This window comes from Primulina eburnea, chromosome 7 (assembly GCF_022965805.1).
Source record: "Primulina eburnea isolate SZY01 chromosome 7, ASM2296580v1, whole genome shotgun sequence".
Classification (NCBI taxonomy): Eukaryota; Viridiplantae; Streptophyta; class Magnoliopsida; order Lamiales; family Gesneriaceae; genus Primulina; species Primulina eburnea.
The window spans coordinates 9,146,331-9,217,126 of record NC_133107.1 but is presented as its reverse complement, the minus strand read 5'-3'; the positions used below and the strand labels follow the sequence as shown (position 1 = coordinate 9,217,126).

General features: G+C 35.4%; 8 protein-coding genes and 2 long non-coding RNA genes across 13 annotated transcripts; 6 read left to right on the top strand and 4 right to left on the bottom strand.

Moving 5' to 3' along the window:
• Positions 1-4,263: 4,263 nt before the first annotated feature.
• LOC140837174 (vesicle transport v-SNARE 12-like) lies at positions 4,264-6,721 on the top strand. Of its 2 annotated transcripts, none has more exons than XM_073203230.1 (6): positions 4,264-4,394; positions 4,503-4,626; positions 5,635-5,693; positions 5,798-5,983; positions 6,095-6,265; positions 6,440-6,721. In XM_073203230.1, exons 2-6 carry the CDS (start codon positions 4,530-4,532, stop codon positions 6,590-6,592), a joined length of 666 nt encoding a protein of 221 aa, XP_073059331.1. In that variant the 5' UTR covers positions 4,264-4,394; positions 4,503-4,529; the 3' UTR covers positions 6,593-6,721. The 2 variants fall into 2 exon arrangements, with proteins under 2 accessions (XP_073059331.1, XP_073059332.1); XM_073203231.1 differs by having other exon boundaries at positions 4,266-4,394; positions 4,517-4,626.
• Positions 6,722-17,297: 10,576 nt separating this feature from the next.
• Positions 17,298-19,999, top strand: LOC140837170 (probable serine/threonine-protein kinase PBL28). 3 transcript variants are annotated; one of them, XR_012119227.1, is made up of 7 exons: positions 17,299-17,864; positions 17,953-18,137; positions 18,226-18,424; positions 18,571-18,734; positions 18,908-19,012; positions 19,295-19,454; positions 19,566-19,796. XR_012119227.1 is itself a non-coding variant. In XM_073203227.1 (7 exons), exons 1-7 carry the CDS (start codon positions 17,792-17,794, stop codon positions 19,800-19,802), a joined length of 1,086 nt encoding a protein of 361 aa, XP_073059328.1. In that variant the 5' UTR covers positions 17,301-17,791; the 3' UTR covers positions 19,803-19,999. The 3 variants fall into 3 exon arrangements, 2 of the variants coding, with proteins under 2 accessions (XP_073059329.1, XP_073059328.1); XM_073203227.1 differs by having other exon boundaries at positions 17,301-17,864; positions 19,332-19,454; positions 19,566-19,999; XM_073203228.1 differs by lacking the exon at positions 19,295-19,454 and having other exon boundaries at positions 17,298-17,864; positions 19,566-19,999.
• A 196-nt stretch (positions 20,000-20,195) lies between these two features.
• Positions 20,196-21,714, bottom strand: LOC140837169 (xyloglucan O-acetyltransferase 1). Its single transcript, XM_073203225.1, has 2 exons — positions 21,469-21,714; positions 20,196-21,318 (listed from the first exon to the last, which is right to left on the bottom strand). The coding sequence occupies exons 1-2, from the start codon at positions 21,635-21,637 to the stop codon at positions 20,222-20,224; spliced, it is 1,266 nt and encodes a 421-aa protein (XP_073059326.1). The 5' UTR covers positions 21,638-21,714; the 3' UTR covers positions 20,196-20,221.
• Positions 21,715-33,917: 12,203 nt separating this feature from the next.
• LOC140837173 (uncharacterized) lies at positions 33,918-35,067 on the top strand. The gene is made up of 3 exons (XR_012119229.1): positions 33,918-34,030; positions 34,222-34,653; positions 34,812-35,067. It is a non-coding gene; the product is annotated as an uncharacterized lncRNA (long non-coding RNA).
• Positions 35,068-35,432: 365 nt separating this feature from the next.
• LOC140837171 (uncharacterized) lies at positions 35,433-36,258 on the top strand. Its single transcript, XM_073203229.1, has 3 exons — positions 35,433-35,706; positions 35,818-35,969; positions 36,122-36,258. The coding sequence occupies exons 1-3, from the start codon at positions 35,433-35,435 to the stop codon at positions 36,230-36,232; spliced, it is 537 nt and encodes a 178-aa protein (XP_073059330.1). The 3' UTR covers positions 36,233-36,258.
• On the bottom strand, positions 35,895-37,564 carry LOC140837172 (uncharacterized). Its single transcript, XR_012119228.1, has 3 exons — positions 37,481-37,564; positions 36,132-36,266; positions 35,895-36,018 (listed from the first exon to the last, which is right to left on the bottom strand). It is a non-coding gene; the product is annotated as an uncharacterized lncRNA (long non-coding RNA).
• Positions 37,565-39,995: 2,431 nt separating this feature from the next.
• LOC140835670 (uncharacterized) lies at positions 39,996-40,725 on the top strand. Its single transcript, XM_073201071.1, has 2 exons — positions 39,996-40,051; positions 40,200-40,725. Exons 1-2 carry the CDS (start codon positions 39,996-39,998, stop codon positions 40,723-40,725), a joined length of 582 nt encoding a protein of 193 aa, XP_073057172.1.
• Positions 40,726-44,431: 3,706 nt separating this feature from the next.
• On the top strand, positions 44,432-45,646 carry LOC140836119 (peroxidase 65-like). The gene has a single exon (XM_073201528.1). It carries the CDS (start codon positions 44,521-44,523, stop codon positions 45,496-45,498), a length of 978 nt encoding a protein of 325 aa, XP_073057629.1. The 5' UTR covers positions 44,432-44,520; the 3' UTR covers positions 45,499-45,646.
• Positions 45,647-46,322: 676 nt separating this feature from the next.
• Positions 46,323-53,050, bottom strand: LOC140837168 (chaperone protein dnaJ 16). Its single transcript, XM_073203224.1, has 11 exons — positions 52,555-53,050; positions 51,707-51,830; positions 51,527-51,609; positions 51,291-51,402; positions 51,106-51,210; positions 49,971-50,021; positions 47,660-47,749; positions 47,454-47,562; positions 47,016-47,164; positions 46,887-46,940; positions 46,323-46,801 (listed from the first exon to the last, which is right to left on the bottom strand). Exons 1-11 carry the CDS (start codon positions 52,689-52,691, stop codon positions 46,586-46,588), a joined length of 1,230 nt encoding a protein of 409 aa, XP_073059325.1. The 5' UTR covers positions 52,692-53,050; the 3' UTR covers positions 46,323-46,585.
• Positions 53,051-60,018: 6,968 nt separating this feature from the next.
• LOC140835669 (uncharacterized) lies at positions 60,019-60,744 on the bottom strand. Its single transcript, XM_073201069.1, has one exon. It carries the CDS (start codon positions 60,742-60,744, stop codon positions 60,019-60,021), a length of 726 nt encoding a protein of 241 aa, XP_073057170.1.
• Between the last annotated feature and the right edge of the window lie 10,052 nt (positions 60,745-70,796).

Below are 70,796 nucleotides of genomic sequence, written 5' to 3'. Positions count from 1 at the left end.
TTTCTTACAATTTTATTAAATAAATTATGGAGAATTTTCGGTTCTCACATCCCTCCCTCCTTATGAGAAGTTTCGTCCTCGAAACTGGCGTTGGCTTGGTTTCCAAATAGGTAGAGATACTCCTTATCTTCAGTGGGTAGGATTAGTACTGGCGTGGATGCGAGCTTTTCTTTTAGCGTCTGAAAACTTTTCTCGCAACCTTCGTCCCAGATGAACTTGGAATTCTTCTGAGTGAGTCTAGTCAGTGGTATGGCGATCGAGGAAAAACCTTCGACAAACTTTCTGTAATAACTTGCCAGTCCAAGAAAGCTCCTGATGTCTGTGGCGTTCTGTAGCCGAAACTCACTATTATTGAACTGGAATAAAATTTTCTCTCTATTGACCTATGAAAAGTGAGATGGAGATATTATTTTTTTGGTCTTCTTCACTTGGTAAGAAAATGAAGATCTCCTCAGTGAACAACGCTAAAAAAATTGTCAAGTAATGGCTTGAACCCCTTTTTCGGAAGGCAGTTTTGAAAAAATCTTCAGCCCTGACCTTCAATTGGTAGTAGCATCTTCTCAGGTCGAGCTTGGAAAATATTGTAGCTTCTCTAACTTGATCGAAAAGATCGTCTATCATTGGAATAAGATATTTATTCTCGATTGTGATCTTATTGAGTTCTCTATAATCTATACACAATCTCATACTTATATCTTCCTTATTCACAAACAGTACTGGAGTTCCTTACGGAGACGTACTCGGTTGAAATTGCTTCTTTTCTAGCAATTCCTCGAGTTGTTCTTTTGGCTCTTGGAGTTCAGTTGGCATCATTCGGTATGGTTCTATTGAAATTGGTACAGCACTGAGAACCACATTGATTTGAAATCAACCTCGTGGTCTGATGATATCTTGAGAATTCTTCCAGAAAAACGTTCTGGAATTCTCGCATCATTAGGGTATCTTCCAGCTTGAGCTCAATTTCTTCCTGCACTTCGTTCACCATTTCTAGGTAAACTTTTTTGTCTGATTTTATGGCTTTCCAAGTCTGGGAAGCAGAAAAATGTATTTCTGTCTCTTGGCATTGCCATGATACCTGATTTCTTCTTGGTTCACGGTTTGGATTTTTGAATTCTTACTCCGGAAATCTGCTATTGCACTGCTCTTAGATTACCAAACCATCCATACGATGACATTGAAATCTACCAAAGTATTTGGAATCAAGTCGGCACGGAATATACGCGAATAGATGATGATTTTATTCTATCTTGAAATTATCACGATTACTATCTCAAAACTAAAAACCCATATCAAAATCTTGGACCTTAATTCAATATCAATCTATACTCTATTGATTTAAATCCCAAAAATTATAACTCAATCGTCATAAAATCTTATTCAACCTTGAACAAATGAAATAAATCCTCAATTAATTCTTTTGTTAAATCTTACTTGCACTAGACCTTACTTTCCTCGAGACCATTAGCTTAAAGAGCTCTAACACAAACTATTTCTACTGAATGTCTTTCTCCTTTAATTATTCTTAGTACCGTAACAAAATTCGAAACTTATTATGCTATACTTTCCTCAATATCCAGCAATATCTCATAACTTATTTTATTTACAAAAGATCATAATCTACTATTTATCCCAAAATAATATACATTTCTTAACCTTAAGATATTATTTCCAACTTCATTTTAGACAAGGTAACCCAAAATTATACATATTTAAAGTTAACGCTTAGCATTCTTAAGAACCCAAATTAATGTTTACACATTTAACTATAGCCCAAAATCAACTTCCATATTGGAATATCCAAAACTTATTATAACTCTTATCCCAGATTTTCACATACTAGTTTTTTTTTTCTTCCCATAAATAATTTATTATCCACAAATCAAATATTTCACCTTAAGTCAGAAGCTTAAGTCAACATATCTCCGATAAATACAATCCCAACAATATAGGTCAATACTAATTGTTTCCTTAATAAAATTCCATAAAAATCCGATAAGCACTGCGAGAAACGCGTTTGAACGAGATTTTTCGAGATATTTTCCAAAAATGGAAAGTTTAGAGATAAACATGTGGATTGAAAGATTACGTCGAGAGGGTTCAAGAACAGTTGACTGAACCGAATTCGGAGTTTCCTACGAAAAGAATCGAAGAACACATGCAGTCGTGTTGACTCGTTGACTCGGCCGAGTTGACTCGCCGGGTTGACTCGCCGGAGTACGGTCGGAGCAAAGGCGTATGTCGGAGATGAGGTAAGGGTCACGGAACCGGTGACGAAATGGCCAGAATCGGTCGGAAAACTGCCTAATTTGGCCGGAACTCGCTCAAAATCGGTCCACTCCCTTGAAATTGGGCGTTTTTTTGATTTCTTGATCAGATTCAGAAATTGATTGATGCTAAACATTACCCATGGATTTTTTATCGTTTGGGTAAAATTAATTTAAAATCGAAGTAGGATTGATAGGGCAATTGGACGAAAATATTTTCGGCGTTTTAGGGTTTATTCCCAAATTCTTAGATCTGCAATTACGGTTTCACCTGAACACGAAATCTGAAATTCAATGAGGGCTTTGGTTCGTTTCGTCGAGACGATTCTAGAACAGGTCTCCGATCGAAAAAATACTACAGGACGCGGCCGGAATCGGCGAAAAACGCGGCGGCGCTCTTAAGGTGCTGTTTGGCCGAAACCCGAAAATTTTCCGAATTTTTTTTTTTTTGAAACTCGATTTTTCCCACTCGGATTATGAACCTGGCGGCTCTGATACCACTTAAATGTCACGCCCCGAAACTCGGAGTTGACACCGGCGTCGTTTACAATCACACAATTTAAAACGACAAGCCTTTCGTAGTACAGTTTAAACCGAATCTAGTTTATAAATCATAATCTCAATAAAATTGTCTTTACAATATCGAAATAACTTAAAAGACAGAATTCAATGCGGAAGCATAAACTGCATAATAACGATAATAAACTTAAACCCTATATAGACTCTTGAATCATCACCATCCCCAGAATTGTTCGGACTCCTCGTCCTCGACCTGTTCTTCGGGCTTATCTGGGAAGGGTTGTAAGGGGGTGAGTGATATGGTTGTCACTCAGCAAGTGGGGGAATATCGAGTACAATAAAACAACATGCATAAATTTCGAATTTTCATGACTTGCATACATACTTCATAAACATGCACAACATTTACCAGCCACTGTGATTTATCTAAATTTCTATGGTTTACTGACGTCAGTCCCTAATTTTTACTCCTCTAAGGGGGCGAGGCCGTATAGCGGTTATGTCCCCCACCGCGTAAGGGTACGTCATGGTTGGGATTCCCACCCATATACAGTCGACTCCTCACAGTGCTTAAAACCGAATGACAACAACACAAGAAAAGGAGTAGGAAAGAACATGTACTCGACCGTATTTTCAAAAACACACGAAGAATGCATAATCGAAATTAATTCTTTAAAACAGCCCACTTACTGTATTTTTAATTGCTAAAAACTTGGATGTTTGGCTTCGGAAATTGGATCGCGTCTCGCTCTTGCTCGGACGGCTCTTCGGCTTCGATTTTCGGGCAGAGTTTCGGCTAGGATGGCTGCTTTAATTTCGAAAATTGCAGCAAGGATTTCGAAATTAAAGGTGTAAGAATGGCTAGGCTTGATGGTGTATTTATAGGTGAGGAGAGGAGAGTTTAATATGGTACCTAAATCATGCATGATATGCATCCAAATCCAATGATTTTCCTTCCAATTTGCCACCAAATCTCACGTTTTTTGGCTTAGAATTTTCTTTCCACAATTGATTTATTTAGCTACCAAGATGAGGGATTTATTCCTAAATTTTTAGGAATATTCAATGACCAATTTATCTTCTTTCCTTGCACCTTGTATGACACACCAATCTTGCAATTATTCTCCCTAATCTCGAAATTTGTATGCTATGTGTAGATATTGTTGACTTGGCCATGAAGATTTCCCAACAATTAATTTCTCATATGCATATCTTATTATTATTATTATTTTATACAAAGAATCAAATCCTACAAATTTCCTTACAATTTTATTAAATAAATTATGGAGAATTTTCGGTTCTCACAGATTTTTGATTGTGGTACATTGTGATATGTCTCACAAATAGGGCCAAGTTCGTTTGGATAGTTGGATTAGGTGAAATCGGACAGGAGATACAAATAGTTAAAACTTTAAAATACAAGGACTTAACTATAAATAAAGAGAATTCTAGGGGTATGAAAATAAATTGTAATTCCCAGTTCACCCTTGACGTCATTCTATTTTCTCCCTATTAATCAGCTTCGTCCGAGTTCCTGGCGCAACGATGCATCCTCTGATCTGAGTCTACTCGCTCGTATCATCGTTGCGAGGCCGATCCCCTGGAATCTCTGTAAGTATACACAATCATTGCGGCGATTTCATTTTACTTGTGTTGGTTTGGGGATGAATTCTTTTACTTTGTTTGATCCATCAATTTTCGATTTTTTGGGTGTTTTAGTCCATCGACCAGAGCTTCTGGAGGAAAATGAGCGAGATTTATGAAGGATATGAGAGGCAGTACTGTGAGCTATCGGCGAATTTGTCGAGGAAATGTAACTCTGCCGCTGCTCTTCCCGATGGAGGTACTTAAATTTTCTAGAGGATTTGAATTTAGGATTTGAAACTTAATCCGATCTTTTTGATCGTAGGAAGTTGAGTGAACGCTTTTTTCCCCCTAAATTTTGTTTTCTAAATAACATATATTTGGTTTGCTAACTTTCAGCCTTGATGTGTTTCGTGTTGATATTTGTGTTAGAGTTTTGTTGGTTAAAATTTCGTCATTGAAGGAAACCTTTGTTGCTGTTTGCTCTTGTAACACTGTCTGGATTGAATGATCTTGTTTATAACTTGAAATTTACTTGTAACTCGTGGTTTTTAAGTAGGTCTCAGTTCATTAGCAAGATCCTTGTGGATTTAAAACAAAGAATATAGTGCCAGTTAATTTGGATCTAATGAACTTCAAGCTCTGGCCCTTGATCCATCTAAATCTTTGGATTGAGTTGATAATAAGGAATGAAAATAGATTTTTAATCATATTAATTAAAATATTTAGTCGTTCCTTCACGTAGGAAAATAAATAGACTCATTGCTAAGTTTATTTCGGCTGCCTTCCACGAGCTGTAACTTTTGGGAGAAATGTTTTTTAACATGCTATTGGAGTCAAAGGTCACAGCCGTAAAGCATCTGCCGTGCAAAACCACGTGTATTTCTCTAAATTGGTCTTGGGTGCATAATCATATCCCTTCGACTAAGTTTCATGAGTTCAAATATTTGGGAGAAGTGGTTTCCAACACTCATTAAGTCACCTCAATCTTTGATTACAATTCTTGTGCAGATTTTCCCATGCCCATATATATATATATATATATATATATATATATATATATTATTATAAACAGAAAGTTCACTTTCCAAAACTATGGGAAATGCAGTCAGTGTGGACTAATTTATCACTTTGCTAGCATTCAAAATTTCTGTTTTGTCAGTTGCTAAAAGTTGTTGACTGTAGCGATGCTGGGTGTCTATCCTTTTGAAATTTTATATTTTTGCTGATTTGTGGAGAATGGTAAAGGCGATACTGTGATCTGCAGAGAAAAAGAAACAGGAGGTTGCTGAACTACAAGCTGGATTGGAGGATGCTGATGTTCTGGTAGTACTCAAGCTTTATATTTTTCAAGTTGCTGCAATTTTATTTAGTTTTTGAGCAACAATTTTATTTAGTTTTCATATAGGCTAACACGTTTGTTTTACCAGATTAGAAAAATGGATCTTGAGGCCCGAAGTTTGCAGCCAAGCATGAAAGCTTCGCTACTTGCAAAGCTCAGGGAATATAAATCGGATCTGAATAAGCTGAAAAGGGAAGTGAAGAAATTGACATCGCGTAATTCGAATCAGCCTTCTAATGAAGATTTAGAATCTGGAATGGCTGGTGCTCACCCGGTATGCATATATATGTGCCCTATCTTTCTAGATCTTTCGTTGATTGTTTTCATCATAGCCAACCATTGGTTACTTAGATTCAATCTGTCAAGAATAACAAAATTTTAACAGGCATCTGCAAATCAAAGGGACAGATTGACAATGTCAACTGAGAGGCTAAACCAATCAACTGACAGATTAACGGAGAGTCGGAGGGCTGCGCTGGAGACTGAACAGCTTGGCGTGTCAATACTTGAAGATTTGCATCAGCAACGTGAAACTCTTTTACACTCTCACAAGAAGGCATGCCACACACACCATTTCGATAATTTCTTATACAATCATCTGGCTTCTCTTTTGTGGATCAACTATCGTTCTGATCCTTTTGTGCAGAATATCTTTAGCTTAATCTTGTTTCTTCGATCTCTTTTCATATTCAGGAGATTGTAGTTCTAAATGGTTTCTTTCCATTTGCAGCTTTCCGATGTAGATAGTGCAATTGACAAGAGCAAAAAGGTATTGACTTCCATGTCTAGAAGGATCAGCCGGAATAAGTGGATTGTTGGCTCCATAATTGCTGCACTCATCTTCGCAATAATCCTTGTCCTGTACTTCAAAATTTTTCATTGATGTGTGACAAGTTTCTGCTGGCATGTATCTAACACATTCTATTAAGCGATTTTGACCCGAAATCGAAATCGGGCCTGATTGGTGTGAAGATATGCTACTTCTTAGTCATACAGAGTGCTGCGTATTGCTTATGCTGTCTTTTTTGAGTTGCAATTACAGTCAAATCCCAAACCTCAGTTCCTTTACACTATATGCAACATTTTGGTGAGAAATGACTGTGCATGCCAATAGAGGCGCAACGACTCGTTTTTAACTCTTCTGTATATTTAGATTTATATATTTTATGTATATTTGCAATGGAGTGTTATTAACACACTAATTAATTTATTATTAGACAAGATTTTCCTTTTAATATTTTTCCTTGTATACCGAAATTTTGATTTACATTAAAAAACTCTCATACAAATATTTTTATATGTCGATTACTAAAAAATTTTAATATTTCAAAAAGTTGAGCATTATGATTATAATTATAAGTTGAGCAGTGTACTTGGCCTTGTGTGACGAGTAGCTTCTTAAAATTTCCAAAACAAGTGTACCTAGCCTTGTGTGACGAGTAGCTCCTTAAAATTTCCAAAACAAGTGTGTAAACAAATCAAATATATATTGTAGTTGATTTATAAATCACCTGACACAAATATCTTAATTTTTGAAACGAAATTTCAAGTTAAAAACTTAATTATAATATATTCCTCCTGAAACTCAATGTAGAGGGAAAAAAAATCACTTTAATGGTGTTTAAGTAGGTGTGTCATAACACCAAATCTTATAAAGATTTTTTAGATTTAATTTTATAATATTTGTGCTTATCTAGAATTTTTATCTCTAATTTTTGCTTATCTAAATTAATTTTATAATACTTGTAGATTTGAATAAAAGAGGAAAAATATTTAATTTGAGAGATAAGATGATTTTACAAAATTTCAAATGAAACAAAATACCAAAAGAAAAGAAATAAAATATTCTTATATTTTATTGTCTTAAGAATAGTGAAGTTTTGGAACAAAATAAGTGATCTTGATATAGAAGTGTAGTAGCCCGAATGCCGAATTGGGTAATCAACGGACTAATGGTGATTAATCATGATCGGAAGGTCTGAAGATGGTTCGGAAGCACCGAAGAGTTCGGACGATCCGAAGTGGGTTCGGTGGATCCGAACATGAGGTGTCAAGAGTGGATCGACACGTCAGTTTGCATACACGTTCGGACGGTCCGAAGTGTATGTTCGGTGGATCCGAACATGAGCTGTCAAGAGCCGATGGACACGTAAGAGTTCGGACGGTCCGAAGAGGGTTCGGACGATCCGAACATGGCCTATAAATAGTGCTCGGATTTCCTCATTTTGACTTGCCAATTTCTTGAGTTTTCTCTCATTTTGGAGAATTTGGAAGGTTTCTAGGGATTTAGTTGTTGGTCGAGCGATAGCCGGGAGCTGCCAGGAGTGGTAGCGTAGCGACGTCTGAGTTACGAGGCAATCGACATCAAAGGGCTGTCGACGGACGAAGGCTTGTTCTAGACCTGTTGTCTGGTTGTTCCAGTGGATTAGGATTGCTGTGATAGAGGTACAAAAGTACTATCCGAGATATCCTGGTTGAGTATACATTCATATATGTGTTGCATGATTATGAGGTGCATTGATATATGTCATTTGATGCATGCTATTATGTCACGTTTATTACTGCACGTTGCATTTCACGTTGAGCCGTATCTCCTTCGAGATAGCCTTTACTGTTGAGCTGTATCTCTTTCGAGATAAGCTATATCTTGGGGCCGCTCAGCCCTGTCTTGTGGACGCATGGACACCGAGAGTACACAGTGGCCGACGGGTCGGGAGGGCTTCGGTGGTCCGGGACATTTTAGGTCCACGTCTGTCTTGTAGTGGATGCAGTGACCCAGAGGTGTACCGCGCGGCACTATCCACTTGGCGCCTCTAGACTGAGCATTTTGAGATCCTTTGTGATTCCTGTTTCTTGACTACCCTGGTATCATATCATAGCATGTGCATTTCATATAGGTTTGTATACTCATACTTTTGTACTGGGCGTTCTTATCGCTCACGTCCTCGGTTTTGTTTATTCTTGGACACCCCATTCCCACGGGGCAGGCCTCAGGTTGGATGGCTCAGGAGGAGCAGGAGGAGGACGTTGAGTAGCTGGTTGGTTTAGCTTTCAGTGTTTTCCATTTGATTCGATATGGTTGTACCGAATATTTTTTTTTTATTCTGGGTTATTCTAGATTTCGATTGGGTTGTATAACGTTTGATTCTTTGGCCTTTTCTGCATTTAACTCTGATTTTTATTAATTAAGTTATTTGCATGCTTAGTTCTCAATTAGTAGGTGATTCTGGAACGGGTCACTACATTTATGGTATCAGAGCATGCGTATGATTTTGGGATATAGATTCTGTTTTGGGATTTCCGTTGACCATTTTACCATTTTCCCTATTCTATCTTGTAGCGATGGCTGACCATTTTGATGACGGGAGTAGTCAGGGGAGTGTAGGTCGATGGGGTGACCAGGACGATCATAGACGTCATCGTGAGCATCGTCATCGTCGGGATGGTCCTAGGCGTTTCGATATGCATCGTTTCATGCAGATGGGGCCTAAGCCTTTAGTCGGCGGTGAGACTCCCGATGATGCGGAGGATTGGTTAGAGCGCATGGAGAGTTGTTTTCGTGCATTCCAGTGCACCGATGAGCAGAAGATGGAGACCCTTAGTTTTCTTCTCGAGGGCCGTGCTCGCAGGTGGTGGCGATTGACTTCTGCGCCGATAGTTCAGTCGCAGGGTAGAGCGACTTGGGTCGATTTCCGTGCAGCGTTCATGCAGCTGTACTTTCCTCCAGCCCTTCGCCAGGCCAAGACGATTGAGCTCCTGAACCTTAAGCAGGGGAGTATGTCTGTTGATGAGTATCAGCAGAAATTCTTTGAGTTGTTACCCTTCGCTCCTCATATCAGTGGCAGTTCTGAGGCCAAGTATGATCATTTCCTCCAGGGCCTTAATCAGGAGATCTTTGATCGAGTCACTGTCTGTGATAATCCTACTTCTTATGATGGGTTAGTGAACCGGTGTCGCCAGGCAGAGATCAGTCTCCAGCGTGGTAGGGCTATTCTTTCTTCTTCTAGACCTCCGAGTACTTTGGGTCCTCGATCTCAGTCTTTCAAGAAGTCTGGTTCTTCTTCTGGATCTGGATCTCGATCTAGCGGTGTTTTCCGTTTTGGTAAGAAGAAGGAGTCTTGTGCGCATTGTGGGAAGAACCATCCGTCGGAGCAGTGCCGATTAGCCGCAGGAACTTGTTTTCAGTGCGGAGAGATGGGTCATATTAAGAAGAATTGTCCTCAGTTGCGAGGTGGAGCAGAATCCGGTTCTGGATCTCAGACGACTGTTCAGCAGAGGAGGCAGGGTCAGGCAGTGGGTAGTTCGAATCTTCGACCTCGTGCCCAAGGTCAGGTTTTTGCGCTGAACCAGGATCAGGCTGCAGATGAGACGGAGAGAGTCATAGCAGGTACTTTTCATTTATGCGGTATTCCTGCTTTTGTTCTTATTGATACAGGAGCCTCTCATTCCTTCATTTCTGCACGATTTGTTAAGCGTCATAGGTTACCCTATGTTTCTCTAGACGTCATTCTTTCTGTTTCTACTCCGATGGGTCATTCGGTGTTAGCGAAGCGTCTAGTGATGGGTTGTCCCTTAGATTTTGAGGGTAACGAGTTGACTGCGAATCTTATGATCCTAGAGATGGAAGATTTTGATTGTATCTTGGGTATAGACTTATTGACTACCTACCGAGCTACTGTGGATTGTTACCAGAAGCTTGTTCAGTTTCGTACGACTGAAAGCTCTAGTTGGTTTTTCTATGGTGAGGGAGCGCGACCTCCGATGCCAGTGGTATCTGCTCTGAAAGCCTGTCGTGCTTTAGAGTCGGGCGGGGAAGGCTACCTCATCTATGCGATTGATTCATCCACAGGTAGTGTTGGTCTAGAGGATATTCCAGTGGTTTGTGAATTTCCTGATGTTTTCCCAGATGAGATTCCTGGTTTTCCTCCGGTTAGAGAGGTGGAATTTGGCATTGAGTTAATGCCAGGGACTGCACCGATTTCTCGTGCCCCCTATCGTCTTGCTCCGTCAGAGATGAGAGAGCTGAAGCAGCAATTGCAGGATCTTCTTGATAAGGGTTATATTCGCCCGAGTGTTTCGCCTTGGGGAGCTCCAGTCTTGTTTGTCAAGAAGAAGGATGGATCGATGCGGTTGTGCATCGATTATCGCCAGCTGAATCGGGTGACGATCAAAAACAAGTACCCTTTACCCCGTATTGATGACTTGTTCGATCAGCTTCAGGGTACTTCTGTTTACTCCAAGATCGACTTGCGATCGGGTTATCATCAGATGAGAGTCAGAGATGATGATATTTCCAAGACTGCATTTCGTACTCGTTATGGGCATTACGAGTTTCTAGTTATGCCATTCGGATTGACGAATGCGCCAGCGGTGTTCATGGATCTGATGAACCGAGTCTTCCGAGATTTTCTGGATCAGTTTGTGGTGGTTTTCATTGACGATATCTTGATCTATTCTCACAGTGTGGAAGAGCATGCCCAACACTTGAGGATTGTGTTGCAGATTCTTCGCGAGAAGCAATTGTATGCTAAGCTGAGTAAGTGCGAGTTCTGGATTGATCGTGTGGTATTCCTTGGTCATGTGATTTCCAAGGAAGGAGTTTCTGTGGATCCCAGCAAGATTGAAGCAGTGCTGAATTGGTCACGTCCGACGACGGTGGCTGAGATCCGTAGTTTTCTAGGTCTGGCAGGGTATTATCGTCGCTTCATCGTGAATTTCTCTCAGATAGCCAGACCATTGACGCAACTTACTCGGAGGGATGTTCCATTTGAGTGGTCATCCGAGTGCGAAGATAGTTTCAGAGAGCTTCGTCGACTTCTGACTTCCGCACCTGTTTTGGCGTTACCGTCAGGATCTGATGGTTTCAGTGTTTACACCGATGCCTCCTCGCAAGGCTTAGGATGTGTGTTGACGCAGAATGGTCATGTGATAGCTTATGCTTCTAGACAGCTAAAACCTCACGAGGAGAAGTATCCAGTTCATGACCTAGAGTTGGCAGCTATTGTGTTTGCGCTGAAGATCTGGCGTCATTATTTGTACGGTGTTCAGTTTGAGATCTTTACTGATCATAAGAGTCTGAAATATCTGTTCACTCAGGCTGAGTTGAACATGAGGCAACGTCGTTGGATGGATTTGCTGAAGGATTATGATTGCGAGATCAAGTACTATCCAGGTTCTGCGAATCTCACAGCTGATGCGCTTAGTCGCAAGGTGAGAGCCTCTGCACTTCAGACTTGTGCTATGACTAGTGCCATCCAGGATATTTGCTCGTTGGGGTTTAACTTCAAGCATCGGAAAGGTATGGAGAGCATTCGTGTTGCTACCATTTTATCTGAGCCCAAATTGTTCACTCGGATTCGAGAAGCTCAGATGTCTGATCTCAAGACTCAGAGATTAGCTCGGTTAGTTGGTGGTGATAGCAATTTCCATTATCAGTCCAATGGTCTTCTGTGCTTATCTAATCGGGTTGTAGTACCAGGGGATGACACTTTGAGGGACGAGATTTTGTCTCATGCTCATCGAAGCAAGCTGAGTATTCATCCAGGAAGCAATAAGATGTATAAAGATTTAAGAACTCGATTTTGGTGGAAAGGGATGAAGCGCAGCGTGTATCAGTTTGTCTCCAAGTGTCTAGTTTGCCAGCAGGTTAAGGCAGAGCACCGTCGACCGGGAGGATTATTGTTGAACTTACCTATTCCAGAATGGAAGTGGGAGCATATTACGATGGATTTCATTACTCACTTGCCATTATCTTCGAGGAACAGCGATGCTATCTGGGTAGTGGTGGATCGACTCACCAAGTCTGCTCATTTTCTGCCGTATAATCGTGATTTCACTTTCGATCGTATGGCTCGATTGTACATTCAGGAGATTGTACGTTTGCATGGAGTGCCTGTCAGTATTGTTAGTGACAGAGATCCTCGTTTTACCTCACGGTTTTGGGGTAGTTTCCAGTCAGCTTTGGGTACTACACTGAGTCTGAGTACTGCTTATCATCCGGAGACTGACGGTCAATCAGAGAGGACTATCCGTACGCTTGAGGATATGTTGCGAGCCTGTGTTATGGATTTCGGACCCGCTTGGCAGGATCATTTGCCTTTGATTGAGTTCGCGTACAACAACAGCTATCATCGTAGTATTGGTATGGCACCATTTGAGGCGTTGTACGGGCGACGTTGTCGTACTCCATTATTCTGGGACGAAGTTGGGGAACGACAGGTGGAGGGACCAGAGTTAGTCCAGCAGGCTATTGATAAGGTTGCAGTAATCAAGAAACGGATTAAAACTGCTCAGGATCGACAGGCTAGTTATGCGAACACTAAACGTCGACCTCTTCATTTTCAGCCAGGTGAGAAAGTGTTTCTCCGAGTTTCGCCTTTTCGCAGGATATTGAGATTTGGTCTCAAGGGTAAGCTGTCTCCGAGATTTATTGGTCCTTTTGAGATTCTGGAATGTGTGGGAGATTTAGCTTACAGACTTGCATTGCCGCCGTACCTATCAAGTATTCATGATGTGTTCCACGTATCCTTGTTGAGACGTTATGTAGCAGATGAGTCTCACATCTTGCATCCATCTGAAGTTCAACTTGATTCGGATTTGTCTTACGTGGAGCGACCAGTTCGGATTCTAGATCGCAAAGACAAGGTGTTGCGGAATAAGATCATTCCTCTTGTCTTAGTGCAGTGGCAGCGCAGAGGCACTGAGGAAGCCACTTGGGAGTTAGAGAGTCGTATGCGTTCAGAACATCCAGAGCTCTTTTGAGTTGTACTGTAGTTGTATTACAGATGTATGTTGTGTTTTCAGTTGTAATCGTAATATCAGTTGTATTCAACAACCATTGAGCTGTAATAACGATGTTGTTATTTCGTTTTGTTCATTCTCTAAGCCTGATTTCGAGGACGAAATCTTTTAAGGGGGGGAGAATGTAGTAGCCCGAATGCCGAATTGGGTAATCAACGGACTAATGGTGATTAATCATGATCGGAAGGTCTGAAGATGGTTCGGAAGCACCGAAGAGTTCGGACGATCCGAAGTGGGTTCGGTGGATCCGAACATGAGGTGTCAAGAGTGGATCGACACGTCAGTTTGCATACACGTTCGGACGGTCCGAAGTGTATGTTCGGTGGATCCGAACATGAGCTGTCAAGAGCCGATGGACACGTAAGAGTTCGGACGGTCCGAAGAGGGTTCGGACGATCCGAACATGGCCTATAAATAGTGCTCGGATTTCCTCATTTTGACTTGCCAATTTCTTGAGTTTTCTCTCATTTTGGAGAATTTGGAAGGTTTCTAGGGATTTAGTTGTTGGTCGAGCGATAGCCGGGAGCTGCCAGGAGTGGTAGCGTAGCGACGTCTGAGTTACGAGGCAATCGACATCAAAGGGCTGTCGACGGACGAAGGCTTGTTCTAGACCTGTTGTCTGGTTGTTCCAGTGGATTAGGATTGCTGTGATAGAGGTACAAAAGTACTATCCGAGATATCCTGGTTGAGTATACATTCATATATGTGTTGCATGATTATGAGGTGCATTGATATATGTCATTTGATGCATGCTATTATGTCACGTTTATTACTGCACGTTGCATTTCACGTTGAGCCGTATCTCCTTCGAGATAGCCTTTACTGTTGAGCTGTATCTCTTTCGAGATAAGCTATATCTTGGGGCCGCTCAGCCCTGTCTTGTGGACGCATGGACACCGAGAGTACACAGTGGCCGACGGGTCGGGAGGGCTTCGGTGGTCCGGGACATTTTAGGTCCACGTCTGTCTTGTAGTGGATGCAGTGACCCAGAGGTGTACCGCGCGGCACTATCCACTTGGCGCCTCTAGACTGAGCATTTTGAGATCCTTTGTGATTCCTGTTTCTTGACTACCCTGGTATCATATCATAGCATGTGCATTTCATATAGGTTTGTATACTCATACTTTTGTACTGGGCGTTCTTATCGCTCACGTCCTCGGTTTTGTTTATTCTTGGACACCCCATTCCCACGGGGCAGGCCTCAGGTTGGATGGCTCAGGAGGAGCAGGAGGAGGACGTTGAGTAGCTGGTTGGTTTAGCTTTCAGTGTTTTCCATTTGATTCGATATGGTTGTACCGAATATTTTTTTTTTATTCTGGGTTATTCTAGATTTCGATTGGGTTGTATAACGTTTGATTCTTTGGCCTTTTCCGCATTTAACTCTGATTTTTATTAATTAAGTTATTTGCATGCTTAGTTCTCAATTAGTAGGTGATTCTGGAACGGGTCACTACATTGAAGAAACCTCAAAATAGAAAAATAAAATATCTATAATCTTATCTACAATTTTTAAATATAAGATGTGCTTCAAAGAATTGGAGGATCAGCACATTAAAAAATATATAAACGTGAGCAGTAGAAAGAAGAAGAAGGTGAGAAGAAAGGAGAAAGGGGAAGAGAGAGGCAGAGGAGAGAGAGCGAAAACAAAGAGGGGAAGGAAGACAACAGAACAAAGAAGAGAAAAGAAGAAAGAAATTGGATGAGATATACGTGAAGAGAGAGAGAGAGAGAGGAAGGAAGTAGAAAACAGAAAAGAACGGAGGTGAACGGAAGATTACACGGAAGACAACAGCAAAGAGGAAGAGAAAGACCAAATACCACGATATGGCCCAACAATACTTTGTTGGATATTTGATTTATTTTTAATATATTATTTTTCTTAATTTTAATTATTGATTGATGTTGGTTTAATATTTTTTTTGTTAATAATCTGAATAACTATTTGCAAGTTTGTTGATTAATCATGAATTTGAAGATGGTTGGTTAAATATAGCAACAAAGACGTCATCAACACATGGTTATACTGACTAGAAATAATATTCGGTTTTAGTGTGCAATTTTAGATGAAAATTGAAATTCCACTAATATTTAATGTATTTAAATCTAATTAAATTCAATTAGAAATAATTGAATTGTTATATTTAAATAAGTTTATTAACTCGAGGAATCGTTTAATAAATAAATCGGAGATTTCACCGTGATTGTCAAAAATTAAATAATTAATTAAATTTAAACACGTGTCAATATAGTAGAGTTTGGTATTGTTTTGTGTCTTGGTGCTTTATTAGAAGTTGAATCTCTCATTGACATTTGAAACTGTCGTTTTTAGTTGCAATTATTTAATAATTTAGATTAATAATTCATATATAATATTTTTATTTATTTTTTTTAGCTTAAGTTAAGCGATAAAAATTCTAGTAATTAAATATTAATATCTGTGAGATCGATATTTGGACTCATCATTCATTTACTATAACTTGACCTAGTGCGCTTGTTAGATTTATTCCCAAGCGAAATCGTCGGTCAGTGTGCACACTGACTGCTCACCATATCAAGTATTATGATTCGTTTGTTTGAAACACTTATAATTCAATTCCATTTTATTATTTCTTGTTTGTTCTCACAAAATAAACGTCACACAAAAATTTGAAAAGACATATTCAAAATTCGACAAGCTTTAAAATTGAATATTAGTCAATAACTACTTTACCAAATAACCCATAATCCTCATTATATGATTTACTACATATTTTGAATGAGAATATGAATTTGAGACTTGTGTATAATCACCACATTTTATATGTTAAAATTTTACCTTTTTGAAATTTGTTTCTCATTGAAAATATATAACTAATTTTAAGCATGCATCACATTGATATTGTAGAGTGTCTTGAATATATAAATTAAAGAGATTTTCCTAATTAAACGTAACAAAAAACGATTATAAATATATAATAACTAATTAATAATTCGTAAAATTTCCTTCCATATAATATTTTTAAAAATTGCAGTCCCATGCCCAATTTACGGCCGACATGTGAATATAATGTATAAGCGTGATCATGCGGCCTGTCAAAGACCGAATTGAAAATTGCTTACACGAAACTAAAGGCACCAAATAAAGCTTCAAAACAGCAAGAATATGATACTCGTTCCACATGAAATCGTAAAAATTACAAGTAAAATACGGAGAGATTCACACAAATGAGCGTGTATAATCTTATTTTCACAAAAAACTCTTGTGAGATCGTCTTGCCAGTCAACCTCGTGATACGAATTTCAGACGCGACTCGAAGCATGAAAGTAATACTTTTTGTGCCCAAATTATTATTCTCATCGGAAAAAGTATCGTTTTTTGTTTGTTATGTCATGAATGAATATTGTGTCATGTACGATGATTTGAGTAAAAAATATTATTTTTCAATGTATGTATGGACAGATTCAATCTGTCTCACAGATATAGATCCGTGAAACGGTTGCACATGATATTCGTCTCCATATATAACTTAAAAATGTTTGATCTTACTCGTACAAGTAATGCCTGCATGAGCCAGGATCTTGACAAGTGTCGTTTTTTTAAACATGTCACGATCTTGCTCGGACCTTCCACCTGGGCATTGAGATTTACTCTAATGCTCACAAAGCAACCAAAAACCTATGGTTAAGAATCAATGAAAACAACCCTTCAACCACACATTATTTCCCAGTACACAAACATTTCTAAGACTAAAATTCTGTAACAAGAAACAGCAGGTTGTCTTTCCTTTTCAAAAAGCCACCAACCCACCTGGACCCAGCCAGATTCTAATTTTTTGTGAAGATGAGTTCTACCTCGAACAATATAGCAAGTCATCGTTCGAATTAAAATACTGGATCGGCCGAGCCCACAACTTCTCACTTAAAGTTAAGCAAGCAATTATGCCAATAGAACAGTTGCCGTATCTTTTTCTTCAAGTGAGAAATCTTGGTTGTTGGAGGATGTCATTGCTTAGTATATTTTAAAAAGCTAACGTCTCATTTTGCTTTACACGTACTCTTCCTAGGAATATATTCCTTTACTTAATATGATTATGGTATTATAATGTCTGGTTTATACAAATAAACCAATTTTAGTCCTGCATATACGTTGTATTTTCTTAGAAACTACATTTTCTTTCGATTTTCGTATACTGTTTTTCGAGTTTAGAGTACGAATGTATAGGTATTTTCTTGGAATAACTCTGTAAGTTCAAGAAAAATGGTGTGATAAATTCATTTTTCGTTGAGAAATTCAGTTGTAACAATGTCTTTGATTGGTTTAGTATCTGCTTGGAACAAGCGTAGGAGAAGCAAGTCTGAAGATCAAATCAATTCCTGTATGTTACAGTTCCCGATTTTCGAATAAATTTTTTATGTTGATACAAGATTTTGATCTTGGTTTGGAATAAAATTCTTGATTTTCAGGTATTTACAAGCCGCTGGAATACTGGAAAAATGAATGTGGTAATCCGCCAGCGAAAAGGCGTAACGCTTCATCTGTTTTTACATTCAGAGAAATGGCAGAGGCAACTTGTTCTTTTAGCAATGAAAATTTGCTAGGAAAGGGTGGATTTGGTCGAGTATACAAAGGAACGCTGCGTTCTGGAGAGGTACTTTCTATCATGAATTTCTTGTTCCCTTTCAGTGTAAAAAATTCTTGCCTCGAATTGATGATCAATAACTTTGTTGATCTACAAGGTTGTAGCAATCAAGAAAATGGAGCTGCCGTGGTTCAAAGAAGCGGAAGGGGAGCGAGAATTTAGGGTGGAAGTTGATATTTTGAGCAGATTAGACCATCCAAATCTTGTAACATTAATAGGGTATTGTGCAGATGGGAAGCATAGGTTTCTTGTTTATGAATACATGAACAAAGGGAACTTGCAAGATCACTTGAATGGTCTGTCTTTTGACTTTTTCTTTTTTCGAACATATTGTTTCTGAAATTTCATATTATGGGACAAGTGACGAATATTCAAGTAAAAGAGTAGACACGACATTTAAATTTTGCGAAATATTTGAAATGATTTGATCATGGGATTTTAGGGATAGGAGAAGTGAAGATGGATTGGTCTGTAAGGTTGAAAGTGGCTATTGGAGCTGCTAGAGGACTTGCATACCTGCATTCAAGTTCTGCTGTTGGAATTCCTATTGTCCACAGAGACTTCAAATCCACCAATATTCTTCTTGACAGTAACTATGAAGCAAAGGTAAGAATGTGTCATTTACAAGCCTAGAGAGGGGCGAATCCACGAGCTTTTTTCATTTGAAAGGGTCAATTACATCTGTTCATCGACTGTTCGATCCACTCATAAAGTGTAAAACTACAAAATTATATCTGATTTTACGAGATTTTTGTTTGTTTTTACGAGGATGGGTGCAGATATCAGATTTTGGGTTAGCAAAGCTGATGCCAGAGGGCCAAGAAACATGTGTGACGGCTAGAGTGCTCGGTACTTTCGGCTATTTTGATCCTGAGTATACATTGGTATGAATATGTTTTTTAAAAAATAAGATCTATAATTTTCTGTTGCAAGAACATGGAGAGGACCTAGATTTTCAAGTGATTTGCCCCAAGATCAGAATTTCTACTCTATTTTTTAATGAAGAATCTTAGATATTTTTGGGTTTCCTATCCTAACTTGGAGTTCATCTAGCAACTTAAGAAAGGGCTTTTTCTTTATGTTTTTGTAATTCATTTATTTGGATGGGAATTAGAAACTAAGAACTGAAGGTCTAATTCTAACTTTAATTGACAAAATGGCGAAAGGGACTGAGCTGTGGATGTGTATATACCTTGGAAACAGACAGGAAAACTCACTTTACAAAGTGATGTATATGCATTTGGAGTCGTTCTACTCGAGCTTTTGACCGGAAGGAGAGCAGTAGACCTAAACCAAGGACCAAGTGATCAAAACTTGGTACTACAGGTACTTGGGAAACGCATGACTCTCTGATGATCAATTAGCATGTTCAGAAACCAGTTAAAACTATCACAAGCAGTAGTAAAATTACAATTCCTGTACCTGAAACTTTCACAGGTTAGACACATTTTGAATGACAAGAAGAAGCTGAAGAAGGTGATTGATCAAGAACTGGAACGGGGATCATACACAATGGAGTCAATAGCCATGTTTGCGAATCTGGCATTGAGATGTGTCCGATTAGACAGTAGAGAACGGCCCTCAATGTCAGAATGTGTAAAGGAACTTCAAGTTATTAGGTACACTAATTCTAAAGGACTTGGAATGACTATGCATACACTTAGAATGATATAAAAATTGTTCTGTTCAAACAGAACGTGGCACAGAACATAGTTGTTAGACTCCGATTCGTATTCATCTTACAGCGTCAAAGCTAATAAAAGATTAGCAAAATATACAGCACATATGATTGTAATGTTTCAGCAATTGTAAGTGTTCAGGAGATAAATGTGTGTGTATTTATAGAGGATTGAATATATATTGCTCCCTGGCTTCGGTACAGTTAAGATGATAGAACTTTAGTTATTTTTTTATGCAGAATCATCAACTAAAACACAACTCGTGAGAAAATAGTCTTTTTCAGAATAAGATGATGCCTTACTGCTCCCAACACCTTCACTCAAATCTCGAACATAAACTGGTGAAGGACCTCATTTTTTCTCTCTTGTATTCACCTTCCAACCTCTGAATCAAAACGACGACGACTTCCCCTGCTAGTCACCGTTAGGCATTCTCTTGATCATATCTAACAATATTTCATTCCACGTGTCAATTGCCCCAGGCAAACACCAATGTACACAATCATTCTGCACATGTTCAGTTACTCCTTTAGCAAATGGGAAAGGGTTCATATAAGGTCCAGGATGCCCATCTGGCCTTAACAAAGTCAACTTACTAATATCCAAAGCCTCAAATATAACATTACTTCCATATTGTTTAGCCTTTAGTTTTGCTTCTTTAACTTCCTCCAACCCAAATCTCCTCATTTCTGCATTCATCCCTTCAAGAACTACCTCATTTTCACCAAATGGTTGAATCTTGGGGCAAGCACCAAATTTGTCCCATTCCCCTTCAAAATGGTGAGGTGAAAATGTTACCAAAAACACATGAATCGGATTTCTTTGAAGCCCTTTTCTCTTCTTGATCACTTCTTTAAATGTTGTGTTCAATGCCTTGCCAAAAACATCATAGATCTCAATCTCAGAATAGTTCTTACAGTAGTGGCAACCTAGTACTGAATCCCCATAGTAGTAGACTGCAGGATGTAAATACCAATGTCCAATAGATAAAACAAGCATATCTATATGGTCCAAATCGGCTGCCCAGTTCTCGTCCAAGGAATCCAAGAAAAGGGTGTTGAAGTTCTTCTCTGTGTTTTTCTCAATCCCTTTTACAAGAAATGGTGACCAGTATATGGAAATGTTGATGTTTCTATCTGGGAAATTCCATTTTCTGAACTTGTTTTCTCCCCCATCCGTGTAGAAAAGTTGGGGTTTTGCAGCGACGGAGACCATGCAGAGGAGGGACTCCAATTGGTTCCTCGCTATGGAGTCTCCTACAAAGGCCATGTGTTTGTTTTCGAGGAGTGTAAGGAATGTTTTGGGGTCAAACCTGGGAAGTTTGCATTGTCTTGGCTTCCATCTCCAATGGAGATAATCCTTGTCTGGCCGGCCAAAAAGCATGCAGTTTTGGCCGTACTTGATTGTTTCACATGTGGTGCCATTGTACAAAGGGTCTAACCTATTTGGCACCCATTTCCCATATGTGTAGTCGCATAATGTCTGAAATGTACCATTTTTGGCCAAAACTTCTGCAAGAAAACAATATAAATCGGACATTATTATGCATAAAACAAGCATCAACAACAAAAAGACTATAGATTCCTGAAAATCTCCAATGTCATTTCACAAAGTTGAGAATCAATTACAAAAAGATGCATGCATGAACGGAAATGACATACCTTGTGAAGGTGGAGGAAACTGATAATTTTGCGAAAAAGAAAAGGGATAAATATACAAATGAATGAAGGCTAATGGGGTGAGGCCATAAACAATATAGGGCAGTAATCTCTTCAAGAAATGGGAAGGCATTTGTTCTTTGAATGGATTGATATTATTTGACGATCCCATTTGATCAAACTTTTTTCGCTTTCTGGTATTTTGTTTTGATACGAGGAAGATGAAAGATGAAGAGGCAGAATGGCAGTGCCAAGAAGAGGCAATGTGATGATTCAATTATTTTTTTGAAAGAAAATTGTTAGTTTTTGCGTTAATTTATGTAATATCTTCAAATTATGATTAATTGCCATGTTATTGAATGTGCAAATATTTGGAAATAAAATGTAAATCCGTGATGATGTAGTCAAAGTGACCCAAGAATCATATTATTGTTTTCTCGGGTTCAAAACACAACAAAAATTTAAAATTATGTAATTTGAGAATTAAATCAAGCTTAATTGTTGTATGTTTCTAAATCCATCTGTAATGTGTTTAATGGAAATTTATTTTTAATGTTTAACATTTGGATCCAACTATTTCGAATTTTAAATAAAGAATAAAACATTAATCTTCTTGTATCTCTCTATGAACAATCAACTAAAGTCGCCTTTCTTCAACATCAACAATTGTGTTCATGATCGAAAACTTTGCTCCTAGTCTAGAATACACTAGAAATATAAACAAAATTTGCGTTAAGAATTAACGGTCGGAAGACGACGTTGCAGTGGAGCAGTGGCGGCATGTGGTGATGTGAGGGAGGACTCCACCGTGGGTACGCTCTAAACGTGGTCGTCGAAATCTTGTTGAGACGAGAGAGAAGAAAGATTCTTTACAATCTTGAATTTTTTGAAAAATCAATTTTCTCTTGATAATGGAATCATGATCCTACCAGAACACTTTTAGGATCAAGTGTTTCACCCTTGTCCAATCTACTATGTTTATTTTGTCAACTTTTGAAGAGATAAGATAGGATTAGATAAGTCATTATCTGTCCTATGGTTCCTAGACTCTTTAGAACTCTCCATGGGTATTTTGATTTAGTAGAAAATCCATTAATCAATGTATCACTAGGAAACTCCAAGTTTATCAATTAAACAATCCATTATTGTAGTTTCATCATAATCCTAATCGACGATCAGACATCGCCTATGTGACAATATTACAAAACTTGTTATTATGATATAAATTGAAAATTTCGAAATCAAAATTTTGACTAATTCATTTTTGGTAGCTGTCAATTTTGGAAGTTTCTCACAAAATTTAGATTGTTATACTCTGCTTACAAATTTAGAAGTAATGCTATCTATCACAACTTCCAAATATGAAATCAATTTATAAACACTAATATAATTCATATGTTTGATTTGCATCAAACTAAATCACCAAATTCAACTAATTGAATTTGACTATCTCAACATGAACATGGTAATCAATACTTGTGAGATCTTCAATTGTTCAGAGATACAGCTAACCGTGGGTTCACAATTCATTTAATTTGAGACAAAATTTCTCTCTTATATGAGCTTACCCTTGTTTGCCTCTTTATGTGCATCAACCTCTTGATCACAAGAATGTTAGAACTCAGTTCTGATTAAACACATCGAATCATGGTAAGAGTGTCTAGTATCATCGTCCTATAATTCTCTAGGTATCACTGATTGTTACTGCAAGACCAGTAGATTATGGTTAGCGTATATTACGATATCTTCAACACATATATCTCGATCAAATCTGCAAACATTAGTCTATCTAGAATTGCATATTAATTCAATAACGATTTGATGTATATTTAAGTAATATAGTGGCATTGTATGTTCAACTAAGAAAAAACTTTGCCCTAAAGCACAATTTATACACTGGCCAGATATTCCTTGCAGTATTAACTTATCAGATAACATAGAATATTCACATCTATAAGTGAGCGGTGAATCTCCGATTACAAAGCATCTCCTCCTGTGTATATCGAAACTATACCCAACTTCATCACTTGATGACCCTCATCAAGTCGAAAAATAAGTCAAAGTGATGCAATAGTACGCAGAGCCTTTATGTTGTCCTGGGTTTAAGAACTAATATTATACAATCATAACCTCGGACTAATCCATTCGATAAGTGATAACCACTTGAAAAATCCTAGGAAGAATTGTTTAGTGACTGATCATATGATCACTCGTTTGTATGATTTGACATCTACATGCATATACAATGAAACGTGTTGTCTGACATCACAGATTCTAGTCTTAAGGTCGAGAAACTTTTATTCTTATTTTAGGTGGCTGAGTCAACTAAAACGAGTTTAGAATATATGATAAATAAAATGTGTTCCATGATCGAAGTGACATATAAGACCTCATTTTACCATAGTACATTCAAGATATTTATAAGTGCAGCTTGCATATGTATACAGACAAAGTAAATAACTTTATTTTTTGAAACGTAAAATATTAATAAAATAAAGTTTGTTTATAACATGAGTCAATAAAGCTCAAACCACAAGTTATCTTTGAACATTTACTCTAACAATCCCTCACTTTTCCAATGGCCAACTACCCATAGAACTTACAGACATTCCTTCACGGTTCTTTTCAAAAAATGGTCATGGAAGGAGCTTTGTAAGTGAATCAGCTGTAGAGCGAATTTCTCTACCAATATGTCTCATCTTCTTACAATCCCCCCGATGATGTTGAACTTTCTCAGTATATGTTTAGATTATCTATAATACCTTGGCTCTTTTGCCTACGCAACAACATTAGTGTTGTCGTAGTACATCGAGACTGGGTTACTTCCATTTGGAATGACGCCCAACTCTTGGACTAAATTCCTCATACAAACATCTTTTTTTTGTTGCAGCCGATGCAGCTATGTATTTGACCTCTGTGGCTGAATCTGTCGTAGTGACTTTTTAGAACTCTTTAAAGAGATATCACCACCATTAAGCTTAAATACAATAAAATGTTGATTTTGAATCATCCACATTTGATTGGAAACTCAAATTAGTGTAACATTCCGAGTTTAATTTCTACCCACAGACCATGAACAAATTCTTATTCCTTCTCAAGTACTTAAGATTGTCCTTCGTGGATTTCCAATGAAATGTACCGGGGTTCGACATATCCAATTGAAACACTCAATACAAAGGCTATATTAGATTGAGTAGATATCATATAATACATAATACTACCAATAACAAATGTATAGGGAATGTGTGTCGTGGTTCTATTTCATCATCAGTTTTAGGGGCGCATATACATGGATAGAGTCATACCATGACATATTGGTAAATATCCTAACTTAGCCTCTTCCATAGAGAATCTTCTTAGTATGATATCAATAAAAGTCGTTTAGATGAGCCCTAGCATCCTTTTTTACCTATACATATAGATCTGTATTACTGATACATATGATGATTCGCCCATATCCTTCATGAAGAATTATCTAGTTATATTTTAGTTTATTGTAACAATCCCACATAATTTACAATGAGTAAGATGTTATCAACATAAAGTACTAGAAGTGTCATTGCACTCACACTGAATTTCTTTTACACGCATGGTTTCACAGGATTCATAAAAAATCAAACTCTTTGATGGTGTTATCGAATCGAAGGTTTCAGCTCCTAGATTTCTGTTTGATATTATAAATTGATTTTTGTAGTTTACATACTTTATGTTCACTTCCTACTAATGTAAATCTTTCAAGTTGAAGCATGTAAATATTTTCCTTAATGTCACCATTAAAGAACTTCGTATTCACATCCATTTTCAATATTTCATAGTCATATCATGTTGCTATGGTTAGAATAATTCTAATGGACTTGAATATTGTGGATGGAGAAAAAGTTCTCTCATAGTCAATTTTATGTCTTTAAGTATATCATTTTGCTATTAGTCTAGTTTTTTTATCCAATATAAACTCTTTATCTAAGAAAGTGACATTCCTATAAACAAACACTTTTATTTCTTTGGGATCATAGAGGTAATATACAACAGAGTATTTTTTATATCCCACAAAGTAGCACAAACAGGATTTGCTATCCAATTTGTCTCTCACTGTTTGCTTCACATAAGCAGAGCATCCTCATATTCTAAGATAAGAATATTTGGGAGGCTTCGCATCCGTATCTAATATAGTGTTTTTCCATTGTCCATACATTCTCAATCGCATATTTCCAAAATGATGGAGACAATTCAGTGAATCCTATAATAGATCGAACCATGTCTATCGATATTTGATTACGATATTCTGACACACCATTCACAAATGTCAATTTAACCCATAATTTTTCAAAAAGTAAAAAATGCATGCAGACCCATAAACTTGGGCCCATGGGCTAGGGTTTTCCCGATACCATCTCGGGCAGCCCATGCACTTCTTGCTACCCAAATTTTTTCGGGCAGCAGTCTCAGGCTTCCCACATGGATCTCAGCCTTGTCTGCACCCTAATTTTTTTTTAAAAAAAATTGTTGAAAAATATGTACAGCCAGTGAAGGGTAGTGTTGTACAGCCCACAAGATGCAGCGGGCATCATTTGTTTCGAGCAGTATGTTAAAAAAAAAAATATTCTTGTTTCCTCAAATTAATTCTTTGGATGATGTACTTTTCTTGGAAAAATCTTACGCGGTTAGAAACAAATATCTCAATATGATTTAAACAATAAAAAATATGAATCATAAATTAAAAACTTAGGCTCATATATCATTATTGGTATACCATTTTCTCGTATCTAAGACGCAGAGAAATTTAAAATTTTGTAATTTGACGATCAAATCACGTTTGGGTGTTGTATGACTCTAAATTCATCCATATGATGTTTATTGAGAGCTTACATTTAACGTTTATCACTTGTCTTCAAATATTTTAGATTTGAAGTGGATATATCTCTTTTTGTATCTCTCTATGAACAGTCAACTGAAAATAAACTTTTTCTCTTGTCTAGATTACGCTATAAATCTAGACGGAATTTGTGTTGAGAATCAATTGACAGAAGGCTGAGGTTTGGCGAAGTCACGACAGCAATACTATAGAGCAACAATATCATGCAATGGTGTGAGGGACGACTCGGTCGCGGTTATGTTCCAAGGGTGGTGTCCAAAATCTTGCTGTGATGAGAGAGAAGAGAGGATTCCTGACAATTTTGATTTTCTTGAAAAAAGTTCGATTTTATTGTGTTGTGTGTTGTTAACTATTAACAACATGTATTTATTTTTCTTTCAATAATTGAATCATGATCCTACTAAAAACTCTAGGATTATGTGTTTCACCCTTGTCAAATCTCTCATGTTTATATGATAGGATTAGATAAGTCATTATCATCCAATGATTTCTAGACTCTTCTAGAACTCTCTATGTATATTTTGACTTTGTAAAAAATCCACTAACCAATGTCTGAATAGGAAACTCCAAGTTTATTAATCAAACAATATATGATTATGTTTCATCATAATCTCGATCGACAATCAAATGTTGCCTATGTGATAAGGGTACAAAACTCGTTATGATGTAAAATAAAAAATTTGAAGATCAAAATTTTCGCTAATTTATTTTTTGGAACTTCTTCACAAATTTAAGACAGTTATACCCTCTTTACGAATTTAGAAGTCATACTAACTCTCACAACTTCCAAATATGAAATCAACTTATAAATATCTTTATAAGTAATATGTTTAATCTACATCAAACTAAATCATCAAATTCAACACCTTGAATTTAATTATTTCAACGAAAATATAGAAATTAATACTTGTTCTTAGTCATGGCTTCATAACTCATATGATTTGAGACAACATTTATCTCTTATATGAGCTTACCCTCGTTTGCCCTATTTTGTGCATCAATCATTTGATCACAATAATGTCAGAAATCAGTTCAGATTGCATCCATCGACTCAGGGTAAGAGCGCCCAGTAGCATCACCTCGTGATTCATTAGGTATCACTGATATTGTCTGCAAGAACCAATAAGTTATTGTTAATATATAATATGGTCCCTTTCAACACGTATATCCCGATCGAATATGTAATCATTGGTATGCCGAGAGCTGCATGTGGATTCGATAACGATACGATATATCTTTGAATAATAAGAATAACATCGAATGTGCAACTAGGAAAATACTTTTCCCTAAAGCACGATTAATATTCTGGCCAAAGATTCCTTGCACTAATAACTCATCAGATCATATAGTATATTTACACCTGTAGATGAACAGTGAATTTCCTACTATAAAGTATCACCTCCTATGTGTGTTGAAATACACCAACCTCGCCACCTCATGTTCCTCAAGGAGTCAATAATAAGTCAAAATATAGCAGTAATACGCAGAGCCTCTATGTTGTCCTGAGTCAAATGACTAATGCTGTATAAACATAAACACAGACTAATCAACTCGATAAAGATAACCATTTGGAAAATTATAGGGAGAGTTGGTCAATGATTCATGATATGATCACACATATGTACTACACCAATGGAACATGTCGTTTAACATCACATATGTTAGTCTTGAGCTCGAGCGTCCTTTATCCTTATTTTATGCGACTAAATCGACTATGAAATGAATTTAAAGTGTACAGTAACTAAAATCTATTTCATGATCGGCGTGACATATACGAAATCATTATACCATAGTATATTCAATATATTTATCTATGTAGCTTATATGAATATACAGATAAAATAAATGTCATAATTTGTTAAAAAAATTATTAAAATAAAAATTGTTATCACCTAAAAATAAATAAAACCTAAATCACAACTTGACTTGATGGACGACACCTACACTAACATATATTTTGAGCAAATCACATTAATGTTGTAGTAATTGTAGTTATATTTCCTTTATTTATCCTACAAAAACCTTTGAAAACTTGCCAGTTTTGCTCTTTTGGCTTTTTACTTGGTGTGCCTGGCTGGGAACAATGAAGGGTGCCAAGAAAAAGGAAAGAACAAAACTAAGATAGCTTTCTCTCAAAGAAATAAAAAATTGTGAGATTGAGAAATAAATCGAATGTCATTGGTCTTATTGAAAAAAACCTTTCCATGTTGAGGCCCAAAACAATGGGCCCATTACTCTAAACGGGTTCGGTTATGTAAAACAAGAAATCATAAATTATTTTGACATGGTTTTAGTTTCAATTTGATCCGTTTTTAATTTAAAATATATTTCTATAAAATTTAGTTGTAAAAAGTAATTGTGCAACTTATGAGATAATTTAATTAGTTAAATTAATGGTTTCACAACTATGTTACAAAATAGTATTAATATTTAATATAATTATAAAAAATTGTGGTCAAATCTGATTTATATTGATCAAGTAGTTCAAATTAACTGTTAATAAATAAATAAACTTAATATTAAATTACAGTCCAGGTTCCAAAGTTTTATTTCTTGGAACCATAATCGAATCAAAGGTCCTCACTCCTCAATCAATAATTTAATGATATTTCGTGAGTTGGTCAAAAAAATGTTCCATAGAATGTTGAGTTGTTTTTGCCGAATATTTAATGTTTAAATAATTTTGCCTACTCGATTGTGTTGACAAAAATTTGTGTGAGACGGTCTCACGGATCATATTTTGTGAGACGGATATCTTATTTGGATCATCTATGAATAACTATTACTTTTATTCTAGGTAAAAACTTGTGTGAGACGGTCTCACGAGTCGTAGTTGTGAGAGGTATATCTTATTTGGGTTATCCATGAAAAAATATTACTTTTTATGATAAGAGTATTATTTTATATTGTAAATATGAATAGGGTTGACCCGTCTCACAAACTAAGATCCGTGAGACGGTCTCACATGAGATCTACTCTTTATTCTAATAGTATTACTTTTTATTGTAAATATCGATAGGGTTGAATTGTCTGACAGATAAAGATTCGTGAGATCGTCTCACAAAAGACTTACTCGATTGTGTTTTATTTGGCCTAAAAATTTGCTTCCTACAAAATAAAGCTATGTTAATTAAATGTGTGAATCTCTTGTAAAATTTATGCGTATTCATACATTTTATTATTAATATAATATATGTCATCAATTTTTATATGTTGTAATTTCATTTATTAGATATTTGATTTTGACATGTTTCCTCGTATCCAATTAGTAGATATGTTGTACATTCACATAAATGTGTACGGTGAGTGGGCAACATATCAAATTGATTGTATTATATAATATATAACAAATGGAGTTTTAGTCAAAGAGTAGGTATTATGTGAGACCGTCTCACGGATCTTAATCTATGAGACGGGTCAACCCTACCCATATTCACAATAAAAAGTAATACTCTTAGCATAAAAAATAATACTTTTTCATGGATGACCCAAATAAGAGATCCGTCTCACAAATAAGACCCGTGAGACCGTCTCACACAAGTTTTTGCCTTAGTCAAAATATGACATTATTATTTCTCCCAAATTATAATTCTGAACATGAAACCCTGGAATTCGTCGCCTAATGCAACAAAATACAGTCTCAATTGGTCAAGATTTTATTCTTATTTTTCTAAAAATTTTATATAAATTATATCTTGAACAAATATTAAATCAATGTGTGTCCAAATCGTATGAACTCAGCCAAAAAATTTAATAGGATGGGATCCCACTTAGAAGAAACGATAATTAATTAATAGGACCATAATATTAATATATTCAACTTTGTTGGTCCCAGATACCACTGTAATAACAATAATAATATTAAATTGAAAATAAAATAAACATCATAAATTTTTACGTAAAAAGCCCCCGGAAACAAATTAGGAATAAAAAAACCATTGACATCCATTATGATATTTTGTAGATCACAATATCTCAACAGAATACAAGGGGTGAAATAATTTGATCACTTTCTTGATAATAAGATAAAATTAGCTCACAATAATCAAACCAAAACTCTATATTTTCAGGATGATTAAATTAGGGAAAAAATTGTGTGAGACGGTCTCACGGATCGTGTTTTATGAGATAGATCTCTTATTTGGATCATCTATGAAAAAATATTAATTTTTATGCTAAGAGTATTACTTTTTATTGTGAAAATTAGTAAAGTTGACACGTATCACAGATAAAAATTCGTGAGAACGTCTCACAAAAAACCTACTCTAAATTAGGAAAAATTAAGTCATATTCTTTGGGAACTCTCATCATGACATATAAGCAGGTATGTAACACAACTCTTTCCATTTCCATTTGGGTAAAAAAGGTTAATGAGATACTATAACAAGAATAAAATAATTTTTTATCGAATATAATAATTGAATTTATCATGAAAATAATATTATCTAGGACTGGTTTTGTTAAATGTCCCACATCGGTTGGATAAATAACCTCTGAGTGGTATATATGGGATTGAACAATCCTCCCTCCTTGAGCTAGCTTTTGGGGTTGAGTTAGGTCCAAGTTCCAATCTTAACATGATATCAAAGCCCGGATTTCACCGTTATGTGTTGGACTGCGTATAATTAGGCCACCCATTCTGCCCATAATTGGGTCATTTGTAAACTCCACTGTAATGCCCAAGAATTTGATTAACATAATCTGAGATGATTAACGTAATCTGATATGATTTATTGATGATGAACGAATATGAGTATAGTTAGACCACTCCGGAACCAAATTGGTTAAAGCATATGAGTTATGTAATGTTTAGGCAGAACCGGTGGCGCCCGAGCGGTAGAAAGAGACAGCCCGAGCGCCAATGTTCAACAAAGAAGAGTCTCGGGCAGAAGAGGTGGCGCCCGAGCGGTAGAATAGTACCGCTCGAGCGCCAATGGAGGAGCATCCGGACCGAGAGCCTCGCGCCCGGGCGGCAGATTGTCACCGCCCGAGCGCCGAGCTCGCGCCCGAGCGGTATGTTCTTACCGCTCGAGCGCGAGGCGTGGCGCGTGAAGGATGTGCCACTCGGCGTTTTGCATGTACGAGATATATATATATATATATATATATATATATATATATATATATATCATGAATTCTGAAAGAAAAAGGAATCGAAGAAAGAATCGAGAAAAGGGTTCAGAGAAAGGGTTGAAAATCCTTACGCCTTTTCTGAGAAATCCGTCCGTCCGATTTTGAATCCGACTTCGGTATTGAGTTCCTATCGACGTAGACTACGACTTGACGTAAGTTTTGCTACGTTTGAATATGATTTAACAATATCGTATTGTCAGAATCTGATATGATTCATATATGATGTTCTTGGCATGTTAGACATCGTATAATCTGAACTGGATTGAGAAAAGGATACCATATGAAATTGTTATGAATTTCAAAGTTAGATTAATTGAGACTTGATATCAGAATTGAGTTGTTCTTGATTATGAGATGTTGGATTTATATCTGAGTGAGATGATAGGGCTGGATATATTGAGATTATGATGTTATATTGTTGAAACAGAATTTGATTAAATTCTAATTATATCCAGTATTGATTGAGTGGTGTATTGATACCGTACCCTCGATATGGCTATTGTCAGATTGAGTAATTGACAGGATTTGAGTTCGAGACTTCGACAGAGTCAGAGTATCAGAGTAAAAGGTATAAATTATGTTGTGTTGGGATTGCACAACTCGAGGAAGGTTTGACTCGAGTTTCCCTAAATCACATACTTAGTTTATTACATTGATTCTTGTAATTGATGAGATTGATGTTTGTTGTCTATTGATTTATAGACACTGCATGTAATGACTGCTGATTTGCTAGTCATTGATTGATTTGCTTAGATACTGACTGTATGTATTGATTACTGAGTCGTTGAGTCATAGGCTGATTCGCCTAGTCACCGGCTGATTCGTCGGGTTATTGTCTGATTCGTCCATTATAGGCTGATTCGCCTAGTCACCGACTGATTCGTCTGGTGATTGACTGATTCGTCTAAACTTAAGCTGATTCGCTTAATTACAGGCTGAGTTGTCTGATTATTGGCTGATTCGCCTAATTACTGGCTGATTCGTCAGGTTATTGACTGAGTCGTCAATTCTGCGGCTGATTCGCCCAGACACTGGAGACATTAATTATATCGATGTCGTTTAGGGATTGATTCATTCCTATCGACTGAGATTCGATATAATACCTATATCCAGACATCGGGATCCCTAGGATAGAGTTGAGTCGAGTCTAAGACGACGCGTCAGTGGAGTCGAGTCTGAGACGACGCGTCGGTTGAGTTGAGTCTGATATGACATGTTGATTTACATTGTTTATGCCATTCATGATTATTGAATGTTTGATATGAATTTATGTTTCTGATTTGAGACATGTTATGAATACTTCTTATATATGCTTTCGTATATGCTTTTATATGACTGCATGTTTACATTGTTTATACTGGGATATTTATAACTCACTGGAGTTATCCGGCTGTTGTCTTGTTTTGTATGTGTGCATGACAACAGGTGGGGCTGGATCAGGGTCAAGAAGAGGATGAGAGAAGATTAGATAGCGTGGAGATCCGGGCTTCGTAGCAACATAGGATTCAGCACTGATATGTAGTTGAACCTAGTTGAATTCTTGTAGATAACGCAAGATTTGTATGTTCATGTTTAATATGTAATTTGAGTAAATTAAATTACGTTTCCGCTTTGTATTTGAAAAAAAAAATTTAGACCCTGTTTTATAATTGATTTATTTGTCCCAAACATGATTAAGAACTTGATTAGCGTCCGGGTCCCCACATCCACGCTCCAAGATGTTCATTCCTGGGCGTGAGAGGGGTGTGTTAATTGTCCCACATCGGTTAGATAAATAATCTTTGAGTGGTATATATGGGATTGGACAATCTTCCCCCCTTGAGCTAGCTTTTGGGGTTAAGTTAGGTCCAAGTTCTAATCTTAACAGGTTTTTCAATTTTGTCGGACCAATATTCTAAAGTTTTCGAAAGACATTTGACGAGTATATTTATACTATATTAAGTATAAAAGTTAATGAACTATAATAATTAACTTTAACATCATCGAGTAATTTTGAAAATATCAAAAAACACCATTATCAAATCACGAAAATTATCATGTCACATCACATATCAAAAGGTGCCAGTAGAAATTATATCTTCATATTCTTATATCAACAAAAGATAATAATAAACACATCCTTAAAACATCCAACCACTTGACCTCTCTACTTCCCTTCACTGTCTTCATTGATTTAAGCACTTGAAATTATTAATCTTTTTTCCTATGGACATTCTTCATGATGGTACAAATACATTCAACCAAAAGGAATTTAAAATTTCCATAACATAAGATGTCGAAATTTTATGACACCAAAATTGGGTGGCAACGACAAGTTGAGAATATTTTATTCAATACAAATGGATGATGTCCCCCTAACAGAGATATTGTCCAACTTCACCATTTAATGTCTTGAAACTTAAATCCCCAACAGCTCACATGGCTTAGATGGACCTCAATTGTTTATCATGTGAGTTCAGGTTTCTTAATTTGAAAACTAAAGTCTCCGGAAACTAAAGCTAAAATAGATATAGGAAGTGAAATTGACTAATGAATGTTGCAGATCATACGATAGCATAAGTCGTACTCATGGGATTTAGGCAAAAACTTGTCTGAAACGATCTCACGAGTCGTATTTTGTGAGACGGTTATCTTATTTGGATCATCCATGAAAAGGTATTACTTTTTATGCTAAGAGTATTACTTTTTATTGTGAATATCGGTATGGTTACCCGTCTCAAAGATAAAGATTCGTGAGACCGTCTCACAAGAGACTTATTCTGGTGTTTATTGGTATCTTGTGTCACTTTCGATTTTCCTATCCACTTCTCTCACATCTTCAAGATTTTTTTGTCCAAGCAATGTGCCATTATCGATAATTATGCACCACTCGCTATATAAGGAGTACAATTTTTAGGTAAAGGTAGATTTACAGGATGAGTCGATAAATGATCTGGATAATAAACTGAAAATATGGATAATATAATATTTTTTGCGCTTATTTTTGTATAATCAAACCAGATGCTTATGAAGCAAATATGTAAAATCTTATTGAAGTGTTAAATGTTAGTATGAATAAACAGAACAAATCAGTAAAGTACGTCTTACTTTATTGTGTATATTCTATAACATATACACGCACACATTCATTATTTAAAATGAAATTATTATACACTCACAAAAATCTAATCTATGATCATATTGTACTTTAAATTGACGTTTTACTCTAGGCAAAAACTTATGCGAGACGGTATCACGGACCGTAGTTTGTGAGACGGATCTCTTATTTGAGTCGTCCACGAAAAAATATTACTTTTTATCACCGTCTCACAGATAAAGATTCGTGAGACCGTCTGACAAGAGACCTACTATTCGCTCCATATAGTATGTATATATCCGATCTTGCTTGAACGTTTGCAAAGGAAAATAATTTGGTTTTTATTTTCTTTAGCCCAACTTTTCCAAGTGTTCGGAAGACAAAAAATATTATATTTTTAGAAAAGGGCGTGAAAAATCAAGGGCTTTCTAATGGGCGTGGCTAGCTAAATATTCCTCTGTAACCACCCAAACCTGTAGTTAAAAAAGAAAATTCGTGGACCATCCCAAGTCTAAATATTGACCATCCACGTGGAAGCTGACCCCATTTGGCTTAGACAAAATAAAGAGAACAATATTTCAACATGAAATATTAAATAGAACACAGATGTGTAACCCAAAATAGCATTAACGGGTCTCTCAACCAACCATACCCAAATATTTTAGAATTAAAACATTTATTAGAATGAAATACAAAAAATGGGGGCAACCACACATTTCATTCCACTGCTTTAAATTACAGGGAGATGATGGAGACTCGTTTCCTTAGAAAAAAGGACCATTTGTCTCCTTGCTTCCACCCTCTCACCATCTCTCAAATTTCTTCAAATTTGGATCACAGGTTCTTAGAGAGAGAAACCAAAACATCTTAGAGAGAAGGAACCCGATGGGGAATTGTCAGGCGGTGGATGCTGCGGCACTAGTTATACAGCATCCAAATGGGAACCTGGAGAGGATGTACTGGCCAGTAACAGCTAGTGAGGTGATGAAAATGAATCCAGGGCATTACGTTTCTATTATCATTCCACTTCCAGCTCCTGTTGGGGAGGGACAAGAGAATGTAAAGGACAATGAGACCGTTCGTTTCACCAATGTTAAACTTCTCCCACCCAGTCATGTTCTAGTTCTTGGCCGAGCCTATCGGCTTGTCACCACTCAAGGTTAGCTTATGCATAATCAGACTCCTCTTTCTCTTATTGATATGGAACAGCGTTTCTTGAATCTTATTGGGGGTAGTGTGGTTATAAGTTTTCAGTTGTTTTATGTTGCAGAGGTTATGAAAGTAGTAAGAGCAAAGAAGCAAGCCAAGTTGAAGAAAAAACAAGCAGAATGGAAAGACAATTTATCAATGAATTCAGAAACGAAGAGTACCACTTGTAGGTCTGATGCAGAAAATTTGGCTTCCGAGAAGAGCAACGATCAGGTGAACTTTGTACATTGAGCTTTCCACCCGGACTTCCCTTTATTCGTTTCTGCAAAAAATTGAAAGCGAGGAACAAGAGTCAAGAATGCATCTTGATGTGTTTAACATCATCTTCTTTACAATGATTCTATGAATAATCGGACATTTTTCAGGCTATAAGACCAGATAGGCATCAGCGAAGGTCAGCATCAGCAAATTTGACTACAGGAAGGCCCAAATCATGGCGGCCATCTCTTCAAAGCATTTCCGAGCATGGAAGTTGAAATTGGTTGATGGTTCAATAACATAATCATGAACCTGAAAAGAAGTGGAATCATGAGTCCTTTGTATAGTAATTTTAGAACAGTCTCGCAAAATAGAGTCCCTTACTCTTTTCTGTACTCATAATGCTAATTATAGAGTAAAATTGCAACATCTTAACAAAATATTCTTGCTTTTTTTTAATGATCGAGCTACAAAAAATTGGTGTAATTTGGGGTTTATACACAAATTCCAATCACGGTAACAACGCTGACAAATATGTAATCAAATTTGTAAAATCACTTCCTATTCTCGCTCAGAAGGCCATAGGACATCTTAACAAGAGCCTTATAACAATTATAAACATAGAATCAAGATCAATTCACCTTAAATCAAGTCAATCATACGAATATATATATTTATTCTTTCTTCAGTTCTCCGTTGAGACATAGGCATCAAACTTGCATTGCATTAGTGTTGATCCTTTTTCTGTCTTCTCTAGTTTTACTCTTATGTTTTGTTATGTTTTTACTTCCCTGCATAGTTACTCATTACATATTATCATCTTTCTATAGATCGGTAACACATTTCTTACCTTTTCCATGAATCTGGGATGAATAACTGCTTGACTATATTGTGAAGAGACAAGGTAATTACGACTTTGCCCGTCTTTCCCAGACCGAGCTGAAGCTCAGCTAGGCTTAATACATTGTGTTACTACAGCTTAACATCGATATTGATTTACCCATTGACGGACCTATACCCCACTGCTCAAGCATTTCAGCAGCTCAGCCAAGATAACTGACACTCTAAACCAGCCAGCTATGTATCCATACATATTACATATGTTCCCGATGGCACGGAATCACTCTCTAGAATGCTACCAAGGATAATTTCCTGTCATGCATAAGATCTAAAGCCAAGATGAATTCCTGCCCAGTTTTATTCTCTTGAACTTTCTCGTGGTTAATTAGGTTATCAAAATTGTCACACCTAAACCACATTGAGAAAGTACCTAGGTCCCACTAATCAACACAATAAGCAAGATTCTTTCCTGAGTACCATACACCTATGACAGCTAATCTCTATGGCACAAAGAGAGACCTCTGACATCAAAACCTTAAAACCTCTTCCCTAAACTTAGGCTCTAAAATACCATTGAACCACTAACTAGCATTTCCCATTCAAGCCAGTCTCCAACATAGACAACGGGAATTCAATACAAAACTATAGAATATATGAAAAAATTAAGAAAGAGAATCACAGATTACCTCAGCACAGACGTTAACAACCGTTGGGAGATCATTCCCAAAAGTTTCCTTTTCCTTTGAAACTGTTCTCAGCAATTCAGCTTTTGTAAAATCCAAGATTTCGATTCTTGATCGTGATAGTATTTATAATTTTAGATTGGACAATATCATGTCAAACTCAAGAATTTGAATAATATAGTGTATTCTTTTTTCTGAAATTGAGATGTACAGAAATACCTGGATAAAGATTTAAGCAAGAAGATAATCCAATCCTGGAACTAAAAATCTTGAGGATTTTATCATGTAATTTTCGAAAATAATATTGGAAGATTTGTTAAGGATTTTCGAAAATAGTAGGGAGAGCCTACGCGATAAATGCAGTCTTGGGAAATATTTAAAAGTTCAACTACCGGGATTTTAGGAAAAATAATCCAAATATTATTTGTGAAAAATACCACTAAATTTCGGATTTAAGTAAGCAAATTTGTGGGATTTAAGAAATATAATTTTTATTATTTTAAGAAGTCAAAAATCTACCGAATATTGGGAATTAGACACAAAAGTCGAAATTTTGCAGACTGGGCAAGGCATAATTTCGAAAATTTCCTTGGGATATACATAGAAATTTCGAAATTTAGGTCTAGGATAAAGAATAAATGTAGATTTGATCACGATTTTAGATGAAGATTTGATTCGAAATTCAAACGCGATTTGATACACGATCAGGATAGCAGCCAACCCCTATAAATAGGAGGGCTCAGTGTCTCGAAAATCACACCTCTTTTTCTCCAAATTTTCGAGAATTCCCCCTCCCCCCACCCTAGTTCCTTAGGATTTTCGAGCACAGCGAAGCGCTGCCGCAGTCCAGCCACCGGAGTTTTCACGTTTTTCTTCAAGAAGTTTAAGGAAAGTGGGCTTGTTTTAAACTGTGTATTTTCGGTGCATTTATTTTCGTATTTTCGAAATTTCGGTCGAGTACAATTCTTTTCTACCCCTTTTGGTTATGATTTGTGCATAAGTTTTACGTTGACACTGTGAGGATCCAACTGGATATGGGAGGGAATCCGAACTATGATATGACCCTCATACGGTGGGGATATAACCGATTCGGCCTCGCCCCCTTAGAGGAATAAAAATTAGGGACTGACGTCAGTAAACCATTGAAAGTAGAGGAATCTCAGTGTCAGGTCAATGATATCAATGTGGTACGAGTCAAAGTATGCATGGTGTGTGTGTGTGTATGTGTTTCGAATTTTATATGCATGTTGTTGTGTACTCGAACGGCCCCCACTTGCTGAGTATTCCCAAAATACTCACCCCTTACAACCTTCCCAGATAAATCCGAAGAGAAATCAGAGGAACAAGTTGAGCAAGAAGAGTCGGATCAATTTTGGGGATGGTGAAATTATTTAAATATCGAGAATTATGCTACAAAGATTTAAGAATGTTAGTAGGTTTATTTTAATTGTAAACGCTTCCGCAATTTATTCAATTTATTCAGTTGTAAAGACAATGATTATTTTTGGCGAATTTATGAAATAAACTGATTTCGGTTTATAATGTGCTACGAGGCTAGTCGTTTTTCGATTTTGTGATTGATGAGCGACGCCGGTGTCAATCCCGAGTTTCGGGGCGTGACATTTAAGTGGTATCAGAGCCGTCAGGTTCAAAATCCGAGTGGAAGAATCGAGTTTCAAAAAAAAAATCGGAAATTTTCGTATTTGGGCCAAACAGCACCTTACGTGCGCCGCCGAGCTTTTCCGGCGATTCCGACCGTTTCCGGTAATGCGTGTTCGATCGGAGACCAGTTCCGAAATCGTCTCGACGAAACGAACAAAATCCCTCAACCAATTTCAGATTTCGTGTTCGGGTGAAACCGTAATTTCAGATCTAAGAATTTGGGCATAAACCCTAAAACGCCGAAAATATTTTCGTCCAATTACCCTACCAATCCTACCCATATTTTAAATTAATTTTACCCAAACGATACACAATCCATGGGTAACGTTTAGCATTAATCAATTCTGGGATCAGATCAACCAAGCGGAAACGCCCAAATTCGAGTTAGTTAGCGAGTTGCGCGATTTTCCGGCGAAATTAGGTAGCTTTCCGACCGATTCTGGCCGTGCCATCACCGGTTCCGTGACCCTTACCCTGTCGCCGACATGCACCTTTACTCCGACCGTGCTCCGGTGAGTCAACCCGGCGAGTCAACTCGACCGAATCATCGAGTCAACCCGCCAGCTTTAACCTCCTATTTTCGGAAATTTTCGAAAAATACATATAAATTTCGATACCTTGCTCTATTAGTTCTTGATATTTATTTAGATTGGTCATGTTCATTTGTTTAGATTGGTTTTGTTCACTTATTTTTCCTGTTTGAGAAATCAATAAAATATTTTATTTGTTCCATTGATTTTAATTTACTTCTGCGCAATCTATTACATGAAACCTACTCGTACCAATTCTTAGAACTTGCGATTGTAGGAAATGGCCGGCAGACCCCCAAGGCAAAACCGTAACCCGCGTTACGCTAATGCCGATCGCGAAGAGAGACAAGAGAATGAATAGGCAAATGGACCACCGTCTGCAGTTAATCTAAGCCGAGCCGATCTTATGGCCATTGCCACCATAGTGGTCACGACACTGCAAGGGTTGGGAAACCCAAATGCCAATCAACCACCTCCACACCACCACGGAATGGAGTCAAATTTCATTACGAGTCCCTTCGTAAGAACAGATATCCGATATTCAGAGGGGACGTTGACCCCGAAGTTGGCCAGAATTGGCTGAAGAGTGTCGAAACTCAGTTAAGGCTTTTGGAAATTCCCGAGGCACTCAAAGTGGATGTGGTTGTGCCTTTTCTAGAAGACAGAGCAGCTAAATGGTGGGAAGCAGTCTCGCCAGCCATGACCGCTGCTGGACCAATCACATGGCGAAACTTCCGAGAAGCATTTCTGAAACAGTACTATCCGCCGGAAGTCAGACTACAGAAGTTGAGTGAATTTGAAAATCTCACCCAAGCCCCAGACAAGTCAGTTGTGGAATACACGTCTCAGTTTAATGCCCTTGGATCTTATGCTCCGGCCATCATGGCAGACGAAGTTCTGAAGCTGCACCGCTTCAAGAAAGGATTAAACAGTAGAATTCAGTCAGCCTTAGCAGTTTATCAGCCCGCCAATTTTTCAGATCTTATGTGCGCAACTATCCGAGCTGAAACCGATATCCGTAGAACACGGATTTCGTGTGCGAATGGTCAATATTAAGCATTATACTACTGTTTTGATTAACTACATTGATTTGCTGGTTTTACACATAACTATCTGTTCTGGTTTTTCATATATTTTGAACAACACGGATTTCGTGTGCGAATGGTCAATCTTCCTAAGAAGATGAACATCAACAAGGATCTACAACTCCCTTCGGAAGGAGTTTCTGGATTACAAAACATAGAGCCAGTTATTTCTGGAAATGAAAAGACCAGGGATCCAGTTTGCAAAGGCCTTGCTTTCACCGACTTCCAAAGATCAAGCTGAGAGGTAAATCCTGAACATCAATTGATGATTTCACTGGATTCAATGTACGGCTGGAATTCGGAAACAGCAGTAAAAAGTTCTTGAACCTAGTTTGGTGTTTTTTGATTGGATACATGAGTCCTATCATGGAGTAGTCTCAAGTTTGAGATGCCATTTAGCACATCTTTTTGGAAGAATGGCAGCCTATATCTGCATCTTTCGAGCTTTTAAGATTTTACTGAACATTTTTGTGAGAACCCGAATTTCTAGCATTTCAGCAGCTATGCAAAACTCCAGCAGAAGTTAATATTTCCAGCAGCTAGAAATATTCAGTAGCAAGGGAAAATTCCAGCAGAAGCTAAAAATTCCAGAAGCTGATACTTTTCCAGCAGATTAGAATCCAGCAGCAGCAGCACGAAATTCCAGCAGACAGTTACCAATTCAGCCATGACTTGTAACTGAAGCATTTAACACGGAATAAAGATTGTTAATGGCAGATTATGGCCATTAATTGGGAGGCTAACAGTCAGAATTTTGACTATATATAACACTCTCAAATCTCTGAAATGGGTTACACAAATCTTGAGATTATCACTTGAATATTTGAGCTAAGAGAGTGCTGATTTTCGAACAGCAGAAACCAGTAGCAATAACAAGCAGATTTCAGACGTCAACCGAAACACTTTTAGCAAATTACTGTAAGTGGGCTTATGTATAAATATTTTGAAACTCGTTTGATGATTTCTGATTTAAAGCAAAGTACTCTTGATTTCTGATATCTGATTTTGAAGCACTGAAACTTAGTGAACTAATGCTAGGAATATATATTTTGAACATTACTGATTACTGATTACTGGCCTCACCCCTTAGAGGAGAGAACATATAGGGGACTGATATCAGTTTAGCCATGAAATTCACGAACAGTGCTCGGTGCTTATTTGATAAACTTCTGATTTCCGATTACTGAATACTGATTACTGATTTCTGAACACTGAACACTGATTTCCGTTATGAAAATTAAAATTTCTGTATATTTTCGTATTACCTGTTCTGTATGAAAATGATTTCGAAAACTACGAGTTATTCCCGCCCCCGCTTACTGAGTGACAACCATAGCACTCACCCACCATAACATCTCAGATAAGAACGATGAAGAAATGTTAGAAGAAAAGGAGCAGAATCTGTTTTGGGGATGGTGAAGAAGAAGACTGTTATTCTCAGTTTCAAATTATGTTTCCTCTGCATCTGTAGAAGCAATGTTTTATCTGTTTTACATTTCCGCTGTAAAACATTAATGATTCGAATTTGTATCAGACAATGAATTATTTCGTATTATGAATGAAAAGTCTGTTTTCTGAATTTTGTACTTCTGAGGCTTGTTGTTTTCGAATGTAAAATTTGAGAGCAACGCCGGTGTCAACCAACCCCCGTCCCGGGGCGTGACAATTTTAGCTTAGGAAATTATTTTTACTGTTTTTTATTTTTCTCTCTCTCGTTCTGTTTATAGGTTCGTGGAGGACTTTTCATCACAAGTTTAAGCATTGGTAAAGTTCCAAAGCAAATAAAATGTGAGCTGCTGAATTCCAAGTAACAGCCAGAAAGTGATCTTCTGAATTCCAAGTCCCGGCCGGCAAGTAATCAGCTGAAACCCAAGTCCCAAAAGCCAGCAAGTGATAAATCGCATAAAAAGTTTAATCGCCCTCCTAAACAAGTGGTTCTCAGTTCAGAGAATGTATTTCAAGCCATTGTTGACACGGACATTTCATTCTTGAGTTCAGGAGAAGAAGATGCCTCGAGTGTAAATGATGATGCAGATGAGAATTACGTAGTAGCATAATGGGAAGACAATGAAGAAATCCCTTCTAAGCAGGGAAGAAAAATCAGACAAAACGAGAAACGCAAGGAGGCGCAAGAAATTTATCATCTTCTCCCCCACAACTCTATGCTAAATTTGTATTCCTAATTTAAGAGGTATTTCTACTATTTCAATTTTATCATCATGAGGCTTTTTGTGCTCTAATTAATATTCTTGTTGGTTCAATTATTCGTTGATTTATGTTTAATGTTATGAAAGTTGTATGTTGATTAATCTGAAAATTTTCTATTGTTATCCATGAATTTATTGATCTATAATTGTCATGAACGGTCGGTACATGAGTAGAGATGGATTATGTGTGTTGTGCTATCATAACATATTTAATCTAAATAAATCAGCAAACTAGATCTATCAATTGCAGCTATCTCGGTTATGAGTAGGTTTCTTGTGAGACGGTCTCACAAATTTTTATCTGTGAGACGGGTCAACCCTACCGATATTCACAATAAAAAGTAATACTCTTAGCATAAAAGTAATATTTTTTCATGAATGACCCAAATAAGATATTCGCCTCATAAAATACGACCCGTGAGATCGTCACACACAAGTTTTTGTCCTTGGTTATTAGATTTAGGTTTAACTGTTTTTACAAAACGAAAATGTTATTTTTAATTAATATGGAATGCTATCTTGTTCAGTTGATTATTGATAATTTTTACTAGATACTAGTGGTTAGGTCAATTAAATTAAGAAAACACAATGATTTTAGCTGTTATACTTATAATTATAAAGTTAATTACTTGTAACTACATGAATAAATAATATATTAACCGATGAACAATAATACAACTGAATAGTGGGAAAAACCCCTTGAATCAAAACTTGGTAATATTAAATTTTACATTTCATTATTTATTCATCTTGATTAATTATTTCTTCTTACATATTAAAATAGTTTTAGTATTTTATTTAGTTTTTATTGAACAAATCTCCCTTTTAATACTTGTTACAAAATTTTGCAACATCCCATTGTGTGTATAGACGATATTCTTCATTCACCTACCTTATATATAATATATTTGATAATTACCTCCCTTTTATATTATATTTTTGTACTTGATAAGGGATGTAGATATCAAATACGTTAAATACAGTAGAGGTAAATGCAAATACTCGTATACAAACACACACATACATACAGTAACATAAGTGGCATCAACAAATTAAGAGGGGTGTGGATTCAAAAACCATTTTAGACTGACTATCTCGTGTCACAAGCTTACTAAAAAGGAAGAGAAAATTCCAAAACCATTTTGATGGTGTGATACAATAAGAATAATCTTCATTAAGTTACTGGGAATTTCAAAATTATGAAATTCAAAATTATACAATAAGATTCGATTAATCTATATTCTGTATATGAAGACAAGATTCGTGAGACCGTTTCACAAGAGATCTACTTATATATGAAATACTTTGGTTTCGAAAATTTAATCTAACCGCACCTTAGAAAAACTTGAGTATTGCAAAAAATGAAAAATACAAAGAAAAGGAGAAAAAACAGGGCGCCAAATTTAATGACAACCTCTTATTCAAAGTCTCCATTCATTTCCCATATCCTTTCAATTCTCTTGCATGACAAAATCTCAAACGTTCACAACTTATCCATTTCTTCACAATATACAAGAGGCCGTTAAAAGGAATCTCCTTCTCCTCCGTCACCGGAAAAGATGGCCTCGACGCTCCTCCTCCCGCTCCTCCTCCTCATTGCATTACTTCCGCCCGGGGAATCAAGACTCACCCTCGATTACTACAAAAAATCCTGCCCTCAATTCTCCAAGATCGTCCAAGAAGTGGCTTTGGATAAGCAGTCAGCCATCCCCACCACTGCAGCCGGAGCCCTCCGCCTCTTCTTCCATGACTGTGTCGTTGGCGGCTGCGACGCCTCCCTCCTTCTCTCCTCCAACTCCTTCAACACCGCGGAACGGGACCAAGAAATCAACAAAGCCCTCCCTGGCGACGCATTCGACCTCATCATGCGGACGAAAGCCAAGCTCGAGCTCGCATGTCCCGGCATCGTTTCTTGCTCCGACATTCTCGCCGAAGCCACGCGCGACCTCGTGTCCATCATCGGCGGACCTTATTACCCCGTCCGCCTAGGCCGTAAAGACAGCTTCACATCACGCGCCTCAGACGTAGAAGGCCACGTCGCCCGCGCCAACATGTCGATGACTCAGGTAATCGACATCTTCGCCGCGAAAGGATTCAACGTCCAAGAAATGGTGACCCTCTCCGGCGCGCACACGATCGGGTTCTCCCACTGCAAAGAATTCGCAGACAGAATCTTCAGCTCCCGTCCCGATGCCACCTTGAATCCCGAATACGCTAAAGGGTTGAAAAAACTGTGCGAGAACTACCAGACGGACGACACCATAGCAGCGTTTAACGATCCGATGTCTCCGGGGAAATTCGACAACACGTATTACACGAACTTGCAGAATGGTCTGGGATTGTTGGCTACTGATCAAGCTATGGCTTCTGATCCAAGAACGAAGCCTATCGTGGATTTATATGCGGCGAATCAGCAAGCGTTTTTTGATGCTTTTGCTCATGCATTGGAGAAAGTGAGCGTTCTTGGTGTGAAGAAAGGTAGACAGGGAGAGGTGCGACGGAGGTGTGATGTCCCGAATTCGTTGCAGACGAATTAAACTTCTAAAAATCCAGCAAATTGTTGGTCTACGAATTATTACAGGATTGATTGATAAATAAGGCTTGTGATATGATGAAACAGTACAAATGTGTTTTTTTTTCTTGTCTTTATTTCCCAAATTATAATATTATTTTTGTGTTCAGTTAGCGAAATTTATAATTTTAGATCTTTACAATAAAAATATTCAAATATCAATATTTGAATTTTGACAAAAAAAATAAATATATGATCACATAAATTTTATATCTTAGGCCGTCACACACAAACTTAGCACCTACTGATTGAGAACAAAGCTTGTTATCTCTCTCATGATCCTGTGAGAGGAATCAAATTCATAATTTTGCAGGACAAGTTCAAAAGGTAGAGAGATTTCGAAAACACAAGCTCTGTGAGACATCCGTTTTGATTCGAGAAATAAGATATTATTAAATCACTTGCCTTCACAAAAACTTATGTGAGACAGTCTCACGGATCATATTTTATGAGACGGATCTCTTATTTAAGTCATACACGAAAAAATATTATTTTTTATGCTAAGAGTATTACTTTTTATTGTAAATATTAGTAGAGTTGACACGTCTCACAGATAAAGATTCGTGAGACCGTCTCACAAAATACTAACCCCACTTACTTTTATATCATCAAGAGTGTAAAAAAATTAGATTTATAAACCACTATATTATCTATATAAATATTTACCACGTCATCCATGTATATAATTTTATCATTCTCATATTTCGAACCGAATAACACCCGATCCAATGGTGGAATCCCAGAAGTCCAAAAAATATCAATAAAAGACATTTTCAGGACAAGTACACAACCATCAAAACGTTTTTCTTTATAAATAAAACAAGATCAATTTTCCCAACTTCATACATGGAAATATGCTAATCGGTACAATAATTGAATCGACTTTCGTGTAAGACTGGTTAGGCACCAATCATAACGAGTAGGACTGCCTGAAAAAATGTGAAATTTACAAGAAAGCTAAAAGAGAATCTCGAGAATATGGAAGATATAAATTACATGGAGTAAGAAGGGGGCATTATTAAATGCTGGTGGCAATACGAGCTTCCGACCGTTCAGCAAGGCTTCTTTTTGTCGACCTTTAAGGGAAGATTGTACCATCTTTTCTTTTTTGGCCGATCCCTTGCTGGTTTTTTATCCTTCGCGGTGCCATCTTCACTCTCCTTGAATGTCGCCTTGTTCTTGCTTCGACTACTGCTGCTTCGCTTTATTTGTGGTAGAGTTGTATAAGAAGCTTGAACGTCACTCCTCCGTTTAAGAAGCTCATCGATCTGTGTAACATCCAATAAAGACAGATCATGCAAAATTTTAAAAATGATTACCTGCTCTAATAGTTTTCGAAGGGGCTTGACTTACAGATTGCATTTCTTGAGCGTATCTACTTGTCATCTCCGTAAACTGTGCTAGAACCTTCAAAATTCAAAAATAATGAAATAAGGAATCTTGACATAAATGGCAGATGTTTATTTATGCTGGAAAACATACCTCCCTATACTCCATTTCAAACTTAGAGAGTTCCACCCTTTTTGACAAAATTTGAGCTTCCACTGTCCTAAGATTCTCTTTCTCTTCAGGAAAAGGTGCGGCACAAAGAATTTCTATGGTGTAGCTTACGCTTTTAAAAAAATTATCACCTGCAGAAACGTGTGAAGGACACATAAATGAGCAATCAAACTTAGCCCATTGATATAATCTGGATATCGCACTATATGTTATGAAAATATCAACAAAAAGAAATCGCACTATATGTTATGAGAATATCAACAAAAAGAAATCGATTTTCTTGTACAATTCAGCTCTCTGTATTTTTTTAAAAACGAACAGATATTATATTGGCATACTTCTTATTTACACACTGAGTTATGACATCGCGCAAATCATAAAACATCCACATACAACAAAAATCCAAAGAAACATGGGTACCATAAACAGCAAAGTAATGGGTGCCAGCTTTTAGCTCATTTATTTCACAAGGCTGAAATCCATCCAGTTTTTTGAAGAAAGCCGTATCTGGGTCTTTTACAGCTGCCATCTGAATAGGAATTGAGAAGAAAGCACATGCATGGATGAATTTTGTTTAGGAAAATGGAGACAGAGATATGGAGCAGGTTGAAATCACATTTACTCACTGAGTTATGAGACGGCTCCATCCGGTAAACGGGGAAACCAAGAAAATACATCCCAGCTGATGTAACCTTTCCTGTTTTTGTACTATCTTCCTGCATAGAAAAAATGAGAATGAGTGATCATTAAAGTGATGCTAAGATAAAACACAATAAAAAGGAAATTTTACAAACTTTGCATTTGGCACAGCACGATAGAAAGGTATTTAACCAATATTGTTGAAGAACTGACACTACGAACACTAACATGCAAAGGCATAATATTCAGGAGCACAACAAGTAATAACTATCTTACTAAGAATTGGCAATGATGATACTGTATCAAATATTTACTCCTCGTAATCAAAAGTCTCCATTCGGTGATAATATGTGACGTCCGAAACCCACTGACGTAAACCACATGCATAAGAATTTACAAGTCGCTAATTTAATTTTAGTTAAATGATAATGCTTAAATGCGATGTTTTATTTTGATTAAAGATTTATAAGCGTTTTGGTGCATGATTTAAGTTTTTAGGATTTTTCAGGCGATTATTTGATGTTTGGCAGAAGAAAGGAGACCGGGGTCGAGCGAGGAAAAGTATTTTCTTATATATATAAATATTTTTATGCTCGAAAATGTGTTTTAATTGATGTCATTTTATTTTATTAAATTGATAGGAGTTGAATTATTTTTCAAATCTAGCCTTATCTTATTTTAGAAATCAATTTTTCGTCAAAACGGGGGACTTTTTGAACGGATCGGGCGTAGGGTTGAGTTTGGCTTCGAGATGTATTTTGGGTTTTGTTCGCGGGGGCTAGCGACGCAGCGCTTGAGCTTCAGCCCTTGTAGCGCCACAGCGCTGGTACATGGCACCTAGGCGCTTACCAAGCGCCACAACGCTGCACAGCCGGCGCCTAAGCGCTGGTCCAGTACATGTGTTTTAGAGATTTTAGTGGACATGGCTCATTTTGGGTGCTCCAGCAGGTTATGTCGATATGTATGAGGTTATAGATGGTTTAAGTTGGGTCATACGGGTTTGGTTAGGAGTTGTTGAACTATGGTTACAGTTTGGTTAAGTTTTGGGGGGTTAAAACCGAGACTTCGGTCCAAGTTTAAAACGAACTAAAGATTTTAGCGCATAGGCTCGAGTTTACATCTAAGAAATGATTAAAAATATATTTTTAAGGCATTTGATAAGTTTGGATGGAAAATGGTCAAATTAGGGTTTCACGATTAGAAGTCATGGCAGTGCCCTGAAAACTGAAAAATGCATATTTAAAATGTTTATGGAATTATGAATATAGATTTTTATGATAATGCTGAAAAACACGTTGTATGCTTGGTTTTAAAGAAATGTATGTATATGCATGAATTTTACAAAGGATGAATATGATATGTTTGTGAAGAAGGTGAGTTGGTTGCGATTAACACGAACACGAACATGTAAGGTCAAGGCTCAGTTGACAAGTGAAATTATCGATGACGCCCCCGCCGCCGGATACCACGGTTATACGTAGATGGATCCATCGACCTAGTGTTGATACAAAAGTCACAACTAATTATCTGAATTCAAATAACGAAAAATGAATACGTATGATGATTTGATAAAAATATGTTTATGATTATGTTCATGTTTTTGAAGATCATGAAGCTTATTTTGTCTACAATACTTGTCATTGTTGCATGATATGTATATGTACTTGTTATAACGGTTCAGGTGTGTTGAATCTTTAGACTCACTAGGTGTGATTGATGTAGGTGATCAAAAGGACGTGGAGATTGGAGGGGCTTAAAACTGAGTAGGCGGAGCTGATGGTGCACGTGAAAACTCGATGACCTTGCAGTTCTTCCGTACATTATGATTTATGAGACATCAGTTTAAGCAATATTTTTAAATGTATGAATTTTTTTATACGTTATTGATTTGACATAATTTTTATAATATGTTTGATTAACTGTAGCAATTTTTATTCAATAGACTAGGAGATTGATTATATTTTTATAGTTGATTCACTGCAGCAATTTTTATTCAGTAGTTGGATGACTTTATAAAATACATGGATGACTAATATATATGTATAAGAGTATGTGTGCATTTTCGGCCATAGTTTCAAAAAAGAATTCAGCAGTGTTAGAGTAGTAGACGTTTCATAATCTATTCACAAGATCAGAGCCAAAGCCCCAGTATTACCATGCCAAGTATGATACCCTTAAGAAATTAGGAGAAGTTCATTCATTGATTAATTGAGTCTCCAGTTATAAGTTCATGGTGTATTCATATCCACTGATAGTGATAGAAAAAAGAACGGAAACAAGTAAAAGATAGACATCGACCTGTAGAGCAAGGCTCAATCCACCGTTATTTTCTGAATCAAAATAAAGCAGCTGCAAAATTAAACACAACAGTAATCCTTAATAATAGTCTTTCAAGAAAGTGGATCACAAAAATAGAGACAGAAACTTATTAATTTTTTCTACCAAGATAATCAAATGAAATGTGAGATTTCAAATTGAGATGGAGCTATTGATATCAGCACATAGAACAAAAAAAGACTAAATTCTCTAGAATATAGATGGAGAAATATTAATGATAGACATTTCAAGAAAAAAAAAAACAATTCCAATAGCCTTTAAGTCCCAGAACATATTGTTCTTTACATCATGCATGTGAAATGAAGCAACTACTTTAGAAACAAGGGACTTTCTCCACACAAAAATCACAATAAAGTCTTAAATAACTTGACTGCTTCTGCGAGTCAAAGCCAAATCACTTCAAAATTGCTAACATACAAAAAAAAAGGATAAGATGGTTGGGACAAAATTCAGTCATTCGAATTCAAAAATAAAAAACTTCTATGTCCTACATGTCAACGCAACAAAATGTATATATACTCCCTTTTATTGACTTTCCAAACTCGAATTTCAAGAAACAAATACAAGAAGGAGGAGAAAGACATGTCTTAGATTGGAAGGTTAATAAAAAAGTAGAAGAGTGGTAAACCGTTGAAAACTTGAAAACAGGTGGTTAAGGAGGATATCTTAGATATTGATTTAAGAAATGATATGTGGGAAAATCATTTAGTTAGGAGAACCGATATCCATATAGCCGACCTCACAATTAGCGGGAATGTGCTATGATAATGATGATATTTAACAAGAAACAAGCCCCTGGAAAAAGCTAATAACTTGTCGAAGCGTCCAGGAGATCGAATCTTCTAAGGGGGAACAGCCGAGCTACCACTGCCTGATTAATCTTATCTCGAAAATCACATGCAACTCTCAAGAGGAATGCCAAAAATCAATAAGGAGTAATGTTGATCCATTAAATATCAAGAAGAAAAGTTTAGAGTTAAAGCACAATTTAATCACTCCGATAAATCAGAATAATTAGATCAGATCAACAAGTTAACCAAAAAAATCAAATGCATGTATTTAGCAAGAACAAGTATGAACCACTAAATTAACATACCTTAAACTTACTTCTTTCTGGTGAATAAACTCTGCAAATAAGTCCTTCCCGTGCTTCACCTTCTGTTATTGTAACAAAATAAAAATGAGCAGACTGCTTCTCAACCTGTTTAAACACAAAAACAATGTGTTTAATAAACCATATTTTAGTGTCATGAAGAAAGAAGCAAGGATACTGAGCCATACCTTCCGACACAGAGGTTGCCCAAGTGGAAGTGGCCGAAGTGTAACAACGCCATTCAATGCTTCCTCCAAAACAGTGGCCGATACTGTCGTTTTAATTGGAACACCAAGTTTGCTGCTTACAATAATATTGTATAATTTTTTCGTCATTTCAAGGGCTTAACATTCTGTTGAGCGTACCATGACCACATGGCAAATAACAAAAAACAGGTTCCAAAAACTGATGATTCACAACAAACCTAAAAAGTGCAGCAAACATAATATTGACAGCCCCTAGACTAGAAAGATCTAGTTCCAGTTCCTGGCTTTCTGATTCAACAGCCTGACCAAAGGTAAGCAATCAAATTGAAAAGCTAAATAATATATTAATGTGAAGCAAAAAGAAAAGCTAAAGCAAGGTTGACTTCCGAAGCATTAACCTCAAAACCAGCTGTGTCATATTGTCTCCTTTTCTCTGTATCAGATAAAATGTTATATGAGAATGTAACCTCTTTGAACATATCTGCAGCTTTAGCATCATTTGCATTCTTGTCAGGATGGTACCTAAATTTTGTTAACAAAAGCATAAATACCCAATAATTATTTTCTATATAAAAAAAGGCCAGATACCTGTGAGTTCCACATAGACAACACGTAACCACATACTCTTAAAGTGGTCAAAGTGCGTATTACTAACAGGTGAGGTGAGCGGCAGCAGTTAACTGACAATGTTATTTGAAGAATTCGTCAAATTAGAACACATTACCAATCTCTCCATATGCAGAATTGTAAGGTAAATTTTCATCCAATTATTCAATCCATGAACCATAAGAAACATAATAACTCAAAGACAAATCTTGATTCCGGAACGCCTAAAAGATATACTCTATAGAAAAGCCATCAAGAGTGTGCAATCAAGCCTCACAGGCAATTCCAGGAATGCCTGACATGCAAGGCCAGAAACAACTGGAAGAGGCACTCCACATGCTGTTAACCACTCTTTGCAACATAATTTTTTCTCCGGTTTAATGAAAGAAGAGTTCTAAAGACAAAAATTTATCAAATAGAACACACGCATAGCCAACAAGTGCCTTTCACAGCTAAAAAAAACACCTACATATCATAACAAAGCATACATCTACACCAATATCACAAACGAATTAAGGCAATGCGACCGGAAAGAGAGCTAAATTAAGTAATTGCTACCTAAAACACAGAAAATAATAGCTAAAACTAATCCAAAAAGTTTACACATACTTTTATACAATCAAATACAGCATTATCTTACTTCAGAGCCAGTTTTCTATAAGAACTTTTTATTTCCTGGTCCGTTGAATTCCTGTTGACTCCCAAAACCTCGTACGGGTCTCGCCGGAGCTGCTTCTCCGCATCACTCTTTTCTGCCTTAGATTTACGACCAGGCATTTTCCCCTCCTCCAAACTTCAACCAAATAAACAATATAAATCGAAACAACCCGAGTTATGGTCAAATCTCAAACCGAATTCAGGAAATCCTCCATCTTATCCAAAAACGTCACAGAATTCAAAACTTTCTGCAAATGAAATGCCGGAAAACCCCGATAAATAACTCGCAGGAAAAAAAATCCCTTTTTTCTACACAAATCTTCAAATTAGCTAAGCCAATGAGATAAGATTTAGAGTTTCATTGGAAGAATTGATGAAATAAAAAAATTGGAAAACCCTAAGAAAGAGGGGGACAAAGCTAGGAGAGGATGGAGAGGAAATTAGGTGGCATTCATGTTTTTTTGCTGCCATTTTTTTCCTATTATTATATATATATTTTCGGTGGCTGTTTAAAATTTCAAATTTACTGCTAGTTTTTGCTAAAATACGCACTGGTAAAGCTACGCCGCTTCGTAATATCGGACTGTCAGTAACCAGTAGATTTCAGTGGTGGTGCAGTTAAATGAAATTTTGTGGCACGTGCAGCCTACGTCCGTATGAGGTGTCATGCGCACCCTGGCGTATACAAAGCGATATCACTTTTCATTTTATTATCCTCTTTTTAATCCAATTTTCACAAATTCCGTACAATAAAATTAGGTGTTGGGTGCTAAAAAAAATTGGGTGCAATAATTCAAAACGTGAGGATGAATTAAAAAATTAGAATTGTATTATTTTTAATTATAGATTTTGATAAAACGATAAACGAACGTGTCAAAATTAAGAAAACGATTCTCATTAATGACAAGCAATACAGTTATTAAGAAACTTTTTGTTAGGTAATAATTATCAATCGAAATATGACACTTGAACTCATATATTATTCGAAAGATGAAATTATATCGTCACTACCATGTTTCGCTTTTTTTTGTAAAATGACATGCGTTATTTCATCAAATAATTTTTTTATGATGTTTACTTTAGAGTATGTATCTTGTCAGACGGTCTCACGAATTTTTATCTATGAGACGGGTCAATCCTACCAATATTCACAATAAAAAATAATACTCTTAGCATAAAAAGTAATGTTTTTTCATGAATGATCCAAATAAAAGATATGTCTCACAAAATACAATCTGTGAGATCGTCTTAAACAAATTTTGACATTTACACTTTATGATTGTGCCAATCAAGTATTTGGCCGTTCACCTCCAACTTTGCTCGTACTAATAATCCATAAATGTGGTTAATATATATACATATATTAATGTTTATGTGATTATTTGAATAATAAAATAATTTACTTATAATCAAAATTAGAATTCATAGAAAAATATTTTAGTAATTATAGATTAATCATAAACTTATCTATTACATAAAAGTTTTACATACAAATATCAAAAGAATCAAATAATTAAATACGTTAAAAATGTTGCATTTTATTTTTTTAAAGCTACACGATCGATTTTCTATTAAATGAAAAGGCTGTGGCATTTCACGTCAAAAAAGTTTTTTTATAAAAAAAATTTAAAATTAATATTTCATTAAAAATTAGAGAAAAAGAAATTAGATAATTACACAAAAACTTTTATGAGATCATCTCACATGTCATTTTGTTTGTGAGTGAAAAAATCTTATTTGACCTAACACGTCATGTTATATATAGATCGAGTCGACTTTCTCAAAAGACGTACTCAATCATTTATGCATAATTATTTTAAGTATATCATTAATTATTTAGATATGGAATGAAGATATGAGATCACGAGATTCATAGACATGATTAGTGAATTAAAATGTAAGACATTAAATCGCAATCAAGTGGGTTAAATGACAATGAAACCCCACCTCTTAAATGTTAACTTGGTTGCCACATTATTAATTAATTAATTATATATATATATATATATATATATATATATATATATATATATATATAGTAACTATACTTAGGTGCGTGCATTTGGTTTATTCTATTATTGGCCGAATCAAATTATAATTTTTCCCAAAATAACAGATCGAGCCGAATTTTTCATCGAAGCCAACTAAATTATAAATCAATTATTTCGTTGGTAACTAAATTAACCAAAAGTAATATATATGGAAACCAATATATTCACGATAAATTTCGTAAATCAAAGTCAAACATTTATGAGTAGGTCTCTTATGAGACAGTCTCACGAATCTTTATCTGTGAGACGAGTCAACCATATATTCACAATAAAAAGTAATATTTTTTATTGATGGTCCAAATAAAAGATCTGTTTTATAAAATACGATCTGTGAAACCGTCTCACACAAGTTTTTATCAACATTCATTCGAACCTAATTAACACATCGATAGACGATAATACAACACTCACTTGAAATAAGCTTAGATGAACACAAAAATAAGCTTAGATGAACACAAAAGCACAAAACCAATTGATATAAATAAATTTGTAAATTTTAAAATTTCGTTTATCTCGATTGATTCGGTATTTTAAAAAATAATAGAAATCAGACCAAATAAATCGAAAGAAACATTTTTTAAAATAAAAGGATTGATTTTATTTAACTGGATCGGCTCAACCGATTATTATAGTTTAATCAAAATAATATTCACCCTTAGGTCGAAACGTAACTATATAGTTATTATTCTTATGAAATGGTAATAAAATCACTAAAAAGTAAATATATGTTACTTTTTATAGTAGCAATGACATCTTTGTTACCATATACTTAGCATACGATATAATTTAATTAAAAAAATCTCTCTTTTTAATGAGATAATATTGGATTTGGAGGCAATTTCATCTAATTAAAACGATCCATTTGTGCGTGGTGAGTTTCATGTGTAAGTCAATCAACGTGATACATAACGAAAACCCTACTTTAAATGGGATGCTTATCTTACTATATAAATCCAAATCGGTTTGAATCCGGTCTAATTTAATCCGATTCAATCCAGGGCGGATTTAATATTATAATGGGTTTCAGATTGAGTTGAACCCGACATCATTGTCGATACGGATCATTTTGCTTGAAAATAGATCCGGGATAATTTTAGTCCAGTCCGATTGAATCTAATCCAATTTGATAATATATTTAAAATTTAATTACTTTGTTCTTGAAATAGCTTATTTGAGAATGAAATGATATTTGATTTGATAATAAATTTTGAAATTTTGAATTTTTAACCACAGCAAATCAAGCTTCATTAAGACAAAGAGGAGTCATTAGAATCATCATGAATCAAAAGAGCAGGAATTAAAACAGGAGCGTCATAGTAAATATATATCCTGTTAATTGAAACTCTTAGGCCCTAGCACACTCTTGATTATAGATCGCAATCTCACAATTCGTATAATTTTAATGTTTCTTAAGTCAATGCTGTCACGCCCCGAGACCGGGGTTAGTCGACACCGGCGTTGTTCAACAATCACATAATCGTTAAACAACAAGCCTCGTAGTTCAGTATAAACCAAAACCAGTCTATTTTATAAATAACTCAAAATAATCTTGTCTTACAGTGATAAATTCCAAAACGAAATAAAATGTGCGGAAGCAGTGTACAACTTGAATCGAAACTTAGGAAGAACATAAGCGAGAAATCTTCATATCTCGAAACTTCATCACCAACTCCAAAGCATGTCTTATTTCATCCTCGTCTACTTGATCTGCATTCTTATCTGGGGAGGAATGTAAGGGGTGAGTGTTTGGGAAACACTCAGCAAGTGGGAGCCGATCGATTACCACAAATACATATAAATATAATTTAAAACCCATATTGCAAACTGATTTTTCAAAACATAGTGTCTTATATCATATCAGAATCGGAATCGAAGTGCGAAACAGAGATTATCAGACAATTCAGAACAGACGAATCAGAACAAACGAAAACACTGTTACTCATCTCGTTTTCCATGGTCAAATTGTCCCCAATATGTTAGTCTTCTAAGGGGTGAGGCCAAAACACAGTTTTATACCCACTGATGGGGGCCGAAACACAGTTTTATACCCACTGATGAGGGCCGAAACACAGTTTTATACCCACTGATGGGGGCCGGAACACAGTTTTATACCCACTGATGAGGGCCGAAACACAGTTTTATACCCACTGATAGGGGCCGCAACACAGTTTTATACCCACTGATGGGGGCCATATATAATTTACAATCGTCGTTCCATATCCCACTCGAATCATAACAGTGCACCACAAAATCAGATGTATCAAACAACATTTATCGGAATTTTTGAATGAACTCAGCAGAATCAAAGAACATTGGAAATAGAAGAACATATCGTACATCGATCGAGATTTTATAAAATATATAATAGCATTTTCCGAAAATAATTTGATACACATAGACGTATGTCATGAAATACTTATACAAAGTTTAAGTTACAAAGAAATACATAGCAAAAGCCCACTTACCTGATTTCGTTTGGATTAAGGCGCTAGAAAGACATGCTAAAAGAACTTCGTTCGAACAAGGTTGCGGTAGAGCTTCGACTAGTCTGCTGCAAAATGCTAAATTTCGAATTCTTGAAATTATGGGGAGGGAGTTTGCTTCTTATATAGGCTTGAATAATCAACTATAAAGGTAAACCCAGATCACTCCAAGAATGTCGCTGATTGCTTAATCAACGTGATGATTGCACTTTTCTCTCCCGAATGAACGTGGCCTCTTCTTGATTCAAGATACACACCCGAGATTCATGCTGTAATGGTGAGTGATTTTGGCTTCCTTAAGTGCAAATGGAGAGTGATTTTGGGCTGCATGAATCTCCTCCAAGATTGGTTTCCTTCCATATTGCACGGTCTTCACATTTGATACCACTTAAATGTCATTACTCATGGTCATTAACCTCCTTTTAATAACACCTATTCATGGCCATTAGCATCATATTTAAAATGCCTATTAATGATCATTAACCTCTTCTTAATTATCATTATTTTTCTTTTAATATAGCTAGTTTAATGGTTCATTTGTTGTGGTTTAGTTTAGTCATTAAGAATAGTGATAAAATGTCAATAATGAGGGAAAAAATGATTATACGAATTTCCAAGATTATGATTGCATGGAACGCGAATAATGTTGTGCCAAAAATGAGCTGAAATTTCCTATGACATATATCGATTTTCTCGTTGCAAAATTTCGGGTTTTCACAAATGCCACAAACACAATCTTCAATATATTTTTGTGAAGATTCACTCATCTGACTTTGAAACTCAACTCGCATATATATATATATATATATATATATATATATGTGTGAGTGGTTGATTCTGTATCAGGATTTAATCCATTACAGTGTGTATCTCTCAAATGTATCATCGTACTTGGATATGCTCTCATTCTAACTAATTTCTTCATAAAAGATGTTAATGTCATTTCCGCCTTGCTGGACGCCTTTCCCAAGTCTGACTGATTTTGAGGTTCACTATTGGGTAGGCTCGTCAGCTAAACTGATCATTTATTGTATTAGTTTTATAACACATACTGATCGTTCTATTTGGATAACCGATCTGCTCATGCTGACCAAAATACCTCAACTGCTCATGCGTAACTGATTGTGTTTTTGTTGCAATCAGTTTGGTCTTGTAACCATCAATTTATCTAGATAACATTCTATTTAGCTCAAATGACGTGCAATATGACTTGTCCCAAATTGAATTTATGTTCTATAGTTTTGACGTCTGGTCATTTGTATCAACCATATGTTAGATATCATCGAAATACTATAGCTCGCCAGATTTTCAGTTTGACTAAATTTGAGTTTCAGTTTTCACACTTGAGTAATGTGTTAGAAACACAATAACATGTTCTGTTATCATTAAAATCAAAATTCCTAAAATGTCTAAACCAAACATATATAATAATTTGATATTTTTTAAATTTTGTTACACGTGAATTTTAACTTGAACCGATTCTTAAGAGTAAATTTTATGATTATAATATTGAATGTGAAAATGATTATCCAAAAGTAGCAATATCAATAGATATGATCGCAATCTTATGTCGTGATCGACTAGCTAGCTGAGACATTGTAGTCAACAATATGTTCATTCTTTTGACAAAACTAGCGCAGCATTTATATTCAGTATTTTGTCTTCTATGCGGAAAATCCGCCCCTTTTTAAAATTAAAAATTATCGAACTATCACACAATATATTAAATAAAGACGAACAATAAAATTTGATTAGGTTTTTTTTATAGAGTGAGTCTCATGTGACACCGTCTCACGGATCATAATCTGTGAGACGGGCCAACCCTACTCATATTCACAATAAAAAGTAATACTCTTAGCACAAAAAGTAATACTTTTAGATGGATGACCCAAATAAGAGATCTCTCATAAATACGATCCATGAGACCGTCTCACACAAATTTTTGCCTTTTTGTGAGACGGTCTCACGAATTTTATCCATGAGACAGTTCAACCCTACCGATATTCACAATAAAAGTAATACTCTTAGAATAAAAAGTAATATTTTTTTCATGGATGACTCAAATAAGAGATTGGTCTCACAAAATACGATATATGAGACATCTCACACAAGTTTTTGCCATAAAATTTTCAAAAGAGTGAGTCTCATGTGAGACCGTCTCACGGATACTAATCTGTGAGACGGGTCAACCCTACCCATATTCACAATAAAAAGTAATACTCTTAGCATAAAAATTGTAATTTTTTCATGGATGACCCAAATAAGATATTCCGTCTCACAAATTCGATCCGTGAGACCGTCTCACACAAGTTTTTGCCTTTTCAAAATTATGGGATACCAAAAATAATATCATTACATAAATTTGAAACTAGATATCGACAGAGTAAAATTCAATCTTTTAAAAAATTATAATATACTTAATGAATGATAACTGCAATTAATTAGTTTAAGTTTTATTATTTCTATACTGTACCTAATCGAGTTTTAGTTTGTTATCATCAAATTTTAATAGGAGTGCTGATGAAGTACATCACAAACCAGAAGTACATCAAACCATGCTACGCCCAAGCCACATGAAAATAATTATAATTACGAAAAAATAGCGTTTTAATATTAAAATTTGATGATATATATGAGAAAAATAACAATGAAGAAAAATCAGAAATATAATTTTTTCCTAACGAAAATATCATCTTTGCCAAACAATAATATATAAATATTAAACCAAACTAAGTCAATCTAGTCAAATGTATTACAATATTTATCTTATATGTTACCCTAATAAATATGATACGAAAGAATATGATATTAATTAAACTTGTATGTTCTCCTTAAAAAATTACTATAGAAACAAGTATACAATATTAAATAATACTATAAAAGTTAAAGGTACTTCTTCTAATACATTTCATTTCAAACTGTGGAATACAAACTGAACCCTAATTGAAGATCTAAAGATTCACCATCACTAAATTTCTTTGAACTAGGACAAGAGGAAGGCCAAATCTTCATCTTCTTCGACCCGTTCGTAGGTTTCGGAATAAAAGTACGAGTATTTTGTCGAGACGACGATCGATCTGCTAGTGATGACGAGTTGTTCGAACTCCGTCTTTCATAATCAATAATATTGATATCATCATAATCGCAAGGGCGAAAACTTATTTGCTGTTTATCATCGGGTGCGGATTCGGGTAAAGCGCGACATGAGGGATCATAAAGCCATGTCGAGTAATTCGAACTATACTTGCTATTAGGAGTTATTTTATTATTGTAAAAGGGTTGAATATAATAATTGATGCTGGCCTTTGTTGCTTGAAGTTGAAGCCTCTTTTTCCTCATTCTTTCCTTCTTATGAGCATTTTGATGCCCCCCTAATGCTTGGGAGTTTCCGAAAACCTTGGCACAATATTGGCACTCCAACTTCTTGTCCTCCGGCTCGAGCACTCCGGTCGAGTTTTTCTCCGAACCCAATTTCTCGGTCACCGAAGAGGACATCGCCGACGACGAATTCGTGCTCTCGTCACCTTCGGTACTAAACCCTTTCTCCCTCCTCATCTCTCGACCATGTCCGGTTTCAAGCTCGAACCCGAATAGTCTAAGCTTGTAAGATTTTAAATTGGATTCTTCAAAGCTAGACATATTTTTCTATGGAGAAGAATATGAGGAGAAGATGTCTTTATTCAATTGATGCACCTATAATGTTCTACCCTGTCTTCCTTATATAGCAAAAGTTATTTGTATTTGACTGTGCATGTCAAGCACTAATTAAGACTTTTATAATTATACATTGGTCAATATTAAAATAATAAATAAAGGAAAATTGTCTCTTGCAAAGTATTATTTAATTTTTTTTATTAATATAATTAATGTTTTATATCTCATAAACTTTTTTCTTGCCAAAGAGATTTAGCTTGTGTGTACATAAATTAAAACGAGATTATGATGCCACTTGGGCAATTAAATATACACATATTCCTTGGCTAAAAAAGTAGAAAGAAAATGTAATATTATATTAATGGAAATTAACAAAAGTCAAAAGAAAATATTGGGGATGTAATCACCTGGAAGGAAGGCAATCTCCATAGCTGCGCAACAAATCTACCACTGTAGTTAAAAATTATTTGAAAAATGTGGCTTTAATTTAGTGGATTCACGTATTATTGTCGACTCACGTTTATCTCTTAGATAGTTGTCAAATCATGTCATAAATTATTCGAAAAAAATATTTTGAAATTTTTTTATATAAAATTTTAGATTATGATATAATAAATGAGTGTTTTATCCAAGGCCATAGAAGATTTAGTTAAAAATATTGATTTATATGTTGGAGAGAAAATTGTGTTTTTTTGTTTTGTATATTTGGCTTGTCTTGTGATTTTGGTTATTTATATTGTCAAATTTTAGTCTTACTTCCGTATATTTCAATTTTGACAATTACAAACTTTTTTCATTGTTGATGTGATATTATATATGATAGTATCATATTGGTGTCACATTAGTGCTGCATAGGTGCTATCATCGTACATCAATGCAACATCGAAAAATGACTAAAATTGCAAAATAAAAAAGCAAACTAAGTCAAAAAAATTGACAAAATAGATGATTAAATCTCAAAAAGATAAATATACATGACAAAAAAGAATGAGTCTCATGTGAGACGTCTCACGGGTCATAATCCGTGAGACAGGTCAACCTACCCATATTCACAATAAAAAGTAATACTCTTAGCATAAAAAGTAATACTTTTTCATGGGTCACCCAAATAAGAGATCCGTCTCACAAATACGACCCGTGAGACCGTCTCACACAAGTTTTTGCCGACAAAAAAATAGATTAAAAGAAAAATTAATAGACCAAGAATATATGTTGAGAAGAATTATCTCTCCTAAAAAGTACGTTGTTCATATAACACTATTAGACTACTGTATATTTTAAAAATCTATCACAACTTTTGATCGACCCTACACAAAAAGTCTATTTTAGGATGTAAGATTTGTATTATGCAGCACTTAAAAATGAAATTTCTAGGTAATCATCTAAAATCTCTCCACTCACAATTTTTAAAAGTTTTAACTTGACCAACTTTTTGGTATACATTAAAAAAAAAGAACCAAGTGTGAAAGATGTTAGATAACTATTGAGTGAAAGATCTTGGCATATCTTCTTAGAACAAGTTAAACCTTATTTCGATATTCCCACAAGCATATGTTTGAGGTGAATTAATACACAATTTAACATTAATAAAAGTGTTTATGTTTGACAGTTGTTAGAATTTGGTCTCGTAAAATTCTAGAAAACCCTATATAAAATAGTTTTGCTTTATTCCATTATCTCATATAATATTTTCACTCGAGGGCTCCATTTTATTCTTTGAGAGTGTTGTAACTTTTTTAATATAAAAATTACATATATGGTCTGGTATATTTCGTATAATCTAATAATAATTGACATACATGTAGAGCATTTATCATGCCCACAATTGTATTTGAATAAACCCTTCAGGCTCAGCTGGCATACTTTCGTCCTATAAATAAAACTAGTGATAGAGCACACGTGTTGCATATGTTGGTCTCATGTGCGTCAGTTTGAGATAATAATATGAAAACAAATTATAAAAACTGGACACCGAGATTTACGTGGAAAACCCTAAAAATTATTATGGTAAAAACCACGGACTAGATGAAAATAATTCTACTATAATATTTTATAAAATACAACCACTCACTGTGTTTTCAAAAAGAACACGTATTCTCTTAATACAGGAGAACAAAGCACCTCACAAATATTATAGAACTAAGTACTCAAATACTATAAGATAAGAGAAACTCAAAGAATGAATGATTTCAGAATAAGGGGAGGGAGCTCCTTGTCGGTATGAAAACACGTATAAAAAAACGTGTTATTTCCGTCTGAATTTTCCTTCAGTCAATTTTAACAACTAAATGAATGCATTTCATGTCAAAACATGTTTCTTTGTTGACATTTCTCCCATCTCCCACTTGAAGATTTGATTGAGAATCAAACGCATCTCTACACATCCTTTCAATCTTGTCATTCTCTGATGCTTATGTTACCGCTAGGCTACTTTAGGATCTACACCACTCAAACTTTTCAATGTTCACTGGCTTGGTCAGAACATTAGCTATGTTATCTTTTGTATAGATCTTCTGCATATCAACACTTCCTTCTTCTACTATTTCCTTTACAAATGAAATTGGACTCCAATGTGTTTCATCATGGAATAAAAGGTTGGATTTCTTGTGATGTGCAAGGTACTCTAGACTGTCACAAAACAAAGAAACATTCTCTCGTTTGTGCCTAATCTCATCTAATAACCTTTTAATCCATATTTCCTCCTAACAAGCTTGAGTAATTGTCATATATTCTGCCTCTGTTATAGATAATGTTACAAATGTTTGCAGTTTTCAAACTCAACTAACTGCTTCCTCTGCAAGTGTAAACGCATACATAATCTGAATCGACATAGCCCCTGAGTGTAAAATCCGATCCTCTATAACATATGCATCATTTGAAGTACCCTTAATGTATCTAAGGATTCTCTTGACAGTGCTCTAATGCTCTCTTCCAGGATTTGCCATTTACCGACGAACTACTCCCACTACTTGAGTAATCCTCTTGACCCATCAGTTTCCAATGACTTTCCTCGCTCATGGTAGTGTAACAAGACCCCAAGTTTTATTCTTGTCTAATGCCTCAAACTCTTCTTACAATGATGTCATACACAAAGATACATCTGAGCTTTGAGTATCCTCGTGGAAACTCGATGGCTCACCATCATCTGATAATAGATAATATGCAATATTTCTTTCAATGACATAATCTGAAAACCAACCTAGTGGTCTTCTGTCTCGAGATGACTGCCTCATATTGGAAACCTCAGACTCAACATGCTCTTGTTCTTCGTGATCTGGTACTGATTCACAAGAAATTTGACCTTCGTCCATCTTATTTTCCACGTGAAACGTAATAGTTTCTGAATTCAGTGTGCTTTTGTCTCCCTTTACTTTATCTTCCTAGAAGATAACATCCCTGCTGATGAAAACCTTGTGAACAATAAGATCCCACAAGAGAAACCTCTTTACTCCATCAGCATAACCCAATAAGATATATTTTCTAGATTTCGAATCCAAATTCGATCTTTCTTACTCATTGTATAAAACGTACACATGACTTCAAAATGTATTTAAATGAGAATAATCAGCTGACTTCCCAGTCCACATCTCCATCAGAGTCTTTAGATCAATCGTCACTGAAAGATAATGATTGATAATATAACAAGTGGTTTTGATTGTTTCCGCCCAAAATGACTTGTCTAGACCCCCATTCCTCAACATAGTTCTTTTTTTGTCAAACAAGGTTCTGTTCATCCTCTCCGCCACTCCATTCTGTTGAGGTGTGTAAGACGTCGTAAACTGTCTTTTTTGATACCCTCATGTTGACAAAATGCATCAAATTTATCACTGGTATTTTCTCCTCCATTGTCAGTCTTCAAACACTTGATTTTCTTTCAGAATCAAGTTCAACTCGCGTTTTGAAATCTTTTAAGATTTGGAAAACATTTGATTTCTTCTTAATTGGATACACGTAACATCTCCTAGAGAAATCATCAATGAACGAGACAAAGTATCTCGCTCCTCCTAGGGATACATCGGTACTTGCCAAACATCAGAATGAATCAGCTCCAATATGCTTTTGCTACTGGAAGTAGAAGTACCAAACTAGTCTGTGTTTTTTACTGGTTACACAATTCTCACAAAAGGGTAATGACACTTTTGTAAGTCCCTGCAGTAGCTTCCGTTCTAAGAGAATTTTCGATCCTTGTTCTGACATATGTCCGAGCTTTCTTTGTCATAACATTGTTAGTAATTCTCTTAAACCAATTTATGCAACAGCTAGTTCCGCCTCTTTGTGTGTTTCTCCCAAAAGTACATACAGATTTGCAGCAACTTTTTCCGTATTCATAACCACAAGCGCACACTTCATAATTTTCACGATCTCATTCTCAATACGGGTTTTGCACCTGATATCATCCAATTGCCCCAATGACAAGAGATTTTTTGCAAGTCCCTTCACATGTCGTACATCTTGTATGTTGCCATCAAATATTTTTATTTTGATAGTACCGACCCCAGCGATTTCCAAAGCATTATCATTTCCCATGAATACAGAGACTTGTTCATAATGATCAAACCATTCTCTCCGAGACATCATGTGCACGTCACTCCTGAATCCATAATCCATGTGTCACAAAATTTGTGTCTGCTTTCTGCAACTGTTGATGTTTCGCTAAATAATATTTCACCACTGCTTGAAGTACTGACCATGTTTCCTTAAGAATTCTTCTTGATACTTGTGCACTCTTTCTTAAAATGTCTTTTACCGCCACATTTAAAGCAGTAAATATTTTTCTTCTTACTTCTCGATTTTGATCTACATCGTCTTTGACTCCCACTGGAGCCACGGTCCATATATCTTCCTCTTATCATTGGTAAAGTCTCTACCTGCTTCGAAGTTACCAACCTATCTTACTTATTCTTGTGCCGGCTTTCTTCTCCGAGAACCATAGTTAAGACATCGTCGAATTTTAGAAGTCCCATAAGAATATTGTTGTTTATGTTGATTATAAGTTAATCATCTGAATCTGGTAGACTTTGAAGTATGCACGTTCATTTTCCTCTATTTTATGCCCCACAGAAGTGAGTTTGACAAATAGAGTATTTAGTGGTTGATATGGTCGGGCATCGATGATGATTCCTCCATCCGAAGAGTATAAAGTATTTTCTTTAGGAAAATCTTGTTGTGTAGTGACTTGACCTCGTATATCTTTGACAGAGTGTCCTCAGATAGCTTTTGCTATTTTTATTTCAGAGATATTTGACTGTACTTCGTCTATTATAGCCAAGTATAAATTGACAACAACATTATCATTCATCTCTTTCTATTTTCCATCGTCCGTAATCTCCACAGTCTATCTCAAATAGCCGCCAAACAATTCTCTTTTTTTAAAACTACTTGTATCTTTATTTTCCACAGCATAAATTTACTTCCATTGAACTTTATTATCTCGTACATGCTCATCATTATGTCTACAAAATTTAGTAGATTGTACAAAATAATCTCGTCTTAATAAAAAAATCTCAAAAAAATCTTTTATGATATGAAAGATCTGTCTTGACTGCAACCACAGAGAATACTAAGAATTTATAAACCAAGGCTCTGATACCACTTGTTGGTCTAACGTACGACACATATTATTTCCGTCTGAATTTTCCTACGTTAATTTTAATTAACAACTCACATGCCCACAGTTATTGACTAGATGAATGCATTTCATGTCAAAACGTGGTTTCTTCGCCGACAGCATGTAGCAAAATTAAAAAGATTGTTCTGGTTACCTAGTCGATATTACCATTGTGGTCGAATAATAAATAGTAAGATTTTTTTTTATTATAAATTTGGGTCTGGATGGAACAAATTAAATTTGCCAGATTCCTTCGTTGTGATGAAATAAAAATAGAAGAATAACAAAGATGCATGATTTGCTTGACAATGATGTATAGGGATGAAATAATCAAATACCCTCTTACTACTATTATTTTTTATAATTTTTTTTTTGACACTGTTATTTTCTTTTTTAATTATAGTATAAACAATTTTAATATTTCCTTATATATTGAAAAAGATGTTGAATGTTCTGATGCATTTGCTAGCTGAAGTATCTAAGTCATCCAGCAAGTCTATCCCAAGTTTATACAATATATCAGCTATCAGGTTGTTGCCTATTATCGTTATCAGTCAGCTGCATTGATTGTACATCAGTCAGATTATTCAGATTCTAATCGATAATGTCCTCAAACAAACACAAATTAGTGTCCATCGCAGTCTTTAATCTCTCATTGATCAGGGTTAAATAGTCGTTGATTGTTGATTTTGGTTAGTATCCAAAAGATTTTAGTGTCACATTCTCTATATGCACAAACAATACAAGGACGCATTGTATTTTTTTCATAATTGTCGGCTGATAATATAAAAGATGATTGTTTTAAATAATAACAACATTGGATTGGAAATGTCAGTGTTCTCAAGGATAAAGTCATTCGACATCGAAAACCACTGACAATATCGAATCTATGTGTTTAGAATTTTTTAATACAAAGTAAAATTTATAATTTCTATAATTAATGAATAATATATTTTTATATTTAGAATTTTAATCATATATGTTTTTATATAAAAAATATTTTCCATTAATAAATTATTATATGACATGGAAATTACTATATATAATATTTAATTACAAAATATATAACATGCTCGCCCATAAGATCAATTGGAGAATAAATATTGAGTTAATAACTTTAGTTTTGAGATATTGAATACTTAAAAATTAAATTGAATTTGGTTTTAAAATAATTGGAAGATATTCAAAATAATCTCTCGTAAAAAGCGATTAAATATTTTGAAAAATATTTAAAATACGTAAAAGCTGAATGAATAAATAAAATTCTTCGACAATGTATATAAAAAACAATAATAATAATTACATGCAATAAGTAAATAAACGCAAATTTGTATGGATGTTCGGAGATTAACAATTCATATGTCACCTTTTTTTTCTACCTAGAAAGATATCGCTAGAAGATTTTAATTTATCAATTTTTGTGGAAATCCATCTCAACTTAGAACTTGTTTATTGTCTAATTGAAACTCCTAGCATACTCGATTGTAGGTTGTAACTTCACAATCTGCATAATGTTTAATTTCTTCGAAGCCAATACTACAAATACAATCTTTAATTTCTTTGTATGAAAATTCATTCATCTAAACATTGAAACTCAACTCTCATGTATATGTATGAGAGAGTGTGTGCAAAGATTTTTAAAGTATATGTATTTATCAAATGTACCCTCACACTGACACATGCTCTCATTCTAGTTAATTTTTTTTATGTATGCTACCCATGTTTTGAATCTCTTTCCAAATCTCGTATTTGATCTTCAATAAATTGTATTTATAGCATCCAATAATGAAATAGACGTTAGTTAAAAAGAATATGACAGTTGGTTGGGTATGGATTCTGACATTATAATAGTAAAATTCTTATTTATGGTCATTTTTTGAAACTGAGCTGACCTGATTTGAGCTGTTCTAATTAGTTTGAGTTGTTGGTTTGATCTTTGTTCCAAGTGATCTGTTTTTTCTTTTGATTATAACTATTGATTCATCGATTTCTAAGCAAAGTGATAAACATAAAAGTTGTAACTCTTTTTCTTTGTTTTTCATAAAATTAAGGATCACATCTCTTTTTCTTTGTATTTCATGAAATTAAGGATCACTCGATTCCAAGTTTTTATGAAAGAGATATGACTGACAGATGAGACTATCCACAATTTGGAATTTGTTTTTCATTTAGTATAGAACCATCAAATTCATCGTGGTTTATTAACCTCTTCTGACCCGATTCAGACTTTGACTCGTGAAATTTATAGATCATTCTCTTAGCTTAGCATCACATACTAAATCGTTCTATTTGAAAAACCGAGTTGATAGACATGACCAAAAACCGTCGCTACTCAAAACAAGCGACGGTTTATAAAAATCCGTCGCCCCTATGTGCGACGGTATAATACAACCTGTCGCAATATACGGTGACAATTAAATATAAACCGTCTCAATATAGCGACGGTTTTATTTAATTAACTTTTTTATTTGAATGTTTTAACTATTTTTTTCATAGAGAAATTTAAACCACACAATAAATAAAGTTAATTATAGTTTATCCTTGTTCCATACATCGTATGCATGTAAAGATATTAAAATTTAATAAATTTAAAAATAACTAGAACTAGTCAGACTGAGCTTATTGTTGTTTTCGTTTTTCGTCGGCTCGATCTCGCGACTAATATTTAGCATAGATAACATTTAAACCAACCGAGCTGTTGTGAAATTTGACTCATGACAAATTTAGTTTCACTATCAGTACTTTTGACGGCTGGTCATTTACATCATCGAGTTATGATATATCATCAAAATACTTTATAGCGACAAATATACCAATCGTCGCTTATTTTAATAAAAAATATGTAACAAAAAAACAAGATATTTTATTTAATTAACTTTTTTATTTGAATGTTTTAACTATTTTTTTCATAGAGAAATTTAAACCACACAATAAATAAAGTTAATTATAGTTTATCCTCGTTCCATACAACGTATGCATGTAAAGATATTAAAATTTAATAAATTTAAAAATAGTGCAAAAAAATAGCACGTGAAAATCGAACGAATGTTCTGTTCACGAGAGCATAGAATTATGGTGACTGTTCATAAATTAGGTATAAATTTTAAAAAGTCACATGATATATACTCACTTTTTAAAAATCATGATTACTTTTAGCGAGTATATATTTACAATTTTAAAATGGAACAAATGTATCTTATTATGATTATTTTAGCGAGTTAATATTTACATTTTATTTTTTGTTATCTACACTTCATGTAAATATGTGTCAATTTTTTTCAAAAATGGAAATAACAAGAAATGAAGTGTAAATATCAACTCGTTAATTTTTATTACTCTCAAATAAATTTTTTTTATATCATATCTAAAAATTTAAGGCAAAAACTTGTGTGAGACGGTCTCACATGTCGTATTTTGTGAGACATATCTCTTAATTAGATCATTCATGAAAAAATATTATTTTTTATGGTAAGATTATTACTTTTTATTGTGAATATCGGTAGGGTTAACCCGTCTCATATATAAAGATTCGTGAGACCATCTCACAAGAAACATGATCAAAAATTAATAAGAAAAGTTATATTTTAGGTAAAAACTTGTGTGAGACGGTCTTACGAGTCGTATTTGTGAGACGGATCTCTTATTTGGGTCATCCATGAAAAAATATTACTTTTTATGCTAAGAGTATTACTTTTTATTGTGAATATGAATAGAGTTGACCCGTCTCATGGATTAAGATCCGTGAGACGGTCTCACATGAAATCTACTCTATATTTTAACACCGAACACTAGGATGGATGATTAAAATCGATAAATATCCTAGAGTGGTGTAATTAAGATGGCTCCATTAACTTTAAACTAAGAACCGGTGACAACGTGTAATATAATACATAAATATTATATATTGCATATATTTATTTCTCAAATTTAGTTATAATATTTATAAAAGTAAATATGACATGACATTTAGAAAAATAATTTTCAAAAATTATGAAATATAAAATTCAACAACATTTTATGATATGAAATAAAAATATAAACAAGTAATAATTTAATAAATAAAACACAATCAATTTTTACTTTTTTTTTGAAGAGTTAAATTGAATTTATATATATATATATATATATATATATAATTATAGTACCCCCAGTTTAATATCACAACAATTCCGGTGTCAACACAATTTGATACGTTCTCCCATGACTAAATACCCATATACTGAACATGATGTAGGACACCTTATTCATAATTTTTCGCGGACGTGTACGTATCCAGGCGGAATTAACAATTTTTTTTTTCGAAATTAGCCTCATCATAACTAATAATGAATAGTAAATAAATATAATATTTCTTCATAATATCGTAAAAATGAAATAATCTTTTGGAGACAAAAAGATATATTTTTTTAAATTTTAATTCTTGAAAATA

Excerpts from the sequence above, each read along its gene's own strand:
- LOC140837174 (XM_073203230.1), top strand. The coding sequence starts at position 4,530 with ATGAGCGAGATTTATGAAGGATATGAGAGGCAGTACTGTGAGCTATCG. Across the intron at positions 4,627-5,634 it reads CGCTGCTCTTCCCGATGGAG|AGAAAAAGAAACAGGAGGTT; the intron begins GTACTTAAATTT and ends TGTGATCTGCAG. Across the intron at positions 5,984-6,094 it reads GAATGGCTGGTGCTCACCCG|GCATCTGCAAATCAAAGGGA; the intron begins GTATGCATATAT and ends AAATTTTAACAG.
- LOC140837170 (XM_073203227.1), top strand. The coding sequence starts at position 17,792 with ATGTCTTTGATTGGTTTAGTATCTGCTTGGAACAAGCGTAGGAGAAGC. Across the intron at positions 17,865-17,952 it reads TGAAGATCAAATCAATTCCT|GTATTTACAAGCCGCTGGAA; the intron begins GTATGTTACAGT and ends CTTGATTTTCAG. Across the intron at positions 18,735-18,907 it reads ACAGTAACTATGAAGCAAAG|ATATCAGATTTTGGGTTAGC; the intron begins GTAAGAATGTGT and ends GGATGGGTGCAG.
- LOC140837169 (XM_073203225.1), bottom strand. The coding sequence starts at position 21,637 with ATGGGATCGTCAAATAATATCAATCCATTCAAAGAACAAATGCCTTCC. Across the intron at positions 21,319-21,468 it reads GTTTCCTCCACCTTCACAAG|AAGTTTTGGCCAAAAATGGT; the intron begins GTATGTCATTTC and ends GTTTTCTTGCAG.
- LOC140837171 (XM_073203229.1), top strand. The coding sequence starts at position 35,433 with ATGGGGAATTGTCAGGCGGTGGATGCTGCGGCACTAGTTATACAGCAT. Across the intron at positions 35,707-35,817 it reads TCGGCTTGTCACCACTCAAG|AGGTTATGAAAGTAGTAAGA; the intron begins GTTAGCTTATGC and ends TTTATGTTGCAG. Across the intron at positions 35,970-36,121 it reads CCGAGAAGAGCAACGATCAG|GCTATAAGACCAGATAGGCA; the intron begins GTGAACTTTGTA and ends GACATTTTTCAG.
- LOC140835670 (XM_073201071.1), top strand. The coding sequence starts at position 39,996 with ATGCCGATCGCGAAGAGAGACAAGAGAATGAATAGGCAAATGGACCAC. Across the intron at positions 40,052-40,199 it reads CAAATGGACCACCGTCTGCA|ATATCCGATATTCAGAGGGG; the intron begins GTTAATCTAAGC and ends TCGTAAGAACAG.
- LOC140836119 (XM_073201528.1), top strand. The coding sequence starts at position 44,521 with ATGGCCTCGACGCTCCTCCTCCCGCTCCTCCTCCTCATTGCATTACTT.
- LOC140837168 (XM_073203224.1), bottom strand. The coding sequence starts at position 52,691 with ATGCCTGGTCGTAAATCTAAGGCAGAAAAGAGTGATGCGGAGAAGCAG. Across the intron at positions 51,831-52,554 it reads TATAGAAAACTGGCTCTGAA|GTACCATCCTGACAAGAATG; the intron begins GTAAGATAATGC and ends AACAAAATTTAG. Across the intron at positions 51,610-51,706 it reads ATGACACAGCTGGTTTTGAG|GCTGTTGAATCAGAAAGCCA; the intron begins GTTAATGCTTCG and ends ACCTTTGGTCAG.
- LOC140835669 (XM_073201069.1), bottom strand. The coding sequence starts at position 60,744 with ATGTCTAGCTTTGAAGAATCCAATTTAAAATCTTACAAGCTTAGACTA.